Genomic DNA, 72,089 nt, shown 5'->3' on the forward strand with positions numbered 1-72,089 from the left:
GAACTTGTAATTAGCTATAGACTGCAGGGATCACATTATCACATTCATCCTACAGCACACAAGGGGTGGGAAAGCAATTTTGTTCTGTACCACATATAAAAAGAAACATGTGGGTTTAGCAGCTCTCAGCAGCCCAGCCCTTTTTTGGGGAATGACCTCTCTTCACCAGATTGTATGTACCTACTGAGAAAAGTCAGTACTTAGGCTCAACAATATCCCAGCTGGAAAGTAACTAGCTACAGCTGAATGTATTTAAGTGTAAAGCTTTAAAATAAAAGCCTAAGGTACAAGCTTTAAGAAAGGAGAGGATTTAGAGCATTAGGTGTGATCTGTTAAGGTAGAGGAACAGTTTACTATGTTTTTGATTCTGTGAAGGTTTTGTTTGCAAATCTGCTAAAGCTATGTGTAGGTTGCAGTTACGAGTTTATTTTCTTTGGTTAAGAAGAGCAAGCTGTTAAATGAAAAATACCTATTTAAGTAGAGTTATTTAGCTGTTCATTCTGCATTTTACCTTGACTTTCTCTGACGTTTTTCTGTTGATAGTGGGGAAATATTGTTGGTAGGTGGGCAGTTGGACTAGATTATCTTGGAGGTTTCTTCCACCTTTGGTGATTCTGTGATTGTGTGTCTTTATGTTATAGACCTTACCAGACACCTGTGTCGCCTTTACATTCTTGAAGGTTCTCATGTATTCAGTAGAACTGCAGTAATTGCATCTTAAGTTCTAAGACAGGCAAGAACTAACTGGTGTGTCTCTGTGTCCCCAAGTAGATAAGACTACTATTAAAAAAAAAAAAAAAAAAAAAAAAAGTTAAAAAGCAGAAGGGGGAAATAAACATGGAATCAATATAGCTTACAAGCAATTGATTTGCCGTGAGTAAATAATCAGTGCTAAATGTCTCAGTTAAAGAAAAAAAAATCAATCTATCCCTAAGATAGATATGGGATATAAATGCAGTTTAAAATTAGGCTAAAAATAACAACTACGTTAAAAAAAGAAATTTTGAAACTTATAGGGAAAAATACAATGCAGCTAATCAATAGAAGCTACAGTACAAGCTGTATCAGGCGTGGCTTAGGGGAAGATGGAGATATCAAAGGAGAAAGATATGGATGGATTTCTGGGTGATTCTGTGTAAAGCCAGGAGTTGGATGCAATGATGGGTCCCTTCCTTATGGGTCCTTTCCAACTTGAAATACTCTGACTCAGGAAAGTGCAAAGGTGCTAACAGACAAAATGTTTTTGTCTTTAATGTTATTTATTTTGTGCTTGTACTCCAAAATTCAGAGTGCTTTTACTGATTAGCAGTCAAAGTGTTAAAAATAAGCCTTTATGAATAGAATACATATTTAAAACTGTGTGGAGGACAGGGACAATGGCAAAAGAGCTGAATAGATCAGTAGCGTGAGTGGACCAGGTAGATATGAGTAAACATTCAAATAAAATATGTAACCAATGTTGAAGTGCATATTTCAAAGGAATAAAGGATTTGATGTTCTATTTTTAATAAAATCTGCTACTCATTAGATCCTATATGACATAGCAGCAAAAGGGTTAACAGTCATATGATACTTAAATTAGCAATAAAGGTATGGGAAAATAAACTGATTTCTTTTTAACTATGCTGAGACTTCCTCTTATACTGTGGAAATGTGTACAGTTTAAGTGTCCACACAGTCAAAATACCTTCTGAAAATTCTCTGATGAAAAACAAATGCTCTAAATGCCAGAGAAATTGTTTTTTAGTAAGAATTTGAAAGCGCAATCTGTTCAGTCCAAATAGAGGGGCTTGAAAGGTGGCTCTATTACTGCTTGTAAGTACCTCCACAGAAATAAATTATGTATTAAGGGGATGTTCAATATAGTAGAGACATAATAAGAACATATGGCCAGACCATAACATCATGCCAGAAAAATCTGGCATTTTTCCAGTAACAAAGATGATCAGTCATTACAGGGAACATCTAAGGGAAGTGATGGGTTTTTAACTGTTTCATGCCTTTGTATCAAGATTAAATGTCTCTCCTGGATGTATAAATTTGTGAAATGCAACCCATTTGGCTTTAACTAAGTGAAACAAGATGATTCAAGATTGTTTGACATCTATAAATCCTGTGGATATGTACACCAGGACAAGAGCTGCGCATTGTCTGTAGGAACCTCTGGGAACACAGGGAAGAGTCTGCATTGAGAGTCATTTACTTTTTTCCTCTGAATGTATTAACCTGCATGGAAAAAAATCTATGGCTGTGTTCCCAGCTATTTGGGGATATCTGAAAATGCCTGGCAATGTAAACATTTTGTATAACTAGACAAAAGCAACATCAGATTTTATGTAACAATATAGCCTCATTTTCCACCTTTAAGCCACCAACTCTCACTGACTTCCTAAATAGAGTAGTTTCTGTATGTAAATATAAAACAGATTTTCCAGCTTGGAGCTTTAGTGAGACTTGATCCTTGACAAATAGAGGTGGATCATCAAAAATAAAATGTTTTCCTTGCTGGTTATGCTAGTTTTATGGGAAGGTAGCAAATTTTTTTGTGTATGTGCTTTTTGTTTGTGTGTGAACTGTTTCATAGTGGAGCCTTCCTCTTGCTTTGCTGGAAGACCAGTAGCCTTTCTCCTCTCCTGAGAACTCTGGCTTCTGTAGATCAAGAAACAGGTGTTGTGCCTATGCATTTTCAAGTCATCCACAGCTCTGGCACAGAATCTTGTTTTTGACAGTGTATTGATTAGTAATCACTCTTCAAATGCTGATATTCATGTCTTGTTAACATAAAATGTGAGCTATTAAATTCTTTTCTACTGTGGGACTTGTCTTATTGAAGAACATATTCTGAAGCGTTCCAATCACTCAGCCCATCTACCCCCTATCAGAAAAGTGTCTTTGTCATATCTTCGGCAATCCAAAAGGTTTATGCTGAAAAGAAAAGAAATGATGTCTCATTTAAAGATAAAGTAGCTGATACAATTAAATAAAATTAGAATAACCCTCTTTCTTCAGACCAGCTTGTCTTAGAGAATGGTTAGAAAATAGTAGGAGACTATTCTCTGGCAATAAAAAAGAATCTAACTTTTATTTCCTGCCAGCCTAGACCTTTAAGAGGTACAGTGTTCATCATATTTCTATCCATGTGAAAGAGGTGGGGTTATACAGATAAGCTTGTGTAGGACAGAGAATCTGTGGTGCCTTCACTACAATCTTTAGAAAACTGAAAGTGTGCTGTGTATTTGGAGATAGCTGTAATACAGCTGGTTTTGGTAGATATGAGGTTAGTACAGGAATCCTGGGAAGAAAAGAGAGCAGAAGCACTTAATGAGAGGTCTGAAGTCCTGAAAAGCATGATCATTGAGCTGTACAGGGTAAGAAGGAATACATTTTGGAAATGGCTTGGGGGTTTTAGGGAAAGTTAGATAAACCAATGAAACTACATTCTGCATGGCAGAAGATATTTGAAATCATATATGTGTCCTTTTGAAAGGAAATCACTAAACTGCAGAGGGTTATATAAGGGAAACATATATGTGATTATATAGAATAGCTTTTTCTTAAAGCCTTGCTGATATAAAGTGCTGTGTTCCAGTTCTGTTAACTGGGGAGAAAAAGTAAAACTTCAGTTTTATGGGTACAGAGAAAAATAAAAGGAAGCAATAGCTGAAGGGAAAGCCAATGCATTCCTGGTTCTGCTTGCTGCAAGCAAAGCTGAGTTTGTTAACTGGGCTTTCAAAGATGTGAAAAACACCAGCAGGAAATTACATGGTGACAATCATGTTGTGGGAATGCAGCCAGCACTGCAACATCTGTCTTTTCCCAAGTTTTGTTTAAGCCAATTAAATTTCCTTATAGCCAGCTGATCTCAATGTGACCACACACTGACTCAGTCAATGCAAGCTGAGCTTTCAGTATGGGGAAAGAAAGTGTTCATTTCTGCCTCCACTGCCCAGCTTGGTCACAGCAGCATCAGTCTCGCTCTGGTGGTCTTCCTTCACTAAATTGCCATTATCTTTATGGTGAGGCCAAGGCCTTTCTCAAAGCACCCTCTTTCTACCTTTGTGTTTTACCCCATGATCCAGGCAACCTAATGTAAACAGATAAAAATACCTAGCTATTATTCTGTAGCAATTGTGGCTGTCATATTGATGTCAGGGTGCCCCAGTAAATGTGAGGCTTTAAGTACTTTCCCAGTGCCAAGAAAACTTCAAAGCTTTATTTTCTAAAGCAGTTGCTAGTATCTGAATGCTCCTACCCATGATAGCAAAGGCCAGGTGAGCTGTTTGACCCCAGACCAAGCAATATGTTTTGCTTGAGGTGCCTCTCTGAGACAGCTTCAAAGATTTCTTCTGGTTAAATTCACTTGCCCTTTGCCCTTTGGCTTGCTGTCTTCATTAAAAAAAAAAAAAAAGTGAAATCATTTGTACAAGTTCTATTTCATTTTCTCTCCTAGCAGACTTAATTATTCAGAATAGAGGACAAAATAATACAGAATCCTGATTCTATTGTCTTTCTCTTCCTGTGCATCAAGCAATTAAAATTTCATTGAAGAGAAAGGCTTATAGTCTGGTAGTTTTCATGGAAACCATAGACATACATTGATGAGGATGTTGACAGAAATATAAGTGAAGGGCAAGGGATGAAGCTATTAGAAGCAAAGTGTCCTCCAAGTCATCTATAAAGATCAGCGGGTCTTATATCTGGTAGTTTTTCTTTACATAGTGATGTTTCAGTGGGAATTACAGGAGCACAGTTTGCCTTATGTTTTTTATTTCACGTGTGAAGACTGTGCATGGTCAGTGCTTGATAACAAAATAAAAGATGGAAAGAAAAGGAACATGAAAAACATGGTTTTGAAATTCAGGACTGATACAGGTTTTATTTTTCTATATAACCCAACCATATATCTCTACGTGCCCTCAGCTGAGTAATTGTTATAAAGTTATTTATCTGATATCAATTTATCATCGCTGCCAAGTGAAAAGATTAGTAGTAGATTTGTTGCTGTAGGAGAAAAGTATAAATTATTAAAAAGTATATTTTGCTTCTCTACAGGCATATTGTATTTTACCTTTTCATCTGCAGTTCGTAACATCATCTGTGCTCAATATATTTCCTTGCTTTCTCTTTATGACTAGAATTATCTTCTGCATAGCGACAGTTCAGTCTTAAAAACTTCCTGCATGAGCATCATTATCATTATATATGTTATATATAATGATATGTATATTGATATATGTTTATATCAATATATATAAAGGTTATATTGTCATTATAATCCACCACCTCTTCCCAGAATGCAGGTAATATCAAGACAATGTTCTAGTTTGTTTCTCTTCCAGACCTAGTCTGGAGATAAAACAATCCATCTTATAAATCACGATCAGTCGGTAGGTTCTGGAAGACCTCAGTGAAAAGTGACACACTTATATAAAAATAATATTTGTAAATATTTTTATTATATTTTTGCAGAAAGCATAAGGGATGATTCCAAGTAAACGTAAGAAATGTACACTCTAAATACAAGCATGACGAATAGCCAATGATACATATCAAAGAATGAAAGGGAAGACTGTAAGCAAGCCCAAGTGCTTGTTCATGGTCTGAACATCATTGTTTATATACATATACACATATATACACCATAGCAATAGTATGTACTAAGTATTTCTGCATATGTGTGCATATAATTAATGTCTGCAACCTGTTTAAGATATTCTGAGGTGCAGTTTCATCTCATAATATTTTACCTGCCTATAGTTGCTGTTGTAGACAATAGTATGTTTCTGCTCTTACTTTTCCAAACCTGTTTATATCATTCAAGTTATCATGGGAATTTTAAAAATGTATTTTGCAACTCAAAAGCTGTAGTACTTGCATGAATGAGAAGAGGACACACCACAGTAACAATCTCTGTGGTAGCTGCTGTGGGCTGGAAAAGACTAACTTGCTGAAGATTATTTATTTGAAGAAAATTCTTTCATGTCCTGTTCTAGAGATACTAGAGCAACGTAAGTAGCTCCCTTTTGTGTTCACTTGCTGCTTGTCCCTTTAATCTCAGCCTGGGTTTCATGAGTGGCATTGCTCAGATAGCCTCTCATTGTGAGTGAAGGACTTCCGCTTATGCTGGTGTTCACCAGACATCTACTTGTCCAAACCAGGAACATGGTTTGGATCATTTCGGTGCAAGGTGAAAGTAACAGCCCTTTTCAATGGGCAACAGGAAATTCTTGTGACAATGTCAGTGTGCTCTTCCAGAGCTGGCTGCTGTGCCCTTCCCTTTTAACCTCACCCTGTTCTGAAGGCTTCAAGAGCTGCAACAATTCTGTTTCTTCTTCATATAGAAATTATTTCTCTCTATGCTTTGTTCTTAATGATTCATTTGCGATCAAAGTGACACAAGCTTCCTGAGCAACAGGAAAAGGAAACAGGGAATTCTGCCTATAGAGTAAAAGCTCTATCCCTCCTGCATTGCTTTTTATGTTAGAGGGCATTAGTGTTGAGTCCTCAAGAAGCAAGGTCATCCCAGTGGCTCTTTTGCTACTGAGATAAAAGACAGCTGCAGGCTGAGTCTGCCTGCAGAGCTGCATTGCCTGTGATAGAAACAATTGCTGAAAATATTTCCAACCAATCTGCAAGTTTAGGCAGCTTCTGGGCTTTTTTGTTTCTTTTGTCAGGAAAGGCAATAATATGGCAATAAACTATTACAACGCTATATAGTGACGTGTCCACTGTATCACTGGTCTCAGTGTGACTACAAATTTTGCCCAACCTGCAAACAATACAGTCATTAAGGAGCTTCCTAGCCATTTTGAATTACTCCTGATATCCTGTAAAACTGCTGACCATAAAATGCTTTCAGGACAGAATTTCACTGATAATATATTGCATATCCCATGTGGATTTCTACCTACTCTGCTGGGTTCTCATTTACAGTGAAAGTAAGAACGCTTTTATTTGCTGTGCTCCAGATACTGGTTCTGTTGTTTTTGTCAACACTGTGCTATCACTGTTTCCTAGTATATTTTTCTCTTTGGTGAAATTTCTCCTAATCCCTGCAGCTCATTGGCGGTAATACAAATACCATATATCACACTTCCAGAAATAGCTGTCACTGTGATGTGACAGTTCAAAACACAAACAATACACAGCAGCTTTTGGCTGTAATTCCCCCTACCACATTACTGTGTGCTTTCCTGATCAGAAATAACTAAGCATTCAGTACTTACAAGGAGTAGTGCAGATACAAAGGAGACATTCATTTCCATTCTGTCAAAGGCAAGTTCTTTCCCATTTTAATCATAATTCAGAGCAGCAGTAGGAAAACACTTCAGCTATCTTACTCCCTCACTTAGTACCTCTTCTTTGAGTTTCTGACCCCTTTTGGGATTTCAGGAGGCCCTAAAGGCACTCAGTAGATTTATCTTGGATTTGTCAAGCAAGGCTAAAGAACTGAGAAGGAAATAGCAACCTTAGCTACGAGGTTTAGAGTTTCTTAGGTAGTTTTTTCTTTCTGCAAGCCTTTCAGCTTACATAATCTATTCCAAATTCCACAATGAAATCTGACTTTATGGAATTTGTGGTGGAATACCTACGCTGTCGTCTTTTTCTTCTGAACAAACCTCTAATTCTTCTTATAAAAGAGGGAAGGGGGAATCCTCCTTTTCAGTTAGATTGTGAGTGCTATGAAAGAACACCATTTTGGATGATCCTGGGCTAACCTGAGAAGATTCAAAGTTCATAACAACTTTGGTACAAATTCAAAGGTTTTTTGCTTTTTCCTCTGAGATGCAAATTGTTTTCTAGAAAGGTTATCTGAATTCCAAAGCCAGTATCACCTACTAAATAAAAGAATAAATAAAATAAATAGAGATTGCTTTCTTCATTTGGTCCAAGATTATAGGAAGTCATTGATGAAATTACCTACTACATTTTGCATGCCCCTACTTATTCCACCCATTTATGTTATTCCTCGTATCTACGGGGGAAGAAGTAGACTTTGCTACAAAAATTGTTGCCTGATTGGTGTACCAAGTTATTTCTGAGGCTTGAAAACTACCCAAATTTCCAGTATATTCTAAATTGCCTTTGTTCACATCCAGCAATATAATATGTGTCAAAGTTGCCGAGATACTGGTATCAGCTTTTTTTTTTTTTTTTTTTTTTGACAACCATTATTTTATTTGCTTTCTGTAGAGATCATGAGTTGCTGACATGGGAGTTCCAGTGTGTATCGTATTACAGAGACTGCATAGGTCCCTTGTGTCAAATTTCAGATTGATATATTGGGTAACATAATAGGCCAGAGCCTGTTGTCAGTGTAAATGTTATGGCTGCATGTGATATTGGATGTGAAGGATCTAGGCAGGAAATATTTTCATCCAATAAAGATATATGGATTTAGGACCAAATGATGTTAATAAATATTTGTGCAGTTTGGGAATCTGAGTTATGGCCTTAGGTCAGCAGGAATTCTCACAACAAGGATTTCCTCCACCAAATCATTAAAATTCAGTCAACTCATCCGATTGATCTCTTATGATATGTGATATGCACTTAAGACATGAGCTCAGAGCAGCTTAAACTAGAGAGAGAATTCTCCTTGGAGTAAGAGATGTTCACTAAAAACAGCAACTAATTTTCAGCAGGAACATAAAATCCACAGGAAAACATAACTTTCAAAGCAAGAATGGTTTCTCCACCTGTTTAGACCTGCTCACTATACTTCTCATTTACAACAATCTCTGTATTATTTACATCATTTATATAGATGTATCGTTAAGTGACGCTTGGCAGCTCTTGGCTGTTTTTTGTTTCTCAAAGGTATTTCTACTCTCCTTAAACGAAAGAACGCTTCTGTCCCTCTTCTTTTATTGGTTCCTTTGGGGCAGCTCTAAAAGTCCTTCAATATCCATTTTGCTGTGCCACATTTTCTGTTGCATTCAATCAGGAAGACATGTACCCTTTGCATGATTACTATGGGCAGCTTGCCATTTTTCAGCAATATTTTTCAGGATTTCATGACCTTTTCCAATGAATTAAAAATAGAGCCTCAAATGACTATCTCCAGTTCAGGTAACTTTGAATACATCTTGGTAATATTTCTATCTGGTCCTCTGTCTTATCTACAGCTATTAAAGTGGCAAACCTTTTATTTTTTCCTTATAAGTGATCTGTGCTACAAAAAAAAACTATATCCTAAAAATGCATTAATGAGTTAATTGCTGTAGAGAATCTCATTCAGTAATAAGCAGCAGTGTTAGCAACTTAAGGCATAGTGATGATAACCCTAAACTTGCTATACAAGCTCCCTGAAAGGCCACAATCACTGTTTTTCTCCTACGGGTCTCTCAGTCTCACTAATGGATTAGGGCTGCTACTTTGTTTAGCTCTTTCACTCTCTCCCAGAAAACTGATGTCTAGATTATGTTGTATTAAGAAGGAAGTTTTTACTGTAACTACTGATTTCTTTATATATGGATGTTTACAACATTACAAGACAGGAAAAAAAAATTATAATCTTTTAGAGAGGACCTTCATAATGCTAGAGTTAAAGGCAACACATTCTTTTTTAAAAGAAATGTGAGACAACATTGTCATCCTTGATCTGAATTTCTTAGTGAAATTAAATACAACGCAACTTAAATACAATTTTTAGGGTTGGTATTAGTTTCAACGTACATTTAATACGATCACTTGATTTTCACCGAGAGAAACTTTTATTTATTAAAAGTTTCCTGCTTTGAAAAAAAAAGAAAATTCGATTCTAAAGGATAGAAAAAATCTGTTCCTTAATTTCACTAGGAGGCAGTGATTCTAATACTGTGATGTATTAAAATACATTTTTTTGCTATTCTAAATATTTGGGATATAACTATTATATAATGTAATTGCTACGTGGGACACATTCTTTTTTCTTATTTAGTTGTCTTAGCTGGGTTACTGGCACAGTAGACGTTTGAGATGAATTTAGTATACAGAAAAGGGTCTGGCTAAGAAGTGAAGAGCTTCAATTTAATTCAAGTTGTGTACTTCAAAGGGAAAGTTCAGTGTTGCAAGATGAGTATTTGCCTGCAGGAATGTGAAAATGTCCAGCAAAAAACAAATTAAACATGATCTCTACATGTGATGAAATTTCTTTTTCACTGAGTAATGAATCTGCACAATTTTGGCTTGAACTGCATAGGTAGTCATTTCTTTTTATTTACTTTTGATAAGGGAAAAGTCAGATCTCTGTGAACAACCTAAGATTCTTTGTTAGGAAAAGAAGAAAATTACTGATATAACTAGTAGATGAGTTTACATTGTGAATAACAGTAGCATTACCTAAGATCTGTGTGTTTTCGTAGTTGTAATGACAATTTTGGCCTGTGCATGGAGGGATGCCGGCAGTAATAGCAGTAGGTGCTACTGAATCCAATATGCTACCATAGCATGCCATCCTGCTAGTTCAGGAATGTGGCATAAGGGGACACCCAGAGCCTTTGCTGAATTGCTGCATTCTTTCACTGTGCCTCATGTGGGACTGAAGCTGTTAATGACAAATTTTAACTGGTCTTGTCCAGCAAAGGTCAGTGAAAATCCTGTGTTGTGGAAAGACTGAATGCAGCTTCAGGTCCACCTCAGAGAATTCTGTAACTGAAAAAGACAAATGCCGCATGGCACCATGGGACTAGCAAAGCAAATTCATGAGGACAATGGGACAAGTGTTTGTATTATTTTCTTCAGAAACAAAGGAAGGAAAATGGGACTGTAGCTTTGTGTTTAGCTCTGTGGTTTTCTTTCAGCCGTTAAGTTATGTCACTTCTGGTAAATATTACCTCAGCTTTTCATTATCTCCTTTCAACTGCATTCTGAACAGATTACACATATAAGAAGAAAAGTATGTAAGAGTAAGAAGTTAAATTATTTTTACCTAATAATCTCAATTTTGTAGATTCATTTAATAGCAAAATAACTACTTCTTCCAGGAAGGGTGTTGTTTTTACTTCAATTAGATGAAGTACTGAGATTGTTTTTGTGTCGTCATTGGCTCTATTTCTTGCAATTATGGTAGTAGTTGTCTTTTGTGGATAAGACATTTTCCAATATTCTGTCAATAGAAAACAGTGCCTTACAATTCCAATATCTTTGCAAAATGATAAGATAAAATATTTGTGGCCCATTTCTATTGCAGGAGAAAAATCATCACCGAGCAAAATAAGGTTCAGAACTGACAAATTTTTCCAAAAACTTGTGGTGACCTCTCAGTATGAAGCATGAATCCTTGCTTCGGCAGATGTGATATGATACTTATGCACTATTATGTATTACAAAAAAAAACTCAACTCAATGTCATGAGTACTGAAAACGTTCGAAGTGATAATAAGAATCAAGTACCTCTAAACACAAGAAAATGTGACCAAACTTTCATCTATCAAGCTACCGCAAACACGTTTCTAATGAGCGCTGAATTTATCTGCTGCTCAGTGTTAAGCGGAACTTAAGTGGAACATAAAGCTTGAATTTTCAATTCACTTTTTAACATACATGATTTTTGCACACAGACAGACTTTAGAACCTAAATCAACCATGCTATGAGTATTCTTATCAATTTAATTGTTTCCAGGCATCTTAGCAGTATTAAATGAAGAAGAAAATAAGGAAAGTCAAAAAGTCATAGTTTTTCCAATATGAAGCTTTTGGAAAATAAAATTTTATTTTCTTTAAAAAAGAAAAAAAGAAAAAAGAAAGAAAAAAAAAAAAGGAAGAAGGAAGAATGTTCTTCAGAGCATATTTTAGGGGGCGTAAAGCTTTTAGTAAATTCCAATTTCTGCCCAGAATTATCTACGTGAACCCAGACATCAGCAAAGATTGCTTTTCTGTGGAAATTCAGATCAATTTTATCTGCTTCATTGCTGCTGAGGCAAGTTGGGATGTTAAAATGGGGATGCTAAATCTGACTCACCATTCAGAACTGCTGTGATGACCTTCAAGGTTTATGAAATACTTTAAGATCCACTAATAAGAATTCCTTTATTACAAATATTATCTATGTGAAATTCCATGTTTGGGGGGGAAAAGGTCATTTTGAAAGAGTTTACTAAAACTCTTGAAAAGAAAGCTCACTATGAAGTTAAGGGGAGAAAAAATTAATCACTTTATCAATAGGCTATTGATCTGCAAGTGCACGCTAAATTAATACAAAGCCTGACAGCAGCTGAAAATTTAGTAGGAAAGACTATCTCTACTAAATAGGATGGACAAGCTCTCTGAAGGAGAAAAGATGAACTGTATGAATCCAGGATCAAACATGAAAAACAAGTTATGGTATAGCAAAGTATTCTAGACCATAAGAAATAGTACAGCAAAGGCAGGTAGTAGAAAAGCTCCTAGACAGGGCAACAGGACTTATGGCTATATTCCAAGTCTATAAATAATATAAAAGTAGCTATACTGAGTTCACTGAAGGCAATTGTAAAATGCAGTATCACATATTTGGGATTACTGAACATCCTATGATCTGCAAGAAGCATAGACTGAAATAGGGCATACTTATTACTATCATAGATCAGATAAAGGTCTGGAAAATAAATGCAGTAGAACATTAAAGAGTTCTTCAAACTGTACGGCTTATGAAATATTTGCTGGAAGATTGGCTATAAAAACAGGAAAGAATTCTGTTTTTAACTTTTATTTGACACAGAATGTGAACTTTTAGAAGAGAATGTGGGACTGGCAAATTTAGGCTCACTATGTCCCAGACTGGTAAAAGAACATGGGACATGGAGAAAGGAAATAGTACATCACTTGTCTGGCTGCAATGTATGCAGTGCCAGAAGATATTACAAGAGGACTCCCTCAATAGCAAAGGTGTCAAAACATTAAGCAAGAACGATTATAGCCTGAACTTTCTGTTGTATCCATATTCTCAAGATTTTAACTGATGGATAGAATGACAATAGGTACATCCTACATTTGTTTAAAAGTACATTTCTATTACTTGATGATATCCATATATATTTTTTTCTATCATTATGACAACAGATAAAACTTATCAAATATCAATCTGCAATTAACATCAGTTTGCATGTAATGCTAAAAGCTATGATTACAGTACCTCAAATACATGAGTATTTATGATGACTGTTTATTGTTTTTGTGCTTATATTTAACACACACATTAAAAAAAAAACTTTTACTGAGACCTTTGACTTTACAGACTGAGGCACTGATTTTATGCCCTGTCTGCTGACTAGACTCCTGAGGCAGTAGAAAGCACTGGTTGCCAGTGCAGCTCTATTGATGCAAAAGGTTTAGAATAAACTTATCAACCCACAGGTCTGGCTGATTTTTTTGAAGTATAACATCTCTTTCCTATGGTGCACTATTCCCAGGTGTCAGAAAACAGGGAAAATTAATGCACAAATGAATATTGTGAGACTCTGTTTTATCACTAGAGAGAATACTCTCTAGTGTGGTCATATATCCTTGAGTGTTTTGAGAAATAAAATCAGATTTCATTTTTCTCCACATCAGAATATAGCCCTTTTCTGGCTACTAGAGGATATTACCTTGAAGAGGAGGTTCAGGTTAGACCTTATTGCTCTCTTCAACTGCCTGAAGAGAGGTTGTGGCGAGATGGTGATCAGCCTTTTCTCACATGTAACTAGTAAAGGACAAGAGAATATGTCCTCAAGTTGTACTAGGGGAGGTTGAACATTAGGAAAAACTTCCCTGATCTGGTGCTGCAACAGGCTGCTTGGGGAGGTGGTATAGTCACTATCCCTGGAAGTGTTCAAGAAATGTTTAGATGTTGTACGGAGGGATGTTTTTTAGTGGGAAATATTTGTCATATGAGGACTGGATAATCTTGGAGGCCTTTTCCAACCTTAGTGATTCTATGACTCTATGAAAAGTGGAGAAAATTGTTTTGTTCTGCTTTGTTCTTAATTTGTTCCTAATTCTCTTGTGTTCCTGTTCGAGAAACCCTCCAAAAATGAGATGAAGTTGTATGCAGTGATAGAGTTGTCTGACCACAGACCCTGCTGGAAAGAGCAAATGCTCTAAAACAGTTGCACTAGACCAGACCTTGATCCATAACTGTTACTAAGTTGAATATCAGAAATTTCCATGTGATATATAATGCTATGTTATCTTCTCACTTGTTTGGTGTTGCTGATTACCCACAGAAGAAGGGAATACCTCATACTCAAATGTAAGCACAGTAAGTTTGGTAGACAACAAATCTATCTATCAATGTAGAAACAAACACCTCAGAGTTCATGATATAGTCAGGCACAGGTTGAAAGAGTTCCAATGACCAAACCAGCAGAAGCATACTATAAATTGATTTTTATTGACTGAATTAGATAAACAGATTAATTTAAAAAAATCATATTACAAACTGCTGCAGTACAATAAAATTGAGTTGCACATGTGGAGATGCCCTTTTTAACCTGCACAGCTTCTGCAGCGCTGTAGCCCATTCTCATTGCAAGCTGTGCACTTGAGGGCTTTGAATGAGTCCGTAAAGCAGTTTCGAAACACAGACATCTTGCTCCCATGGCACACTGAGCAGGGAAGGAAACCGAAGCCCCCACATGAGAGGCACTCATGAGGATGCTGGACTCTCTGCTCAAAGAAGAAAGTGAGAAAGATCAAAACGTTACTTTGTCAACCATCATAAGCTCTTGGACAAAGAGGCCTCTGGGACAGCTTCTCAGAAACAAATTTTTGTTCCTGTCTTGAGAAACTTTCACCTCCCCATCCTAAGTTATGCCACCACGGAAGAACAGTATGTCTGCCTTTTTCTTTGTAGAGACATGCATGCAGTAGCGAGAGAGGCTCACTGCAGATCTGTCAGTCACATTATACCTCTGTAACTCATGTTCACAGTTGCTGAAATAGCTAGCAAAATGAAATAATCTGTACGTTGCTCTCTTGTAGTCATCAATTCTACTAGATACCAATTGATTGGTTTTATATCAATGTACGTTAAGATATTATGACTTTCATCATCTGCATGTTTATGCTGAATATGCTCCTATTAAAGTTAGAGCTGATCAGACCAAATAAAAAGCAATTCATAGCTTCTGACAAGCAGTGCTTTAGGAAATAAGTGGTGTGTTCATCTTTATGGGTTTAGAACACTAAAGCTTTATGTGGAAAAGGGAAAGATCATCATTATTCATGTTATATCTGGAGAAAATTGCTGCACACAAGTCTTAGGTTTGCCCAGGTGTCCTAATTCATGAGTAAAACAATGTTTTTTCTCATTTTATTGATTTATTTATTTGGCAGAACTAATGGAGAACACAGGGATTTTGAAGGCATGTTTAAGTTATACTTGCAGAAAATATTGCTAATTTATTAAGTGATTGCTTACTGGTGGTGTATGATTCTGCTCCAAACCCATACTGCAACGTAGAAGTATGTTCCTATTTACTTCACCTGATGATACTATTGATACAATTGTGCTTTGGCTCATACACAGCAGCTATTGTGCAAATTTATCTGAAGCAGCGTATTTTGGTCTTACTAGATATGCAAAATATTTACATCATTATTTCTTGCCATATGTCTTATTGGTCTGTTAGATTATTGTTATAGGTAAGGAGAAGTCATAGGAAGACTAATAGATTATGCAATGTATACATCTGTCAAGCAAAAATCGAAGTTATATGGAAATTTTTTATGGGGGACAAACTAACTAGAAATGCAGTAGCATGAGAGTATTAGAAGGGGTTTTTTGGTTAGTTTGTTTGTTTTTTTCTCCATTCTTCTTTACTGGACAAATGACTTGTTTTACTCTAGAGGCAATGCTTAGAAAAATTTAGTGTGAATCTATCAATTTATCTCAGGTGTGCCCTTGTCCTTCATCATTGCAATTAATCTTAAAATTTTAATACAATATTAGTATTTAAATAATTAAATTCATTATTACTTGTTATGTTTGTAGGTAACAACCTTTCCACACAGAAAGCAAAATATGAGAGCTAAGAAAGAAACATTTTATCTTAGTGGCTCAAAAATCACTATTTCTCTCTGGAATAGATTGTTTCAATAACCACTCTCTGTATCTTCAGTAATGAAGAAACATGACTGTCCCTTGTAACTGTAGCAAAACCTTTTTTTTATGATAAAACCCAGCAGGTAACTACGTATTCAAAGTAGTTGTTGTATTCAGTAAGCAGTTATCGTAGTCTGCTGTAGTCTGGCATTTTTTGTCTTTTAATTGTACTTACTGCGCAAATATTAGGACCTACACTGGGTTTGGTACTAATGTCATAGGGCCTCCCCATAGACAGTATACGGGGACAATTATTCCAAACTAACGAAAAATGTTGGGGAGAGGTACCAGCTATCCTCTCAGAAACAATAATTCTGCATGTATTAATTGCACGTACACATTTGTTTAAGAGTTTCTGGTTAGCTAATCAATTTCAATTTGGAATCATCAGTTTGTAACAGAAGAAAAGTAATCAGTTGAGAAAAACATTTTCAATTGTAAATATTCAGTGCATGTTCCCTATGATTAATTGCAGAAATACAATTACCTCAATTTTGGTTAAGAGATCCTGCAGTTCCCCAGATTCATTCATTAGCATAATTTTCTCAGCACCCTATTAGTAAGAAGAAGAAAAAGGTCAGCATGAAAAGCCTGAGATTATTAGAGTATTTGGTCTTGAAAATTTAAGCAAGTTGAGTACAAATTTGACTCACATTAAGTATTTTGTAACTAGGAAAGATAGAAGGAGGGAACAGTCTAATGGCAGCTATTGTAGAACTGTCTGAGGTTAGTTACCAAGTGTTGTACTGCATTTCCCCTTCATAAAAAGTGACATAGCTTGGAAATTCTGGTTGTGTTCACTTTACTTTACAGAGTATGCCTCTTGACAGAATAAAAAATATGTCTAGTTACTATATCAAAAATTACAGTTACTCAAATATACAACACATCAGAGAATGCACTAAATGAGAGGAGAAAATTTTATTTCAAGTATTCTAGCAGCTGAGTATTGAATTAAGACATAATATGTTGAATATATAACAGAGGAAAAGTGTAATGAAAATACTGTAGTGACATTAAAGTCAGACACAACAATGAATAATAATAATTCAGTCTGAATACACTGGGCCTCTGAGGGCTCTGCGAGCTGAACAAAGGCAGTGTTGAGTTAGTTCTTTTTTCCTTCTGAAAGTAAATTATAATAATTTTTTAGAGAAAAAAAAAAAAAGGTGTTAAAGATGATGTAAAGCTTTTTTTTCCTTTTTTTCTTTGATTAATTTAATTTCTTTCCCATCTGTAACTAGAGGGCTGAATTTGACTGTTTACACATCAGTTACAACTAAATATACTGAATTCTGACTACTACCAGTGCTTTCAGATGCTTTCAATGAGTGATTCAGAAAAGAGTGAGAAAAGGTGAGGAGATCTAGTCCTGGACAGAAGGAATGGCACAGTAATGAAACCAGCTAGTAGCAGAGCATAGATGAGGCAAGGCGTAGGTTTCCATCTCTCCAATGTCTTGTGCTTATTCACAGCTGAGGACAATTGGCCGTAAGTGATGGCTTCATGCCATTGCATTTCTTCACTTTCCTTGTCCCTGAATGCTCAGACTGCTATAATTCACCTTTGGTGAATCTGTGAGCAGAGAGATGCAAGGGGATTCTGGAACAGGCTGCAGGCTGACAGATCAGACTAGCTTTGAGTCAACCACAGTCACATCTCCCAAGGTACAGAGCAGGCAGGAAAGGGGCCAGCAGTTCTGCTTGTGGTTTTGTACTGTACACAGAACCAATTCAGAGTGTAGCCCAAAAGTCAACCAAGGGGCGTAAAAACTTTGAAAGAAAATTTGCATGACAGTCTAGTGAGTTTGTTGAAAGACTTTTTGCTGTGGCTTTGCACAAAGAAATGCACTTCTGACTCTGTGTAGGGTGATACACTAAACAGGTCCACTGCAGACACATTTACCTTGTTTGTTATGTCTTATGTAGAGATGTTTGTAATCATAGGACTGCATTTCCTTTAAGAAGATATTAATATTTTAGTGGTGTTAGTGCCACTTCTGCAGTAAATGCTACTCTTTCAGTGTTCCACTTCCAAAAGAATTTAAGAAAAAACTACCTGTATGGTAATTAATTGTTGTTAATTATGTGGAATATGGCAGGAGACAGACCAGCTATCATTTCTTGTGCTGCAATCTGTTACATATGGTGCACACAGAGCGTACCAGCTTCAACATGTGCTTCGCAGCCCTCTGTGTCCCCAGCAAAGAAGCTTTTAGCAGCTTCGTTCACACTTGTCCCCTAATCTTTCTCTGTTTTAACACAGAGTGGCCAGCAGGAGCGACTGGCACAGCAAAACCAAGGTTTGCCAAGAAGGCCCACAGAGCATTAGCTCAGGCTCAAACATGCTGTACTGGCTTGGGACAGTTTACACTGTCTGTGCAAGGAAGAAACATTAAGGATTTGCAGCTTTACAGATATAATTACAGCACTTCAAATTCTCTAAGCAGGCCAAGCCCTGATTTGCCCTCATGTAGGCGGAGATCATTTCTTGTGAAACCATTCTTGTGACTTCTCCTCAGTGATTCAGTGGTACTATACAGTGAACTGACTGGCTTTGGGAAGCCTGTAATTAAAAGTCTGACAGGTTTCTTATAATAGATTGATATTTCAAAGGATTTATATTTCAAATGACATTCAGTCAGCCAGCTGTGTTATTCCCAAAGTGGAAAGTCTCATTACTATGTCTTTAAAATTAAAAACCATACATCCAAATGGCTATCAGCATTTTCAAGTGCTTAAGTATGTCCTTTTGATTAACGTCTGCCTCAAGTGAAATTTGAATAAAAGATACTTTGCAGAGGTTAATCTACCCTTTGAATCTGTGAAGTCTAATGTGCAGTGTCTGTAATTAATGGAGTAATTAAAGCAGCTGTTAAATAAGTCCAATAGCTGCTTTCTGATCACAGAGTGATGCCTCTTTTTCTCAGATTGTAGTCAGTCTGCAAGTGACCACAGAGGGATGTGACACAGTTAAGAGTCTGTCCGTCTAAAGAAGGACATCAAGAACACAACTTAGAAGGGCCACAACATTTAGCCAGGAGAGGAGAGCTTTCAGTTTTGTGAACCAGGGAGATATTCCAAACTCCAGCCTGCTAATGCCCCATCTGCTAGTTTAAATAGCGGTCTGCATGGTCCAGCCCAGGGGCTGCAGTGAGGTGATTGCTTTCCTTTTGATAGATAAATGCTATGTGCAGACTTTGCTAAATCGTTCAAGGGTTTTCTGTGCTGTTTTTATTCTTCAAACTATTTTCTCTGTTTTCCTTTGATTATCCAGTAATTAGTATCATATTTCAGGTATGGTCCCACTAATTGCAGAACTAGGACAAGTCCAGTAAATTACCTACTACTCCAGCTCTGTGTTATCGTTAAACTAGCCTGATGCTCATCCATCATGAATGTAACCCATTACCATTGCCATGATGTAATTCTGATGTAATTCCTCATCATGGGATGCATCTTTATCCATGTATGGGTTTGGCTGAACTGAATGCCTGCTGACATGGGGAAGTAGCCTCTCTTCTGCATCATTCCTTACATACAGAGAAAAATTAGCACAGCACAGAAATAGTAAATGAGGGTGGCATGAAGCCAATCTCGGCCGCTTTGTGGTTTGTAGAGAACAGCTGAACCCAAGTATCTCTTGTGAACATGTATGGAATGAGATTAAACACCTGGAAATTTGCCAATAAACTGAAAAAAGTGCAACTGCAGCGTGATATAAGCACCAGAAATGTTATACTTGAAATGCAAAGAGCTAACAGATTTCTTATTAAGAGGACATGCAATTAAATCCCACACTTCCTGAAATTTCAAAGCAGGGGAAGCATGTGAGTGAATGCAACAATCATATCATACATAGCTTTACTGCCACAGAGTTGTTCACATCTACCCCTCCAAGGAAAAGCTCAGAAATATGATTACTATAGTAAAACATGAATGCAGTTGAGAGCTACTAATCACTGAGGCACTGGAAAGAAGCAAAAAGGAAAGTGTTATTATTTGAATAACAAATTTTACTTTACACAGGTATTTTCTAAGAACAATTACAAAAATGGCTTCATCAGTCATAGGAAATAGTAAATAATTAGTGAAAATATTTTTACTGAAAATCTCGCACCGTAGTAGATTGATTTCAGCTGAGGAAACTAAGTAGGAAGTTGTTTCTTTGCAACAATAATTATCATAAATGTACAGATTTGAAAATATTTAGAGTATTTTCAAATGACAGCTGAGTATTGGCATTTAGTCACATATTTAAAGTGAAAAATAAATGAATTAATTATGTTTTAAAAATATAAAGCAGTGAGCAAATATGTGTATTAGGACTGATCTATTTGTCTTTGTTTTCATCCCTTTCCAAGTAGGGGGGGGGCTTTATGTAACATAAATGTTTAGCAATCCTGGGTGCCTTTGTGAAAGAGTAAATGAATGTTCCAGTGTTTTTTTTTTCTTTTTTTTCCCCATGTTGCTTTCTGCTTTCTGGAAATCATTTTTCACTCTGCTTTGATACCCCAGCAGATGGCATAATTCCATTACAGATGGAGACAACCTCTGGTGAAGGGCGTGGGGGAATTGGATCAGACAGTAAAGAGAGTGCTGCAGAAAGAAAAAACCTGCATTTTGCTGAAACACTGATCTTTAGAGAGCATGTATCAACATATACAATGATTCAATCTTGAAAAAAAAGAGATATTAATAAACCTGCAGTACTGCAGCAAACAGGACTTCCCTTGCTAGGGACTAAATATGGTTTTTTTTTTGCTTCTACCGAAAAAGCTGGTTTGTTTCATTCCCCCTGTGCAAGCATGATAAATTCCACAGCCCTGTGATGATTTATCCACACAGCTTGCATTACTCCACAACCCCATCAGGCTTTCTGAGCGACTCAAGTACCATGTTCTTTGTCACATGCACATAAGCTTTGTTCTAGTGTTTTTGTTACATTTATCTCATTAAAAATAATCTTGTCGCCTTTCAAAACTGTTCATACTTTAATGAGGATGGTTTTTTATCCTTATTACTCACTGAAAGGTGCCTGGTTCAATATAGATCCTCTTTTGTATTACTACATACAATCTCCTTCAGGAAAGGATTTACTAGGAAATAAATATTCAAAATTAAAGAGAGAGAGGATCAAAAAATAATACATGATTAATTTGCAAAGACACCAGGCTTCTGGATTTCTGTGTACATTTGTCCTGCAGAAGATAATTATCACAAAAAGGCATTACAGAAATATCCACTGTCACCAACAGGACCAAATTATGTAGTGAGCTCTCAATTACACTTTACTGATACACAAGCACAGCACACTGCTGCCCTGCAAACACCCACCCCACCTACAAGGCAGCAGACAGAATCATGGAATCAAAATTTTTTTGGAAAGGATCCTTAAAGACCGTTTAGTCAAACTCCCCTGGAACAAATAAGGACAGCTAGTGCTAGATCAGAGTGCTCAGAGCCATGTCCAGCCTGGCCTAGCTGGAGTGACTGCTTCCACATCCTGGAAGAATGGGTAAATAACGGTAACCATCGCAGCATGCAAACTGGCCTGCAAATTATTTCTCTTCCTCATTGATTTGGTTTTGTCCTCTTCTCTTTTTTATTAGATCAACAGATCTTTCCTTAAACAATATGAATAGAGTTTGCACATAGTAATAGATGTTTTCTAAACCGGAATTCTTTCTTCATTTTCTACTTGGTGGTGCCATCAAGTAATTTGACAACTAGATACATCTCTCCTCTATACAATTGGTTCCCTCATTTCCTTTCCTTCATCCCTCATTTCTACACCTATGTAAAATATCCCATAAAATAGTTTAAAAAAAAAATTAATAAAGTTTAGTTTTAATAAAATTATATTACTTGCTACACTGTTGCTTCTCCATTAAAAACAAATTTCCCTTGCTATTCTTAAAAAAAAAAAAAAAAAAAAAAAAACAGTGAATGAATGGACTATCCATCATACAATAACGACTGTAATCAGGTTGAGCAAATAATTTATTCAATACATTTCAGTATTTTAAATTATTTCTTCTGGAAATACTCCAGACTGGAGCAAGATATTCTTGAACTTGGTCATAGCTCATGTGGATTAATTTATTTATATATTTAACATGCCGGTTAGGTGAGCAAAGCTTAGTCCAAATCCTGGTGAATTTTAAGCTGCTCTTGAAAGTAGCAGTGCCGTTCCTGGTCAGCTAGAGAGCTGTCTACCTCAGGACTTTGATAAAAGCAGTTACTGCTGTGAACTGAAATTCTCTATCTGCTGATGTCCACTTGCATGTTGCCCATTCTGCAGGTTCTGCAGCTGTCTGGTGAAGTGAGCTGCTCAGGGAAAGGCAAAGCAGTTTGGCAGAATCCCAGTCTCTCAGGAAAAGGGAGGAAGGGTGCCTGATTGTTCTTTGCATCCTCAACGTCAATTATGTGCTGTTTGTTGATTGCATTTTATTTCATTACTTAAATATAATACCAACAAACCAGCCCTGCTGTTTTTAAATACAGTTTGCCTCCACAAATCATAGACTCACTGTTGCTGCGAATTGCTACTTCTTTACCACTTAAGATTAATACCTTTTCTAAGCTCCCAGGCTATTTTGTTCATGTGTGTGTTTTTCTTTTTGCTTTAAAACTCTGATTCTTTTCTGAAAAACATTTCTAAAGAACAGGCCTGAACCAAATGGTGGTTTCCTTGCCCCAAAGTACAAATTTTAATTATAGTTTTCTACTCCTGCAACAGAGCAGCATTTGGGCAGTTTTTTCCCTTTTTAGTGCTAGATTTTAGGTATTAATCAATTCTTTATTTAAAACAATGTTTGGCTGATTATAGTTTCTTGATACACCACATAGTGCATGCTTAAGCTCTTAAGCCCTAAGCTGCTAGACAGGTCATATTCATTGCATATATTACTAAATGAAATAGTCCTGCAATGTGTATTAATTTCCCTGGGTCAGCCATCTTTCTCATGAAGAAAAAAAGTCAATTTATCTAGATTTTCATGGTTCCAATTACAAAATAAGTTTGTTTGTTTGTTTATTTGTTTAAGAAACACGGGATAGCTTAGATGAAATTACTACATCTTCCTTCCCTCCCTCCCTCCCTCTCCCCAGCTGTCTGTTCTGTCTTTGCACGAATCATACCAGTGTATACCAGAGTTCCTATCACTCTGACACTGCAAACAATCTCACTAATAACATAACAATTTACATTTGTTCTTCTAGACTTCATTGATTCATGCTTTACTTACCCCAAGGTAATGGCCATCAATAAACACAACAGGGAGGGATGGGGCTTCACACACCCTCCTGCATCTCTCATCAAGTTCTTTTCCATAATCGCTGTTCAGAGCAATATTTTTTTCTTCAAATTTAACTCTGTGGTTTTGAAATATCTTTCTAACCAGTTCACATCTTTCAAAAGTGGTTCTCACCACACGAAGGCTGGTGGTATAAATTACTATGCGGCCAAATTCTGGCACTGTAGACACCTGGAAAGAAATAAAATTAGTTCCCATTGCAGTTCATGAAATGTAAACAGTCTATTTCCCTGACTGCTGTAATAGCATGCGAATATTGAGCAATATCATTAAAATATTATTTAAGCACAAAAAATTTAAACAGTTTATCAACATAAGGTTGTCAATATTGTCAGGAAATAGACATATTTTAGATCCTGACGAGATTCCAAATGTTAATAAGTAATTGCCTTTTTGCTGTTGTGGCATGCACAGATTCACCAACATTCCCCAATCCGAAAGATGCATTGAGTTAGTTTAATTTCATTTGCAAAAGCACAAATTCTTCAAAGATCCAACAGAAACACTTTTTTTAGAGCTGTCTGATTCTGTTGAAAATGTGAGTCCTGTTTGTACAAACTGAATCTGGTAATGCCCATGCTAAATCCGAGCTGCTAGTTCAGGTATTAACAGTCTCCTTTAGGCAAGGACAAGAGCTTGAAGGAGATAGAAAATTCAAAACAAACTTGAGTCAACACTGACCTATTTTAGCTCTCTCCACGCTGAACTAGATCATGATTGCAGAAGTGACAGATATATCCCTAATTTTTAGTGAGGTATCCAGTCAAAACATTATAAAATCCAACCAACGCTGAAGAAAGTGCTTCTTACGCATATTCAGTGTTCAATTCCATTGGGCATAGTAAGTTACAATGCAGATTTGACGTTTTTCCACAGTTACTTAAGGTAAATTTTATACTTCATCTTTCCTTTTGCCAATGAAGATACTTGAGGAATGTAAATATTGCAGGGATATGAATTTTCCAGATCACTTAAAGATCACTAGAATTATAACTACAACCATATGCATTTTAGTGGGCAATTTTGGTAATAGGTGGACAGTTCTTAGAGGTCTTTTCCAACCTTAATAATTCTATGACGCTATCTGCAGTTTACCTGTTTTCCATCTCCCATCTCATAAAAGAGGCTTGTTGTGATAAGTCAGCATTAATTTCCTGTAGGAAAGAAGTTTACAAAAAGAGAACTAATTTTCACTATCCTATTTTCTAGCTATAATCTGTTATATCTCTCCTGCAGAATTGACTCTTCTCCAACATATTATTCACATATTCCAAGTGAGAGAATTAGCTTTTCCTCTGTTTAAAAGACAAGTACTCCACATAGATGGCCAAAAATTTTAGTAATGGTGCATAGGTCATACGAATGCAAAGTTCATCCTTTTCAGAAGTAACCAAAGGAGGTATTACAGTATTCTTTCAAAAGGTATTTTCATATGCTTTCACTCTTTTGAGTGAAAATACATTTTGGAGTGCAAAACTATTCAAAGGGTTGGAAATTCATGCTTCTCCATAGCGGTAATCTCTAGTGCTGTTTGTTCCCAGACAGCAGGGCTGACAGGATAGCTACAGACTGTCATTATCTAGCAAACCATCAGGGCTGTAGTGTCCCTGCAGAATACAAATAAGCAGTTGAAGACACGGAAAAAATGGAAAGTTGTAAAGTGATCTGGAAAGATATCAAGTGGAAGGTGTGTACACAGAGTCACTTTTATGCTTATCCCTTTATTTTTCCCCATTGTGGAACAATGAAGAAAACCCTAGTTTTCACTGCAAAGAAATACAAGGGCATTGAATAAATTATCATTTAGAAAAATTTTAATAAACATCTTGTTTTCTGTGCTATAAACATGTAAAACTTTTCCTAGGCAGGACTTTATCATATCAGGGAAAATCATTCCTGTCACCTGTCCTGAACCATGCTGTAAAAAGGGAGGCAAAGAAAATTAAAGAGATTTACAAGTTACTTGCTTAATGATAATCTATGTTCATTTGTATTTTGTTATCCATTTCAATAGTTGCAACCTGTAATGTTTATTTGATAGAATATGCTCTTGAAAGTAAAACAGCAGAATGATATTATAACGCTCTGCTTTTCATTCCTAGGCTGGAACTGAAGAATAAATAAATAAATAAATAAATAAATAAATAAATAAATAAATAAATGGCATGAATATTTACAGTTTAGTGTAAAAAATCCAAGTTAAAATAATCCTATATGACCCATACTTGCACAGAAAATTTTAGCTGTAGTTAAACAGAATATAATTCTCTGGTTAATGACCAGAATAAAACTTTCTTTAGGCTGTGGGAGTTGGACAGATGCATAAACCAAAAGGTTTGGAGTGACATACATACACTGACTGTTTTCTCACACCTGTGAGATTCTCACTGAAACCTGAAGGCTGTGAAAATCCTCTGGTCAGAGGGGGCAACTTTTGTGTCACATTCAGAAATTTCCAAGCACACAGGCCAAAGAGCATGTTCCAAAGAAGGTATCCATGTAGAAATACTACCAAGGGATTGAAGGCTTCAGAGGAAAAAAAAAAAAAATGTATTATCAACAGTATTCTGCATCATTTACAGCTCACAGGTTATCAGCACAGTGCTATCAAGTTCCACAGAAGCATTCAAAGGCACTGTCTGTTTTATTGCATCAGTATGAACAGCTTGTAGTTTGCTTGGGACCATCCAGCAGGAAGCAACAACAGCATGACCTGCATGGTTTCTTGGCACAGATGCTACTCTCAGTGACTTGGGAACAGCTGCCCTTTTTTCATTAAGAAAGAGAAAGAGAGAGAGAGAGAAAGAAAGAAAGAAAGAGAGAGAAAGAGAGAGACAGAAAGAGGAAGAAGGAAGGAAGGAAGGAAGGAAGGAAGGAAGGAAGGAAGGAAGGAAGGAAGGGAGGGAGGGAGGGAGGGAGGGAGGAAGGAATTAAAATGAATACTCACAGTAACAAAAAAAAACAACAAAGAAAAACACAAATTGACATAATGAGAAAGTAAGAATCATACAACTAAATGTATAAATAATAATATTAAAAATATGACATAAAACAAACAGTGAAAAGAAATGTAGTAAATAATAAACCTTTTTAATTCTCCCTCTGGATGGAAGATCTGAATGCATGTTTTACTCTCATTGGTGTGAAAAGAATATCTATTTACATTCATGCTCATAAATAATTAATTTCAATAGTGGTGTCACCTGAAAATTTGCACTTTTAATGTACTTGTTTCCAATAACTTATGAAAAACAAACTAGCAAACAAACAAGCAAACAAACAAACAAAAAATGTATTTTGCATTATAGGAGCAACTAGCTAAAACAGAATCTTTTTCTGTTAGGATTAATGGACTACAGTAATATTCTGGCAAAAGCTAAATTTCAGTGCTAACCTTTATTATATATGAGATTTTTAAAGGCTTTTACTATATTCAAATATAACATTCAACTAACATTATTCATCCTGTAGTGAATTGTTTCTTTGACCTAAATCAATGGCTAATATGCCCTTCTCTGTCTCAGAATATCATCTTTCAACATCTCAGAGTGTTCTACTGAAATATGCACCTCTTGGCTTTGTAATTAGATACTATCAGACTGGCAAAGTATCTCCTATCCACTAAGGTAGTTGAGGAAGAAACCTAGAGTGCGTTCTAAACCCTGCTCCAGAGATGTTTCAGTGAGTAAATGTAATACTCAAAGTCTAAAGAAAACATTGTGCAAGAAAAAAAGATGTATGTATAAAATTTTGTATGTATGCATGTATGTGCCTACTCATATATTTTTAACATATGCTTGCATATCTACAAGTTTTAAATTAAGCTGCTCAATTCATATTTGGTATTGCATAACTTATAGCTTGAATTAGAATCAGTACCTGACTGGCAAGAAGAATTACAATCTAGCTAATTTTCTGATCATTATTTGGACATTTTGTTTTCTCTTTACACTCAGAAATAGAAGGGACTAAATCAGCTATGACTTCATTGTTGATGAAATTCTGAAGAAAAAAAATCAGTCTAACCATTTAATTCCTGCAGGATTGAAAAGCTCTTACTATTGGTTATTGAAACTATGTATACTGGAAATATGATTTTAAATTTTAAAAATCACCAAAGTGTTTCTGGTTTTTATTATATTTCATTAGGACAACATATTCCAAAATGCATAGTGTTTAATGAAAAGCACACATTTCAGTATGACAAAGTCTAGGTGAAAATGTACAACATTATTTGAATGAGTTGGCTGGAGACTGAAAGTCAGTGTTGCAGAGAAAACTATCCAACGTCACACTATGCTAATGGAGTGGTGAACTAGTCTCTTTGATCTGCTCTTTTTGGTTGCCTATTTTGAATAAAGAATTTAATGGCATTTTTCAGAAGGAACTGGTTCCCAGACCAGAAGACCTCTCGCAATGAATAAATCTCATGTTCCAAAGTAACATAACTTTCCTTGACAGGTAAGGTTTGTTTACAAATACAGAAAGAATTGCAAATTGCCACAGTATGTACTTTCAGTACAAAATCACATTCTGTTCCTTTTTATTGTTTGTAGTAGCCTCCATAGGCTCTCACATTCCAAAGCACAGAGTGCACTTAATTTTAAATTTAAGCACTCTCTAATGTACCTTATTACATTAAAGCTGTTAATTCTGTTTGCATTGTCTTCAAGGACTCTATATCAACAACTGGGAAAATTCACAAGCTGAACTTCATTAAGTATAGAAATCTATGTATTTTTTAGGTCACAATAGAATAAAGACTAGTTTTCTGCAGCAGTGCTACTCAAACACTCGAGGTCAAAGCATGTACTGATCTTTTTTTAAATGCATCAGTTTGTTAATAGTACACTTTTCTTATCTAATTTGATACTTTCAGGGACCGTACAGGGACTTGGAGTCTGTGAACCTTTACATATTGGTGCGGAACTCCCTATTCTCCAGTTTATTGCCCTTTCCCCTTGTCCTGCCCCACAGACTACTGAAAAGAGGTTGGCCATGTCTTTTTGAATCCCACACAAGATATTTATAAACATTAATAAGATCACCTCTTTGTCTTCTTTTCTAAGGCTGAACAAACCCAGTTTGCTCAGCCTTTCCTCATAGGGAAGATGTTCCAGGCCCTTTATAATCTTTGTGACCCTTTGCTGGACTCTCCAGGAGATGTTTGTTTGTTTGCTTGTTTGTTTGTTTGTTTGTACCAGGCAGCCCAGAACTAGATATAGTACTCCAGGTGATGCCTGACCAGGGCAGAGTAGGGGGGGAGTATCACCTCCCTTGACCTGCTGGCCACACTCCTTTTCATGCACCCCAGGATCCCATTGACCTTCTTGGCCACCTGCACACACTATTGGCTCATCCAACGTTAGATGGGATTACAAGAAAAGGGAAGTGTTGCATTATTGCCCACTAAGACTGAAGAGGAAGAAAAAAGAACAGCTGAAGATACCTTTGTCCTCAGCAGTTTGGAGTTTTGTTTGCAAAAGAGTCTTTGGTAACAATATTCAACATTCTCATCTAACATCATGCAGTACTTGTTTCAGTTGTTGGAGGAAGAGGACTGAAGCCAGATAATTTGTACCTAGGTTGTCCGGTAACACATTGAACACACTGAAACAATTTTTAAGTATTTTGTCATGTGGAAAGTTTTAAGTAGGTAATAGTTGAACTGCTTACTCTAGGTGAGTGTTTCTATCTTTTACCTTCTTTCTACACCTTCCAGATCTCATCAAACTGGTAGAGCTCATCTTTCTTTATCTTTCAAGATGCCCTTACAAAGGCACTGTGAAAATACAACTTTAGAATGCACAAGACAAATAGCAATAAAGTATTAGAGCCAGGCATGTTGTCCCACAAGAAATCTTCTAACAGTTGGCCTGTAGAACCTAGACTACCAATAAATTTGAAACTTCCACTACCAGTAAAAAAAAAAAATCTTCATGATTGCATCCACAAGGGGAAAATCTGACATAAATCATGATGGTGCAATTCTATTAACAGCAGTAGCAAGAAAACATAATTACAGAAAATTTTCGATTAGCACATTCCTGTGCAAAAACAGCATATAATTACTTTTTTGGGGAAAATATTCAGTTCTTTGCCATTTTCAGCCTAAAACTCCATGCTCAGTTCTAAGGCAACTGTCAAGAAAAATCCAAACCAACTTTCAGCAAGTTACTGAAACATACTTTTTTTTGATTGATTGGTTAGGTAATTGAAACCTGGTATACTATCTTCCATTCTTATTATAATCTTACATGCAAAATATGTCTCCAGAGCCAAGTGTTTCCTGAATTATGTTGCAGACAAGTTCAGGATTTGGGTGTTGACCCATTGCTTTAGATAAGAGTATATCAACCACTGAAAGTCACAGAAAAGGTGATGCTAGGATGATTATTTTATATCAATCAGTTCAAGCACATTTGTAGTTTAGATCAATCCACAGGGCTTCTAATTTATAAAGTTAATGAAACTGCAATATTTCTTAGAACATAATACATAAATGAAAATTATCCGTCACTAAGAACGTTGATTGGAATGTTGATTTCATAGAATTATATTCTTGCTCTTGGGTTATTATTTTCTTCAGCACACATCCAGGAAGATTTACTTGAGTGGAGTTCCATGAGAGTTTCTCTATGTATTTATTTTACAGATATGGTGTTAGCTTGTCGGGTTAGAGAAATGGCCTCAAAGCACAAGAAGGTGCACTTGATTTTTCTGATATTGATCTTCATCTTCATTGAGAGCTTCTCAGTCTTCAATGGCAGGGCAAGAGCAATTTCACCTGTGTGTTCAATAACTGTAATGTCATGAAATGAACTGACTGGGGAATAGGAGAGTAAAGAAAGTTCAAAATTGCTCTGATACTGCTCATCAAACAGCCTGTTCATCTGTTTTAGTTTTCCTTTACTCTCCTCTTCCCTGATCAATTCATTCTGGAGTACCAAGATTTCCTATATAAGAGGAAGACTGTTGGGATTATTTTATTTATATAGTATTTGTGAAATGTTTTTTTTGTTTGTTTGTTTGTTTTGGTTTTGGTTTTTTTTTTTAAGATAATGAGCAACACTAATCTCTGAGATCTTTTCCTTATAGAAAAAATAACTTTCAGTAGGGACATACTGTTTCTGAAAAAATATTTTTTACTTCTCACTGATGTTTTACAGAATATTTAACAAGAACATGCTTGATGTCTATATTAACCTACACAGAACATATGATGCAAGCATCACCATGGGTCCTAACAATAATTTTTTGGGGGGAGACATGTCATGTTCACCTATGTGCCTATTCTGTGTTGAAAGATTTACTGCAGTATGCTATGAAACTAGCACACAAACAGGAAAACATTTGTTTTCTGCAGATGCAATAGTAGTAAGAGAGCTACAAGCTAATTTTAGTAACATTTGATTACCTGCTATGTTTGATAAATGGCATTCAGCTGAACAATCTGAGTGGCATTATAAACAACTTCTCTTTGGTGTAATTGCTGGATCAGGAAAACAAAATCTATACTTCTGCAAAACTGTGTTGCAGTGTTACAGGAGATGTAAACTCTCTGGTTTGCTTCTTAGGTCTTTGCATATAAAAGTATTACTTACAAATGCTTATTAAATTTGCATAGCATGTCTTAAGAAGAAGGCTATGCCAGTCAGACACAAAGGAGAAGAAATTCAGAAAAAATCAAAGGTAGAAAATGGAAAAAATTGCAAAACTTTGAATTCCCTTGACATCTGGATGGAAGTCCTAGTGAAAAATTATGCTAGAGATTGTTCTTCAGGTTGCAATAAAATTAGGAGGAGAATTAATCATAGAGGTGGCTTAAATGTGGGTATGTTTAAGTTGTAATCCAAAGAATCAAAAGGGTTTTTTTATGTTGGACACCAACAGGTGCTGCTGCAGCAGAATGTGAGAATGCCTTATTTCCTCCCATTCATATCTCATTGCCAGACTTTCTCTAACCTCTAATAGAAAACTTGTGTTTCCTTATTCCTTTCTCTTAACTTCAAAGAACTGATCAGCCTGTATCCAAAGCTTCCCTTCTTCTCCAACAAGCGTAATTGCTCTTCCCCCCTCTTCCAAGTCAAAGCCATCTCTGAGAATTTTATCATCCCATTTTCTTCAGGCCTGCAGAAGAGATTTGCACTTTCTTTAAAACTGCCAGCACACAGAAGCTTTCCTTTTCCTGCTCCTCACTTTCTGGTTTATTCTCTAGAGATAGTATATCACTGCCACACTTGACATGTCTGGCAGCTATTGAGGCAGTGATTTAAATGAAGTCCTTATTTTTGCATAAGATTTGCATAAGGTCAAAATTACAAAGCTATGCTGCAGGCTGAAAGAATAACTCACTGCTAGAGATTTCCCTGATGCCAGGTCAAGAACAGGTAGTGCATCCTACTTACCCTTCAGATGGAGCAAATGTTGAATTAGCCAAAGCGTAACAGAAGCCTAGTAGGGAACTCACAACAGAATAAATAGAAGAAATACATATCTATCTTAAGACTTGTGTGGGTAACAAATTGGGCAGGCTCAGTTTCTTCAAATATCCCAACAAGAATCTCTCCTCTCTCTCTCTAAAACAAAGTCCTGTCAATTGTAGCAGAATCCATCTGTGAATGATCTGTTTGCCTTTCTGGTGCAAACCAGTGCCATAAGCTGGACTAGAATGAGATAGAGTCAAAACCCTCAAAGTTTTTTATCAATCACAGTTTATTCCTGAAATGGGATGAATTCAAAGCATTTTTTCCTTTTCTGGTAGGATTGTTGAGGAATTCTCTGAACCCAGGCAAACACATGTACCTAACCATTTTAGCTCTGTCAACATAGGGGATTTAAAACTATTGTAGTGTACCTTCAAAGCCATCCCTGAAATCCTTCCAAACCCTAGCAATCAAACATTCCTCTCCTTTCTATCTGATATACTCCTAGTCACAGACATTGCATAGCTAGCACCTGAGATTTTTTATAAACTATTCAATTTGTCTGTGACAGTGCACCAGCCCTGATCCTTATTACCACCTTCCTTCCTTCAACTTTCTCCTTTGACCTGACCTTACAGACAAGTCTTGTACAGGTTGACAGTGAGCAACAGTACTGATAACATTCTTTCTAAAACAGATTAACAGCCACAAATCTGCTTCAAATTGGGGACTGAAACAATTGATAGCAGACACCTGGTTTGATAGCTGAGGACCAATTGAGCATGCAAAGCAATCATCCTACCCCATAAATAGTGAGCACCCAAGGCCTACTTTTAAGCTTTGGACCAGTGGTTGGGTGGCCTTGTTTGTGCAGGAGGGTTGAAACTAGATGATCATTGTGGTCCTTTTCAACCCCAGGCCATTCTATAAAGCTCTCTTGCATGGTAGCTGGCTGTATAATAGGATTTTCCCTTAGCAGGGATGCTTCTTGAGATTATGCCTGCAAAAAAATCCTTTACACCTTGACATCAAGATGCCTTTCTAATTCAGATCCTTGGTAAGTGACTAGTTGCTTATTCTAGACTTTGTTAGCTTCCCTAAGATCACCTCTTAGATTAGTAGTTTTAGGTTTTCTTAGCCTTGCTAAGGTCCCATCTTGTTTGATTTTGTGCATGTAATTCCTTAAATATAAATTGTTGACAAAATCTGGGTCTAGAAGTGAATTCAGCTGCACCCAGGCTCAATGCTTACTAAACAGTGTAATGTTATTTTGCTCTATGAACTATGTGACTGTTTATGGGTCTGAACATTCACTGTATTTAAAGTCACGTTATCTCCAGTAGCATGCCTGATCTATGCAGAGCTTTCAGGTTATACTTCTGAGAATTTATGTATTACATTAATAAGAAAGCAAAAGAAAAGATCTGAATTTCTACATTAATCACTTACGGCAGTTTATCTGCTGCTCTAAAGACAGAATGTGTCTGTGGCAGTTTATGCAGTGTGCTTTAGACATGAGAAAAGTATAGACACATTTAAATATCTGGAAAAATGGAAAGCCAAATAAAATAGGCAAACAAAGATGATAAATTCATAGCATATAATTCTTCCAATTTTTCTGTGTCTACTAACACAACAGAGAACAGACAAACTAGAAGATCTTTGCTACTTCTCCAAAATTCCTTGCAAATATAACTAACTAATTTAAGAGGGGGGGGGGGAAAAAAGTCTACTACATGTTACTTGAAGAAATGTTGCCATCAGTAAATTAAAAATGTATGACTGGAGCTGCATAGCATCTGCCTACCTAAAGCTGCTTCTGGAGGTAGTGAGGCAGGCCAGAGGACTGAAACAATGAATCACAGATGGATCATGTAAATTGTTCAGACTTGTGCATTTAATACTCACATTATTTTCAAGTCCTGGAAATCTAAGAGTGAGGTTTTGTTCTTGATGATATCTCCACTGTTTAATTTCCTATTGCTTAACAGTTGAGTTACTGCTTGGTAATAAAAGTTATGTGTAGCTGTATGGAGAAGAACTGTTATTAAACATTTGTTCAGCATTTATTTCACCTCTCTGTTTATTGCTGGTAACACTGAGAAACGAATAAAATGAGAGAGGATATTCAATAGAATAGAATGGATTTTCTCGAACAAGCTTTAATTTTATATACTTTTTTTCTGGGTCTTTTTATTTTCTAGTTCAAGTCTAAAGAAGAAGGTGGGCTTCAAATAAAAGAGTATGTAGGTCAACTTGAAAGAGCTCTGACTAGTGTTCAGTGTCTGGTCAATTACCCAAAAACAGAACTTTATCTATTCTTACTTGCTTATGTTTGAATACATGTCTGAAGAACCTAATAAATTACTAACTGCTTTTCTTGCATGCTAAATTACTATCAGTTCACATATTAGGTTTTCTTTTGGGCTTCCTTTTTATTATTATGAGTAGGATTTTTCAAATACTTTTTCTTGTCTGAAGTAGAAATGTTGTATCCTAGTACCTAATTGAACTCTGTTAAGAGTCCAATTGACTCTTAATTGACAAGTCAGTTCTAAGATTGACTTGAACTTATCATAATGACACACTGAATTACTACAAAAAAGCACAATACATTTGTCTTAAACAGCGTGCTCAGTTTCAGGGACCAAATCCTATCTTCTTCAGCCATAAGACAGCTTTTACTCTTCCTTATTTATCACGCTGCTCAAGATATCTGAGTCTTCAGTTGCCTATCCAGGTAGGATTATTGGAAAGCTTGTGTCCTACTTGAGAATATCTTTTAAGGATGGTTTTAGCCAGTAGTGAAGTAGATCAGGGCTTGCTGAGGGCTGCCAGATAAAGATAAAGCTGTTTGATACCTCAGATCATGTGAAAAAGTCAGCAAACAGCATGGCTCTGAGTGAGAGCTGTTTGAGCATGCTGCTCCTATCTGCCTATAATCACTGCTGCTTCCCTCAGTGGAACATTTCATACTGCAGGATCGTGTTGATCAGCAGCAAGTGCTGTTATGAAAACTAGTTTCTGCTCTTGCCAATTTCTTTTTAAATTCTTTTTAAATTGGCAACAACTTTGGGAAACTGTTATTTTTGTTTGCAGGTACATGAATTTTAAAAGAAAAGATTGCTACACCATCCTACTTGGTCAGATTGATTTCTGTTTTAAGAAATAATTATTCTTTATACTTTCTCCTGTCTTTCACTAATCCTTCAGTCTTTTCTAAAATATTTCGTGGGTAATCTTACATGCTGAAGAGGCATGTAAGGCAATAATAACATATATTGATCTCTGATAATTATTTTACACTTAAACAGAGGTGCAGTTAGCTCACACAGTGATCCTCTCTGCAGTTTCCAAACATCAGCTACAGTTCATCAAGTTAAAAGGTATTGCTGGCCTATGCAGGTGAACTCCAGTCTATTGAGCTTCTTGCAGATGGAATTCATCAAGTTGCTCACTGGAGAACAAACTGGTTGGTAGCTGGAATCCCATTCATGATGTGACATACCTCTGTTGTCTTTGCCAAAATGTGCTTCATATGATGCATGGAGTTTCTTCAATATACCACAAAAAAGAAAAATCATACAAAACAAAAGAATAGTCCATGACCTATATCTTATTTGTACCAGTGCTGCAACTGGTAATTTTCCTAGTGATAAAGATAATGCACAAGTACAAACTGTCATGAAAGAAAGCTCCTGTCATTTGGATTTAATCAGCTGGAAATTTACATTGTGAGTTAATTATGCCCTGGGGTCAGTCTGTCTTACAAAACAGAACTATTTCTGCTCTCTCAGACATCAGTAAAAGAGCAGAATAGCATAAATGGATTAAGGTACCACTTCTAAACTGCAATTAGCAGCAGGAGAAAACTCAATCATAATCCATTCTTTTTAATTTACCTTACTGTTCAATAAAGCATTGAACTTGCTGCTTGAAGGTCTTTTGCAGCTTAAATGTTTCTGTAAAAATCAGAGAAAAGGTTTTTAAATGAAGTCTAGTTTTGATTTGGAATATGCCCTGGAGTTTTTGAATCTGGCAGATATCAAGCTTTCTGTCAGAACTCATTGTTTTATTCCTATGAATGGCATCTAGAATGAGATGCACTGAGATTCTGAGACTCATAAGAAATATTGAGCAAAAACTGGGAGACCATCAGTCTCCTTGTGTGCTTCCTTTTCTTTTCCATATATCTGGCACTTAAGTGGAACATGGTGTGATTTTTATTTTTTTTTTTTCTTTCCCATGGCTCTATAAAACTTAACTTCTACCTGAAAATTCTACTCATCTGGGCTGAGATAAAGCAAGCTAACCTTTAACAAGTTATGTTATCTTTTTTCTACATGGTTAAGAAAAATGCAATTTTTTAGATGCATGCAGAGCGCTATACCAGCACTATGTTTTGAGTGAAACGAAGAGCAAAGTTGAGCTGTCCACTGCCTAAGAAAAGCCTTGACAGAGCACTGACTCTGCCTTGCCCTAAAACAACAGAACCATATCATTCAGTATGTGGAAGTGGTGAAAAGGAAACTCTTCAAGTTTTAGCACTTAGTTCTGTATTAGTATTGAGTGATGAAGGACCTAAATTACTTAACAAAATTGCAACTGTGCTCTCAACTATCTCCTTGTTACTTAATATCTAGACCTTTGATGCTTCAAATTCTGAGTAATTAATTGCTAGTTAAACACTCAAGATCTTACTTTATATTAAAGATACATCTGCATTGCACATGTATGGTGTTTTATTCCTTTTCTATTATGATGGATTCCTAAAAGAAAGGTAGAGCTGGAGACCTTCATGCAGACAAAGGAGCAGCTCCTAGACAGCATACATAAACTAGCTCTGCCCTGGAATAACCTGTACTGTCACTGCCAGCTTGGATGTACAAAAAGGGGAAGATGACTCATCCACCACTACTGTGTGAGCAAAAAAGAATCTCAGTAGTGCACAATTATAGACATTGTTGCCAGAAAAACCTAAGCTGTAGGATTTTTTTTTTTTTTGGTATTTTTAACCAGATAGATGAAACATCTGAAAATCAGAATGTGACAGGTTGTATCCTTCCTACCAGTTCTTCCACCTGTTAGACAAAATGTCTGCTGATGTAGTTATAATGTGTATATATATCACTTCATCAATTGGAATAACATTTTTTAGCAAGGACAATGTGAGCTTAATGCTCTGGTCTGAATCAGGACGTGGGCAATATGTATTTATTTTTTTTTTTAAATGTAAGTTGTTATTATTACTCATTTCCAACAGTAATATTCCTTCAATAATAAATGTGTTGTGGACAAAGAATATTAATGTAAATGCAGTTGCTATGATAGTTTACCCGCTTTTCTTTTGGAGCAATGCTTCCATTTTCCCTTCGCATAGATATTAATCAATCTCCTGCATCAAACATATATTGTTAGGGTAGTTTGGTTAGGTCATGGTTGGACTTGAAGATTTTCAAGGTCTTTTCCAACCTGAGTGATCTATGATTCTATACCTGTAACAACACTTATTCTAACATAGTGTCTGTTATTACTTCAAAAGGTAAACTGCTAGAGCTACTGTGGATGAAATTATCTGGTAGAAGACACTACATGTTTATACTGTTCCTAGTCAGTGGCAACAAAAAGACAATGTCACCTATATGCAGCTGCGAATATTGAGCTGAAAGAGTACTCTTTCAGTCCACAGTCTCTCTCATGAATATTTATGAGAACATGATGCACTAAGGAAGTTGTTAAAAGCCTGACCATCTAGCAGTTACCATCACCACCGCTGCAAAATTTTGAAGGCATTTGAGCAATCTATTTTCTGAACAAATAGTTTAGGAGGCGTCTTTTTTTAATCATCACGAATGTCTAAGTTTATGCCTTGGAGGGGCTGAGTTGGTGGTTATATTTTTGGACTACTGTAGAATTTAGAAGAGCAATTGGACTTTCCCAGTGCATGTTTGGAGATACGATTAAGGGCACTGGCCCACACCTGGAAAGGGATGTTCTCCAGAAACAGATTCTAAGACCTGCTATATGTGGAAGGAACTCTACTGTTAATGGTTAGAACTTCTCAGTTGTCACTATCGGTCTGTCTCTTGTGACATTTTACACTTGAATAAAATGCTTCACAGCTGTCTGCATGGCCAGGAGGGAGAGTCCTTGTCATCTGGGATGTGAGCAGCCAGGCAGGAAAAGAACATTTTATTTTAAAGGCAGCTGTAGAAACAGACTGCTTTCTTCACCACAGAAGTTGCACATGGAAATAGATATTTACTAAGTAATATTGCATGACTCTTATCTATTCTTAATGTCTTTAAAACTTGTATCAGTCTTCAACCCTAAAAAAGGTATTTCTTTGCCAGCAAATTGAGTGATTTGTCATTGCAAGAGAAAATATTGCACTTAGCTTTACCTTTGTAGCAATAATGGCCAGTAAGTTTTCCTATTTTTCTTTGTAATGAGGGGAGTGAGCAAGTTTGCATGTGGTGTTACTGTGGTACAGAAGACATACTGTTTTGACATTTCTGATGGATGCTGTCTCTAGATATTCTTACAAAGAAAAATTGCACTAGGTTTGTTAAAATTATTTTCCAAAATCTGTACTAGCAATGCAGATGGCTTTTCTGTCGTCTTTCTTATCATGTGTGAAATTAGATCTCACTGACTCTAGCTGCTCATCTGTGACCATTTCTGTTGCTTTATATCATTGAAGGCATAAAGACATACCGTAGCAAGCTCTCCAGAATACAAGTGTGCAAAGATCTGCCATTTTGGCTGAAAAGCTGTATTTTTTAATACCTGTTTTCCAAATCACCAGCCTGAGGATGCTGCCCTAATTACTATTTACATTATAAGGTTTAGAAGATTTTTAGTAAGATTTTACTTTTGTGCTTTGTACTACCTAGCGTGGATGTCTTCATGCATGAAAGTAATACTCTTCTCTCTGACAAATTACATTCTAAAGCACATTTTATTGCACTTAAGCTAAAGATTTATGGGTTGTCAAACTTAGCTGTCACAGATTAAAACTCCAGGCAAAAAAAGCAGCATCTCTTTAACCATTTAGTTGTTCCAAACTGCTAATAGCACACCTTGTGCTGGCGCAATAAACTGTCAGCAGTACCAGACAAATGTCAGAGCAGGCTGTTGACATACTAGAACTGTCCAGCAAATGTTATCTGTAAATAATGCATTACTTCATTTCTTCTCCCTTAAGGAGGAAGGTAGTCCTTAATGACACCTACATGACAACTGAACTGGCAGCAGGTGATTCCTGAAATGTGCTTTTGGGCAACTGCTAAAATGCAGTTTTCCTGGGTCACTGTAACAGAGCATTTATATGGCACACATACATTTGTGTTTGTCTAACTAGATTTTGCAAATATCAATTTTGCAAATCTTAATGAAGAACTGAAGAAATTCTAGGTTCTCTGAACTACAAGGAATTGTAGTATAATTAATTTGCTAACAGGTACAATGCCTTTTGTGGCATGAAATGAAATCTTTAGTATGTGATTGCAGAACCACACCACCAAAGTACATAAAATTCCTCACTCTTTGAAACTAATATTTCTGGGGGGAAAAAAAAAAAGATTTGTTCTGTCCTCATCATAATCATATTTTTGCAGTTGCACAGCTGTGTGATTGTACAAACTAGTGACAAATTGGGCCAATGTAGCAAAATATTTCCTTCCTTGATCGCAAATATAACTAAAATATACCTCACCTGAGATACTCAGGTGCAGTGAAGACCCTTAAGTATCTGATTGTGAGGTAATTAATTTGCTCTCAGTGAATGTACAAAACTGATACTGGTAATTAACATAATAGGATGGTTCACGTAACTTAGATCAAGAGGATGAGAAACATATATGGCATTTTCACCTTAAATGTCTCAGCTTATGACTCTTCAGTTCAGAGAAATTCCCAAGGCCAGCATGCTTAGGAATCTTGCACAGTACAGTCGGGAGGCATCACGTTCCATTTGGCATTCATGTTCATTGCCAGAGAGCAAGTACACTAGTTTGTTCTTTCAAAAAGAAGGCATACAGAGAAGTGGCAGAACGTTTCTATTTGCAGTCTTTTGAATCATGTCTACATACATTCAATCTCATCTCTGCCTCTGGTCCCTAACAAGCAAGTTACAGGGTCTTCTAATATGCTTCCATGTTAAACAAATGTCATCACGCTATAATGCTTAAGTGGGAGGAATAAAGAAACAGGAATTGAGCATGATGCTGAACTATAATATTTGGGATGGCAAGCTGAGAGTCAGCATGCCTGTCCCCCACTCCTGCCCCAGTAACTTATTCATGCTGTCTTGTGACAGCCTCACTTGGAGCCCAACTCCCACCACTGCCTCCTGCAGACACATTCTGTAGCAAAGAAGCATCTGCTTATATGCATTTTGTGTAGGATCAGATTCACTGCACGTGCTCAGAGGACACCTACTGCATGAAGACCTGCAGGTGAAGCAGGCAAGGGAAAGCCTGTTTTGTGGTTCACACACGGTGTGTAGGAGGGAGCTGTCAGGTCCTGTCAATGATGTGATTCAGAGGCATGGCCAAGGCAGATCATTAGTCAAATTTTCATTTAATAAAAGACTGTTACTGCCTTTCAGACAAGGTGGTTTGGAAAATCAATTTTGGATGAAGTCCTTCTTCAGAAGCCTATTTTTTTTCATTTTGGAGTTTTTTAATCTATACCTGAAGTCATAATTGGCTCTAGTATTACATATATGTATCCAGTCAATAAATTTTCACTGCAGCATAAGCTTAACTTCTTTGCTCTCTCCTTTGTTATGCAAAGAAAAAGGCCAGGGGATGAGGCTTATTAACAAATCACTCTGGGAAAGTAGCCATCTGGTGTAGGCTTCACAAAGGAGTACCTCTGCTTTTTCCAGTGGGCTGCATGACCTGCTGGGGCCATTGTTAGAAGCTGCTTTCTCACCAGCAAAAAGGATAAATTGCAGAGTCCAAAACAATCTTCTCACTGCTGTCTGCATCCTGTTCCTGGCAGAACCTGGCTATGCTTGAGACTTGAACATCAAGGTTGTTTACAGACTGTGCTGGGAAGCATCATTCAACCTGTTTTGGGGAAGGATCACAACACCACACGCACACACAGCAATTTTGAGGCTTCGCAGTGTGCTGGCAGGTTAGACTGACATCCAGGATGTGCTAATCAGACTGCTAGCATAAAAGCCTAGTAATTTTTTTTTCAGTTACTGATTCTGTCTTGAAGGGGTGACAAATATAACTGTGGATATTTTGCTTAGCTTCCTAATACGAGTATATTGGAAAATCAAGACTTCTCTTACCTGCATTTTTTCTAAAAACAGACAGCTTAATCTTGTTGGACTCAAAGCCTATACAACACTTCCAGAGGTTTATGTAGTTTATAGTCTGATTACTCATCATTTTGAATCTTAAGTCAAATATGTGTTTTACAAGTCCAATAATGGCAAATATTAAAATATCATTAACGGTCCAATAAGTCTTATCTGAGTTCAGTGTTTTATTGCTGATTTAAAGGAGAACATGACAAAAATAAATACTAATATTCTAAGTACTGACCAATTCCAGGCTCCAGTTAAAAGTGCACAGGCCTAAACATCTAGTAATGGTCTTAAGTTGCACCAGGGAAGGTTCAAGTTGGATTTTAGGAAAAATTTCTTCTCAGAAAGAGTAGTAATGCACTGAAACAGGCTACCAGGGAAGTAGTGGAGTCACCATCTCTGGAGATGTTCAACCAACATGAAGATATGGCACTGAGGGACATGGTTAGTGGGCATGGTGGAGATGGGTTGATAATTGGACTAGATGATCTTAGTGGACTTTTCTAACCTTAATTATTCTGCTATTCTGACATTTTTTAGGTAGTGGCTGTGCAGCAACCAGCTCTGGAAATCACTTTTTTTTACAAATGTAACTTTCTCAATGGTAGTGATTTTGCATCATCTGTCTTCTTTGGAAGATCATTGTATTTGCTGCTATCTTTCATTTTATTTTCTCTGTGATTTGGTGTTAGCCAGCCCTTCTAGTTTCATAAGATCTGCATGTCCTGAGGTGTATTCATTGTTCCAGGTCACTAACAAGTAAAGAGAGGGGACTACACATCTAACCACTTCAGAAGCTCTCGTTCTCATTACAAACTTCCACCTGATTCTTAACTCTTTCCCATTTCTTTCTCTAAGTATTAATAAGTTTTATCTCACTGAATATTGACTTGTACTTTGAAACCTTAAATGTTAGCTCTGCCTGAAATACTGCACTGGTATCCAGTGCAAACTTAACTAAAGTTCCAGCGCAACTTAAGCAAACACATTATGTCTCTCTTCTCCCTCATCCCTTCTGATGCAGAATTCACAAAGGCATTAATCAGGTTTGTTAACTAGGCTTGTCCTTTCATAATAGACGTCAGCAGCCCAGCCTGAACATGAGATCTGTAGCTAATTTAGCAGAAAGAAATCTTTCAGAGTATGCTGGAAGGCCAGAGAAGTGTATAAGCATGAGATTAGAGGAAGAGACACATGCCGAAATGTGAAAATGAGGGAGACCTGTGTGAAGCCTTTGGCTGAGTTCCATCACTGCACACACTGGGTGGGAAACCAGCTCTGGCATGAAATGATCATTGCACTACTTAGTAGTGCCAGGGAACTCAAGGATTTTGGCTTGCCATTTATTTCAAGGAAACAAGAATAATTTGTTCTAATTTTCTACAGGATAACACAGGATGCATCCATCATGCATCATATTTTAAGTGCTCAAAAGTAAGTTAAATATAAAAAAAAAAAAATAAAGTAGTAATGTGTTGATGTAAGATAATTATTTTAGATATGCAGAGAAGAGGTTTATGGGAGCAACTAGCAGGTCAGACCCCCAGCTCCAGAGCTGCTGGAGCTGTCAGTTTTAATGTTTCAGCAGGAGATAATTTCACTTATTTTGAGTGTGTGTGTGAACAGGAAGGCCAAGAGCTCTTGTTCCTTTCCATTATTCAGTTTTTTGAACTGTGCACATTTCTTGTGGGTAAAATGTTTCCAACCATTTAATCACGGCAGCCCGTAAGAATGAGCTGCCCCTCAGGTCCCACATGAGGTGTATGTAGAGGACACGTGGGCAGGATTGCAGGATGGTATGGGCTGGACTTGGTATTGGGATGGACTGAGCTCTGGATAAGATAGGCTGTACGCTGGGGAGCTGTAGCTGCCTGCCCCTTTGGAAGATGCCTGCCACAGGAATGTTCTCCTTGTGGCAGCTGCCTCTGCACTGAAAAAACTGGAGAGATTGCCACATAAACTGTGCATCCCAGAAGGTGATTTGGGCTGGTTTCTTCTCATCTTTCTGCCCCTAGCATGTCCTGCCTTGGAACTGAGTTGACAACCCACATGCATGCTGTTCTGCCTTGTACCATGGAGACATCTCACTGACAAGGACACAGGATAGTTGTTGGACAGGCCAATATGTTGGACCTAGTTTATCATCTTATGGCACAGCAGAAATGAGGTCCCTGGTTGTGCTGGTGATGGAAGTGCTCAGCACATGGTTGCAGAAATACATAGCTGAGGATGCACATCTACTTGGCAGTAGACATTCTTACTCAGAACAGAGTTTTATCAAACAATAATAACAAAATTTCTTCCTATAAATATTTCCTGTATTACATATTTCATACTACTCACATTTCCAAGAACTCCAGAAAATACGAAGTTTTTTGGATAAGAGTGTGGTGGGGAAGTGCTGCCTGAACTAATTCTGTAGAAGGAGTGTGGTTAGCAATTGTGGAAAAAATATTTTAAAGGACAACTATTCCATGGAATATTAAAAATACACGAGTGCTTTTATCACAGGTATACTACAATATTTCTGAATTTCAGACATCTATGCTCTTGACTAAATGACTTAACAAAGCTCAGTTAACAAATTCCTTTTTATCCCTAGATTGTCTGAACTAAGTGCCTCTCCACTACCCCACTTGGAGATTTTGGATAATAGGATAGTAGAGGGACTCCTAGATGTAATTTGAAGAATCATAATAATGATGCTGCAGAAAAGCTCAAAAAAAAAAACCACTACTTCATGGTCACAAAACACTCATGCTCAGTATTTGCCTTCTTCCACGCACATTTTAGTCAATAAATGATCCATTAAATACTAAGTGCTTGCATTCAAGAATTTATCAGTACTTGGGATTCAGGACTGTCAAGATGAATATATCGTGAGATTCCAAGTACCTGCTTTGACTCTGAGCAATGTATAATGAGATGATCTACTGCTAAATCAACAGAGGGGCAGAGACAAGTTTTTCACATGGTTAAGAGATTCCATATATGTCTTAGCTACTTTTACACATTAAGTGCTGCTTGCCTAAGAGAAGTGGAATGTAACTGCAGATGGCCTCACAATCAAGAAGAAAATTTAGGAAAGTGCCCAGATTGAGAGATTTTTTTTCATTTATATCTTCTAACATAGATGTTTCTATTTTATTGAATCTTTGAATGGAGAACTCTTGTTGCTCTTTAAGTGGTATTACTGCAAAATCAATTGTCCAGAACATACTTGCAGAAAACAAGAAGTTATCCTACAACATCATCCTAAAAGTTGTTACTCATTTGAATCTAGATAGAGTATGATCTTATTTCACATCAAGATCAGGCCATTTTCAATCAGCACCAAATACAAACTTTGTGTTTTGCTCTCCTCTGTGCTTACCATGTAGCACAGAAAATTGGTTCACTATATGACTTAAAAGATATGCAAACAATCATTCTCAGTACACTTTAAAATTTTATCTGAGAAACAGGAACTTGTTTGTGACAAAGCCTTAAATCTCAATGTTCTCTGCATCATTGAATATATCTCTTTGATCCACAGGCGCTTGAGGTAAGTTTACACAGTTCTAGGAATCAGGCATCTAGATCTGCCTAAGCAAGAAGCTGTACTTCTCCCCATACATTGTCCTCGTCTGCCTTCAAAATCTGTATTATTATTGCTTTTGCAGTGCTTCTAGTTTCTTAAATCTATTTAACCGCTGTACAAAGAACTGTTGTTCATTTCCATCTAGGTTAATTTTCCCAGTTTCTTATATTGTAAAATACTACAAATTAAAAATCCTTATCACTTTTTAAGTTATTATTTTACCAGATCTTATTATGGACAGCTATGGTTGACTTAACTATATATCATTTTCTGAAGCTATCAGATAGCTATGACTACTCTTAAGCCTTCCTTTCTTCTGGCAAAACATCTCACAGAGATAGTGCTGATCTGCTAGGAATAAAACTTCATTACTATCCAAGAATATTAACTTCAGTCCCTGAAACTCCGAGTCTAGAACTGGAGATAGAAACAGCAAGACAAGAGAGTTGCTAATTGAGGTGTAAATGCCTACAGACGGTTCCATTTATTTTGTTGATTCAAATTTCTTAGCTTGGTGTCAGTGATGCAGTAGAAGGAAGAATTTATGTGGTAATGAGGCTGGTAGTGAGGTGAGATAGTATACTCTGTAGCAAAACAACATGGAATGGGATTTAGAATCAGGGCTGGAAAACACAGACATTCCCCAGTTAAGACTTCTTAACTCATTCTTAATTACAGAAGTCCTCATTGAGTCCTCATTCTGTCAGAGTAGGGAAAGCCTCCAATTAATACATATAGGGAAAGCAAGCTATGTGACTGCTCTGTGATAAATACAGGCATTACAGCTATTCCATCTACAGCCATCTCTCAAATAAACATCATTTTGGACAGGAATACTAAGTACTGCACAGGAAGTAAGTTCATATATAGTAGCAAGACAGTGTCAGTTAGCAGCCATTCCTAAAGTGTTATGAAATGACAATTTCAAAGTAACAAAGAACTTTTAGAATGTTTCATTTTAATACAAAAGAGCAATAATTACTATCATCAAAATCTTCGTGTTTTAGAACTGCACACTTTTTTTAAGAATGATGCATTGAAGTAAACTATAGGCAATTTAAATTGAGCAGTGTAATCCTGGGTTATAACAAACTTTAGAGTTTGTTTCCACACCTGTTGTTCTTCTGATTGAATATTAAAGATTTAAAGACCTGAATATTATATCTAGATCATTTATATATATTAAGTAACATTTTTAGAACTTTATCTCAATTTTTTTTTTGAGATCTGCCTTTCTCTAGCTGAGGGGTAAATGTGGCATATACCGTTTCAAATACAGATATTCTGCTCCTTCAATAAAGTGAATGGAAAACAGACATTAATGAAAGAGACCTCCAACTAAGATTTCATTCCTCTGAAATTTTCATGTGGGAAAACAGTCATTGCTGCCATCTTGCATCTAATTTGATCTACTTTGCAGATTAAACACAATGGAATTTACAAGTATACATATTTATATTGCAAACTCATTAGAATTAATATAACAGGAGTGGAAACACAACACGTCTCCATACAGATGAACTGTGCAGATCTCTGGTTAATTCTTCCATTTCTTTCCTGATTCTGACATAGGAAACACAACATACCCCGTCCTAGTCATCACATTTTAGGTCAGTTTTGAAAGAAAAACTTCATAGAGCAATGAGCCTCTGCATGCAAGAGCAGCCAGTGGATTGCAAGGGAAATGAGGCAGAACTGAATTCAGAGTCTGAAAAATCATCAATGAAAGAGCTCTGGACAAAGGAAAATAATAATGTGAGGAGCTGAAAGAGACAGATGCTGGGCTTGCAGCCAGCTGAACTGCATCACTTACCTGAAATATTTTTGACAAGTTGTCAAAGAGGGCTTGACCAGCACTGACTTTGTGCTTGACACCTCTGACTGTGCCATTTTTGCTGAGAATGTTGACTCGCTTTGTACCAAAACCCTTCTCTTTCGTGGCTCGGACTAAAATGAGTAAGTCATCCTGCTCATTTTCATTTTCATCGCACTCAGAGCCACCATGCCCATTCTGCTGGCCCTCTACCTCGCTCAGCCGGCTGGTCTGGTCAGTCTCTGAGCTGCTGGTGTATTCAGAGTCCAGTGAGTCGGTGGCCTCCCCATCAGCATAGACCTCCTTCAGCACTCGGCCACTGTGTGAGGATGCCACACGGAACCGCACTTTCCTTGACAGCCTCTCATTTTCTGCCTTCACCTCACCCTTAAACATGGTCTCTTCCACTGATATAAGCAGTTTGCATTGTTCCAGGGTGGTGTCCATCGGGTCTGCCAGTTTGTCACGCTTAACAACAATACCAGCGCTGTTTTCTTCTGATGAGGATTCTCATATTAAGCCAGAGAGGATTCCCAAGAACCTACGCTGCTATTCAGCGGTTAATAATGAATGTGTTTGTGCTATGGTTACCTTTAAACTAAAACCTGTAAAATGATATCATCAATTAAATATTAAAGAGCCATTGTGTAGTTTTTAGCACTAAGGAAGAAAGGGAGAAATTGTATTATTGGAATAAAACGTCGGAACTGTACATGATAAACCCAGACAAAGACGTTCCAAGAATTTATCTAAGTGCAATTTTTGTTTGCTGAAGAAGGCAAAAAGGAAGAGTTTTCCACAAGATCTGCAGATGCATGGCTGTTTGTGCACATTACACCTGAGGTGAAAATTGTAATCCTTAACACTGAAGAGGAGGCGGCGATGGGAACACCTTTCATCACTACACTTGATTCACCTACCAGCCATACCTCAGTCACCAAAATTTTCTTTTTATATAAGCTTACAGCAACTAGGAAGAGAGCAATCACTTAGTGTTCTGTGATGCTGGCCTTCTCACAGACTAACAGAGCAGAAGAGAAGCAATTAGTCATAATTTGCTACAGAATAACACAGTGATATTAAATTGAACTAAGCCACTGCTATTATCACACAGTTACCATGGCTCTATTTTCTTGTTTTTCTCAAAGGGCTTCACCAAGGGAACGTGAATAAACGAATAGAAGAAAACTAATTAATTGGGGCAACAAGCAGCAAAGAAATGAAGGACCACAATAAGGTAAGCAAATTCTGTCACCACAAGTCATAAGCAGAGCTTGGAGCAATATTGAGCACCCTACTATAGGTGTATATACAGTATAAATGCTATAGAAACTTCAGCTTTCTGGATGTCTATTCAATATAATGTAGTAAAACATATGAACACAAAGCATGGAGATCCATACTTATAGTGCCTTACTTTCATTTTCTCCATCTGAAGTAAAATGCCTATAATCACCTAGAGCAGCATCAAAAATAACATTCCTTCCCAAATTTCCTGGCAAATGTTCCCTATGCACTCTCTGTAGCTCCATTTTCTCTCTAGCCTCATGAATAATGAATGGCATCCTGAAGCCTGAGCCCCTCAGACAGGTATAGGCAAGAAATGAGTCCCTAGATGCTCAGCTATTCCAGAATGATAACACATGAGCAGCTGCAGAGCTTCAGGCATCTGAGGAGGCTTTCTGGACAAGATTTTGGAAATGTGAGCTGCAATCGTTCAGCAATTAGATGGCAGTTATTGCAGCTTTCTTTTGAACGAGAGACATTAAATGCTGCACTTCTGCCCAAAATCATATTTCTTCAGAATAAGATATGAAATTACTAATTTTTCACCTGTAAAACAGGAACACAATTTATTAGTGGCACTTTCTAGCATTAGTAGTTTCCACATTTCTTTCAAAAAGGAAATGTCACTATATTAACAGCTATACCTATTTTGCTGTATTATCAACTGTACTATCAACTACATTAGTTTGCTACATTATCAACTAATACTACTAACACAGGAAAAAATAAGTAAAAATAATAAGTTACTGGAGTTAAAACTAACTTCTATTCATCTTTCAGAGAATAAAAATGGTCAGTACTAATATTGCATGCAGATACCTTCTAAAATTCATTTTAAGGGGGTGGATTGATACTCATTGTAATATAGCGGCTGGCCCATAGGAGATTTGATAACAAATATTGTTTGTTATTACTAAAAGCTGACTTTGAACTATGAGCATTTTGTAGCAGAATGGTTGTTTCAAAATATCTTTTATGTAATTACCTAAATAGGGCCAGAAGGTACCTAAATAAAACATTGAGCCTGTTGCCTGCCCCAAAACTGGCTGTATCATGGTATCATATGATTACCAGAGTAATCTCCACTTAGAAATCTGCTGGAATTATCTTCTTCTTACTACTCTTTTTTTTTTTTAATTAAATAAAGTACAAGTGCTTTGCAATAAATTGACACAAATAAAGAAATCTGAGCTTCTACAACAGAAACATTTAACAAAACATATTTATAATATTTTTAATCTCCTCTAAATGATGCTATATATTTTTTAACATTGAAACCACTTTATTCTAGTTCCAGACAAAGAGAAAGCAGTAGATATGATGATATCTAAGTGATATAAAAAGTTAATGTATCATAGAAGAAATATAGAATTAATTTGTACAACATTTTAAAAATACTTCAAATACTGTTAATAACTTGTTCTCTGCTAGTAGGAAATTGGCTTTTCACTTAGTTTCATGGCAATCCCATTATTCACTGGAAAATATGTTTGTGTCTGGTTATGAGAACAAAAACCAACTGTATGCAGGATTTTCTCTACAGGAAAGCAGGAAAGCAGAATGCCCCCTCATAGAAGCATCTACACACACAAGATTTCATCATTCTTGTGTATCTTCTCTGAGTAAATGTGACTTTTCGGAGCAAGTGCACATAGCCAACAGGAAACAGATTACAGACTCTAAAGTGATTATATTCATGACAGAAGACATCTGAGAGTTCAAGGAACTGAAATTCACATTTGTACCATCTGTGGATACACGTTATCAAGAAACAGAAAGGATTGAATTTGACTAAGCATCTCTGTCTCTCCTGTACAATTAAATTTGTTCACTCCTGTAATGAATTCTGACACTAACCCTACTAATCCATTGATGATGCATTCTGACAACTGATACATTTGTGCTTCTCATTTTCTAGCTTCTCTCAACAAAGTTACCTTCATTCAGAGTTATTTCTTTAAAAAAAATAATAAAGTCACAAGATTTGACACTAATGAGATATTTCCTTCTCATAACAATGAATCTTCTTGAAACATTTGACTATTGTTTGTTTTTTTTCTTCTTGGTTTGATTTTGATATTTGGGCATTGGGACAGGATGGTCAGTAAACATAAAGACAAAAGATGTGGAGAAAATTTGAGATTTCTCCTGAACAGAGAATCACTGTGTAGTGGAAATTCTAAGTCAGGGCTTGAATCAGTCATTGAGCACCTGTCAGGAAGACAGGGCTAACTCAGGGGAACTCAGGTGCATGCAATACACCTGTGTCACCAGAAGGGGTGAAGCCAGGATCCACCCCTTCCCAGACCTCATTTAAGAGTAGGCAAGGAAGCCAACGGTATCTTGTTGCAAATCCCTGCATCCCTGAGGCCTTCTGAAGGTAAGCACATTGTCTTTTTTTTTTTTTTTTTTTTTTTTTTTTCCCCTCCTCTTGTGCCAACAGATGTTGCATTTGAAAAAGCTCTTGCTTGCTGCAGTCTAGGACCTTGCTGCTCTATTGTCATTGCTGTTCTTTCCATTGTGTTAGAGCTTTATGTACTGCAGGTACTACAGTTGTGTATGTACTGCATCTATTCTTGGGCTCCAGAGAAGGAATGAGTGACAAGGAACCAGACCAGTCCATTAGCTTGATGTTGTTACTAAGTGACATTTCCAGTAAAATCCTCACACTTAACCTCTTACAATTTTATCAGCAAATTGAAAGGCATAAAGAATATGGTGCTTCTGTTAGTTATTGACATACTTCTTAGCACGCGGTTCAGGAAATTGCCCTCAAGGAAGCCCAGTGGAGAGGTGCTAAACAGTACAGCCTGGAAGACTGACATCTGCTCTCAGACAGACTTCCAAGAATCTTCCACACCTTTATAGGCAGCATGCAATCCACTGCATCTTTCCTACAGGAGAGTAGCAAAACGCCATCTTACTAGTTTAGCCTGAATACATACCCTTTAAATTACTGTAATTGGGTCAGGTGAGCCAAATTATTCAAGAATGAATTATGCAAAAAGTTAGACTTCCAACTATGTGGAGAAAAGAGCAATTGTATTTTTTATTTTTATTTTTTTTTTTTTCACAATACATCAGTTTAAGAGAGTCCAGAAGCATGTGAAATAAGAAGTAGTTGTTCTGTCAGATTGTTCCGTGGTATAATCAATATTATACCTTCACAGGTATTCCCATTCTCAGAGGTCCATTTGAAACAGCATCACCAGCATACCGGAACCCTGTCCTGTGACCATGCCTCATATGTTTATACATTTATTTCTCTTAGCTTCCAGTAGGAACATGGACTATGCACTGGGTCTGTTGCAGAAAAATGAATGTAATACAAGTATTGGGACTAAGAATCCAGTGTTCAGTTATGTTAGAATAAAATGAGTGTAAATAACTAACGCTGGCGAAACTCAGTTTAGAACTACTCTTCCTGAAACTACAGTTTGTTAAGTAGCCTAAGTAAGTTTTTTAGGATTGCCTTGTTCGTAGACAGTATCTCTGGGTAATATCAGCTATATAAAATTTAAATATAATTCTAGCACTCTTCTATCATCTTGTGACTCTTAAATACATATATGCATATGTATACCAGATACAAAACCTTTTAGCCCTTTTCATAAAGTAGGCACCTGTTGCTTTCAGTATTTTGTACAAATTCCAGTTAAGTTGTTGCATTCTGTGTCAATAACTTTCTCTGTGCTCCTAATTGGACTTGGTGGTCTTCCCCTCATGTTGCTTTGTTCTTTTAAACAGCTGCTGAGTCCTACTGCTGAGCTGTCAGCATTTCATTAGTGAGTGACCTTATTTAAATGTTCTCTCAAAAGATCCTTGGAGACAATAAAGATTTAATTATATAGTTTTGCTGGTTTTACTCTGAAATGCTTTTAAAGAAATGAAAGGGACTTACAAGTACTGAGAGTAGGTTTCAGGTTTTTAAAATTTTATTCTTGAATTGTGAAAATATTTTTCAGGTTGGTTTATACCAATTGGCTTTAAACTGGTAATATGTGGGTTTGGACTTTACCTTGGAGAGAACCAGTACTATCAACCCTCTCCTAACCAGATTTACTCTTCTGCAGTGATATGTAATATGCTACTGCTTGCAGACTGCATGGAAATTGTTGCTGAGCAGGCAAGTATCTGCCAAAATCCTTTATCTGACCTGAGGCATGTCTCCTTCAGAATTTCCATTGGGTAGCATTTATGAGATTTCATGGTTTTGGCTAAAAAATACAGCTATTAATTTAGAGTCTTTGTTTGCATCTCTGGCTTTCAGAGGAGAAAATCATCTTCAGTTTTTCTCCTATCCAGTTTTTTTTTTTTTTCTCCTTAGAAAATTACATCATTGTTGTGAATGTAGACAGCAGATACTCCAGAGGTAATAACATATAACAATGTAGCTTAGCTTTTACTTTGCATGTGGGAGTAGAAGTGATGAAAATAAGATAAAGGACTTTCATTTAGGTACATTATTACTAGCAAATGGTACCACTAGAGTCTTTCTGTGGACTTCTTTTATTCAAAACTTGATAAATCCTTACATGTTGTTTGCTATCCATTTCTCCACATTGTTGGGGGGGAGGGAGAAGACTCCAAAATATCTTGAAGTTGTGGTTTTTATCTTCAGCTGTGTACACTACTATTTACATATGTAACAGCAAACTGACTCCTGTATGAGGAAGATGATCTGCCTACTCTGTGATTTTTCTCTCTGGCTTCTAGTTCATAAGCTCAGTGCCTGGACTGTTGTGCTGTTCTTAATTGAAGATATGGTCACTATCAATATTGGTGAAGGAAATATGTATGTACGTACAACTGTACTGAATCCTGGATGTTAAACAAAGAATAGTGTTTCATACAGTCAGCATAGCAGTATTGCATCAGCTTCATCTTGTTTAGTCCGGAGGAGATTTATTAGCTGTGAATTCCCAAAAGTGATTCCTATAAGGCCAGGAGGCAGAAGGACCATATACAGAACCCAGATTGGACTGGTGTGATTTCTCCACCTCACTAACCAATGAATGTGCCTGGAGGTGAGCAGAGAGAGGCAGTAGAGGATGTGAGTATTGGATTGCTTAATGGCTGAGCTAATTATGAGAGGCATGAGTCGCTGAATCATTCAGGCTCTGCACATCTCAGCCACCCAACTGGGATCATCTCAGCCAGTCTGACGCAGGCAAAAAGGAAATAACATCTACAAGTGCTCCTCTGTGACAACTAGTGAAATCATGCTTCTGCAGAATGAAATTGCTGCTTTACACTGACAAAGGAAGAGCTTAGCCTTAAATGAAGGACAGGAGATGGTTTGCACATGGTCACAGGCGTGCTTGGGGGGAGCTACAGGACCGTAACATGGGCAGGACTGGCAGAAGGCAGCCCAAGGAGGTGTATGTGGGGTCAGGAGTACTGTCAGAAGAGGGGCCCTTCCTTTTCTGTTTGCTAACATTAAGACAGGTACTTCTGGATATATAGAGGAAAGAAAAGGTTGGGAGGACAGATAGCTTCTTTCAGCATTGATAACTTCAAAACCCCTTGTTAATAAATCATATTGTGCTCCTCACTTTTCCCCCAAAGTTTAGTTCAGTGCTGAAACTGTGTAAATCCACTTCTTCACAATTCTACTTTGCAGTCTCTTCTTTGGGCCACTTATCTCATATTTAAAAATACAATAATTAAAAAATAATGATAATAAGTCAAGCCTTATTAGAAGGTTATGCATGTAGTATAGTACGGGGGGGTTTGAGAAAAATAAGATACCTTCTTTAGTTACTCTGAATCTCCTTAGAACCAGCAAAACACTGAGTTGAACACACAGCATTCTGATATCCGAACAATTTAATGCAGTGGTTTGTACATTATAATGAATCGCATATCTTCAGTCACATATGCTTTTGTCCTGTTATTATATTTATCTTGTTGCATTCCTCAGGAAACTAGTGGCACCAAAACAAGTATGCTATTCTAATCTTGTTTTCTTTTCACTTCAGCTTAGATTTTCAGTGCTTAGATTGAGATAATTCAATTTGCAGGCTCATTAACCAGACTGCAAAGGAAAGGCGGAGATAGTGTGTCTCCACAGGAATCCTCAATGCCAAAACAGTCCCTGGGTTTTACAGCCTCAGGAATTCCTGGCACAGCATCCATCTGCTTTCTCTCACCTGAAATCCAAAATAAGATCCAACAGGTAGTGATAGTGGCAAAGAAACTAATAGCAAAATTGTAATGCTTTCTTCTCCAGTAAATATTAAATTGTATGTGAATTTATCTATAGGCTTCCTGGCGAAATCTCTACAAAGAGGTCAGGATTTCATTTTACTTGTGTTTTGGTTTTGTTTTGTTTTAAATTTAAATTCCAACTGTTTGGAAATCGAAGTAAATGTTTATTTCTAAACATATTTTCTAAACTATTTTGCCTTTCTGTGCATCCAGGACACGTTATTATTAACCACGTGGCAGTGTCACCTTCTAGTTACAAGATTATTCATGTGAATGTGAGATTCTTTAATCTATAAGTTGTTTTCCTAATTAGAAGATCTTATAGTTTTATTTGACTTTCTGTAACTGTTTTCTTTTTCTTATTTCTTTCCTCCATGGAGTTGAGAAGAACATTGAATTTCAACAGTTCCCAAAGGATGAATCCTTCAGCTGAGCACTTGTATATTAGTGACTTTTATTTCCTTTGTGGTCTATATTCACCAGAGGTAAATTCAAATGCATGCATGCTTTATTACATTCTTACATTTGAACTATGTATTTGCAAATGCAAGATTTCAAATCAAGTCTTTGCCAGGGTTCAGTGACAGTCTAAATAAGCTCAGAGGATTTCAGACCAGTCTGACATTAAGCCCAAGATACTGACTGCACTGCTGTATAATTTATTTAGAAGTTCACCTATAGTCTCCAGCTAATAACACACAGGCACACTCTTTTGAACATAAATAGTGGCCTTTATTCCAGGCAGCTAAATGTCTAGTGACTAAACGTCACATCTTTGAATGCAAAGATATTTCATTGTCCAGAACCATTCCTGGAACACTGAGCAGCATAATGATCCCTGATAAAACAGGCACCTGGGATGGCTGATACCACAGAGAATTTTCATAGTCATGCACAAATTCTAGAATCCCATTGTTAGGTAATCTCCAAAGACCTGCATTTGTTGGATTCAAAATGCCTTTTCTACTGTTCTGCTATCATTTCTTCTTCAGGACAGATAATCTGTAATGTTCCTCCACAATTTTTTCTGCATCCTATATTTTTGGGGGCAGATTATTTTCTTTGTTTTCAGCAACAAAACCTGGATAAGAATGATACCTGGGCAGATAAGCTTTCCTTCTAAATAAGTGAAGCATTTTAGTAGTTTAACTATAGCACAGATATCAGATTATTATTTTTTTTTTTAAGCACATCCCAGAGAATTACTTAGATCTCAGTCACCAACCATACTCCCTAAACATCCAAAAATCCATGAGTCAGGGTCTCTAAAATCTTTATAGTGGGTAATTATTTTACTATTTAAACATGTGCACATTTCTTTTTCCTCTATGATCTTGATCCTGTTATTGCATCCTTTGATTTTATTTTTTTTTTCCAACCTTGCCCTGCATCAACATGGAGAGAAGTCTCATTTTTCATAGAAGCTGAAATCTTCATGCAATTCTTCTATACTAGTAGTTGTGCCCAGGACTGTATCCAGTCGTGTTTCAAATATCTCCATTTTTTTTACACTCTTGCTTAAAAACACCAATCATTGTAACACTTAAAGAAAATGTGTAAATATGCAAGGGTTGCTGAGCCTGTCCATCAGGGGCATTGCACCGAGGGGCATACAGAATCACAGAATCACACAGAATCACAGAATTGTAGGGGTTGGAAGGGACCTCTAGAGATCATCGAGACCAACCCCCCTGCCAAAGCAGGTTCCCTACACCAGGTCGCACAGGTAGGCGTCCAGGCGAGACTTGAATATCTCCAGAGAAGGAGACTCCACAACCTCCCTGGGCAGCCTGTTCCAGTGCTCCGTCACCCTCACCGTGAAGAAGTTCTTACGCACATTACGCACATACAACACTCGTCAACCTTCTTGAGAATATGCAGAACATCTGGTTATGCAAGTTGGTGACTAAATCTTTTACCAGTTATGCACTTTAGTAAGAAGAGATGCCAAAATCTCATATCTGCCAATTCAGTAGTCACTTGATTACAAGGATTTCTACTGACAGTTTTCACTGTCAGTATTTCTGTTATAGTAGTATGTGAGTGTCTTGCTAATATTTTGTAAAGTAACAATGTTTCTGTGAGATGAGTGTTTCCCATCAGTCATCCCCTTTGCCTACTCCTTGTTAGAGCTACCAAAGCCAGCCAAAAAGTCAGCACTTGAAGCATTTGGGCTTTCGGTGATCTTAACAGACATTGGACGCTGCAGCACCTATAGTCTGCAGGGGCTTAATTATCCTACCTGGCATTTTAATGACAGCAATTTTATATTTCATTATGGACCAGTTCAATACAGATCATTCTCAGAAGGATTCTTATGCTGCCTGATACAGTGGCAGATGGGATTTATGAAGTGGTTATAAAAACAATATGGATATCCGCAGGCAAGAGCAGGAACACTGATCTTCAGTAAAGCAACCACATATGTTGTGCCATGCCCTAGACCTAACATAATGTTGAGGCTCTTGACTCCTACTGAGAGAAGTAAGTCTCATTGATAGGAGTCAGAGTATTTCAAAGCCAGTAAGTCTGGGATCGCATACAGCATTGACTAGAAATAGTGCCTGCTGTTAACTTTCAAGTCATCATCCCATTCTTTCTTGATGAAAGAAATTGAACTCTAGACCTCCTACCAAATATTATTTTTGCTGTTTCAATCCTATTCTCCTTTAAGAATATCAGCAGCCTACCAGATTAAAGTATACAGAGAAGAGAAGGCCAAGTGGCAGAAGGAGGTCTTTTCTACTCCGTCCCTCAGGCAGCTCAACCAAACTGCAACAGGGGTTGCATACAGGGTGCAGGACAGAAGTGAGTTACCATTTGCATGAACAGATAGGATAAGGTTAATGTCAGGAATTCTAAGAGTATTTTTTGAACTTAGCATATTAACTTTTGACAGCTATCAATCTGTCAAATTTGTAGGAAAAAAAAAAGAATGCAAATAATCAAAGAATGCCTTTCTAAGTTTTTATTATCTCTGTAATACCATGATTTGCCCATTTAATTCAGAATCATTACTTTTCTGAGACCTATAAATTTTCTGATACCTATATACTCTCTGGATGTCACTTTTCATGTAAATTAAACCCATGATTATAGAGAATATTTTAAGAAAATATTAAAGTTGAAAAAGATTACAAATTGGTGTATCTCTAATTAAACTTCTATTCAGTCATTGCATAATGTGGTGCATGTGAAAATGATCCACAATGAATGTTTTCAGACTTATGAAAGTTGGAATATAGTAAACTGATATAGTTTACAAAAAAAACATGACCATATTACTGAAAATGCATATGTAATGTAAAATTCAGTTATGCCAGTGATCCTTTAGAGCATGTGGTATTAACATATTTCATGTGTATATCACAGCTACTTTGGCTTTTGTTCAAATATTTGACAAAATATTTGCATATATGTTAGTGCTGCTGACTTAGTACCATATTTGCTGTCCTTGCACCTCTCTTTCTCTGTCAAACCTCATCCAGCTTAAAATTTTTCCTCCAGCTTTTGAATAACACCAACTAGATAATAAATGAGAAAGATTAACTATATATGAAATTAAAGGAAACTATTATGTAAATGATTCTATTAGGAGAAAACAGTAATAACCAGTTTTCTAAATGCCTTTTGACTCAATTCAACACTGATAGCAAATGGAGTAGTGAGGATGGAAACCTTTGCATATTGAGCAAAGCTCCTTTGGTATTGATTTTTTTTTTCTTTTTTTTTTTTTCTCTTCCCTCTGAGAGAACTGCTGGTTTTGCTTCCTGTCCTAGGCTCCCCAGTTTGTTAACTTTCCTCTCCTGCTTGTTCCTTGGTGGATTTTACACTAGTTGTTCTTTCATAGCAAAATAAAAACAAGTTTTCTACCTTGTAATCTTTCAGTGATTGTTGTTTCTATTGTTAACTACATATAAGAAGTACTGAATTCCTCTGAATGGAACAAAGTAGATCACAGACTTACTGTTTCCTAACGTATTTTCAAACTATGCAATCTGCTGTTTCATGATCAATGGATTGCATAATGCAAATAAGTGATTTCATACCTCTCTGATTCCTATAATGATATAGTTTTATTATACTAGAATTATATACTTAAGCTGACTGCACAGCTGAACATGTTATCTTGAGAAATACAGATATTCCTAAAGTGAATTTACTGATTTTTAACAGTGTTTTCTTTTGCAGTTTATTGACTTAAAGTAATCTGCTTTCAGTGTTTCCAAAATGCCAGTACTTATGGGGAAGAAGCGTTGTATTTCATTTGATCAGGGCTTTTTCATTGTTATTTCCTTTGTTGGAATTAAGCAAGGACCAAAATTTATGCAGGGATAAGAAATTACAGGATATTTTCAAATTGTTTTTTTTGAATTGAAGTAATGACTGCAATTCATACTGTTTAAATATTTAAAAGAGAAGTTAGTTTAATCAATGTAACAATGTAGACAGGCATATTTGTACCCAGAGCCAACATTGAAAATAGCAGTTGGTATTTATGTCTTCGCTAATTTGTTTTCCTTTGGACATTGTTACTTCATATGTCTAATTCACCCCTCAAGCCTGCAGTTCTGAAATATAATTGTTGTAAAACTGAAGCACTGATTACATAATATATTTCAAAGAAAATGGTTACCTAATCATTAATATAATTAAGCTAATAAGCATTTTGCTACTACTGATTTAGTTATGATTTTGCATAATTGTTGCCTACAATTATAAAGCTATTAGTTATCACTAACTAGAAATTTCATACAGTTACTATTTCTTTTACCTTTTCCTTCCCTGGGCTGCAAGTTCATCAGTCTTGCCCGTTCCTTTTGGACACAAACCTAAGTTCAGCGTTTTACCGGGGAGCTCCATATGGCATCTCAGTGGGTGGATCATCATTCCAGTCCACCAGTCATCTTCATTACTGACTGTAGATGTCTACATTACCTGTGTCAGAAGAGTTACACTCCTTCTTGTTTCTAAACTGATTTTATAGCTTATTCTCAATTTACTTTATTTCCAGACCCTTCTTTTTGTCATTCTTGCACTTTATTTTCTCTGTTAGAACTTTTTTCTGTGAGCCGGAGATGGACAAAATAATTTTGTTGAAGGCACTTTTGACTCCTCTTCAGCTTGAAGGGCAGTGCACCTGTTCTGAAGCTGCAAACCTTAGGCAGGGCCAGAGCCTTGCTCTTGCTGCCAGAAGTAGCCAGCTTCCATCCTTCCCCTCTCATAGGCTGCACTTACTTTAATTCCATGGGTGGGTATGGCTTGCTTCACTTGGAGTTCCTGATGATCTTGGATCTTGTCCCCAGAAGCTCCACAGGCTCCTAATGCAGAATGCACAGGCTGCTGAGCAAGTTGTCCCCTCTATTGTTTGTCTCTGTTTGTTGAACTTGTAGGATTACCATAAAGAGTGATTACTGAAACCCATCCTGCTACCCAAAGGATTTTTCCTAGCACCAAAAACATCTGGCCTTGTAATTTTTCTGTTGTTTTCTTTTCCCCCAGTGGTAAGATTTATATTTATTTTTATTCACTACAAAATATCAAAACCTGGAGTTGATGTATTTATTTTTCCTCTTGGGCTGTATAACAAAAGATTTTGCAGAGACCTGACTAACCTATTGATCTCTCAAAAAGAAAACAGCAACAGGAATACATGAAAGCCTTGTCTGTAAGACAGAGTGGCCTTAGACTTTGCTGTCCTTAAGCTTTGCAGTGTTTTTGTTGTTGTTGTTGTTTTTAACCCAAATTATTTATGGAGCATCCTGTATGTCAAGCTTTAAGTCCTATGTTCATCAATATTTCCTTTCTGGAGGCTGTCCCCATTAATCACAAAGTGGTGATTTTCTAGTACAAAGTGAAACCTAGGGTGTTGGCAACGCTTAGTATTTCCTCTTACAGCTTATTTGTAGTGCAGACAGGATCTGACATCTTTCTATCCACCACGTCTAAGGGATAACCATGATAACAGAAATTTTTGTATTTTGTATAGAGCAGAAATAGCATTTGCACTTAATGTGTCCAGCAGCAGAGGCTTTTTTTAAAAGCATCTGTTTGCAGTTCATTCATTAAGATCTTTGCACAGATGGAAGAGAATTAAACAATAGTCTGAAGAATGTAAATATGCTGAGGGCAAATAGAAACCTGTGGAGACCTATAAAAGGAAATCAGTGTATTCTCATTCTTCATTTTATCAATGTTTTGTTTACTATGCAAACATAGGAGAGGCAGAGGTGATAGGGCTTTTGTTCAGGAATTATTCATCACCATCTGGCATCTTGAAGTAATTAGTTTGCACTGTACCTCCTTTGGAAACCATAGCAACTCTACAATAACTTAATTGCGTTCTCTGATTATGGATAATAAATAATAATCACCACTGCTGTAATATTAATTAGTGCATTCTTAACTGCCCAACTACTGTATACAAATGCACTGTCTGTAATTGGTTTCTTGATAAAAAGTGTTTGCAAAACAGAAAAAGATTCAAAAAGAGCATAATTTTGAATGACCTCAGTCCTGGATGAAATCATGGAAAAGGTAGTGCAAGATTCAACTAATTAAAAGTTATAGAAATCTAATTAATATCAGTCAACATGGCTTTATGGGAAATTAATAGCTTTTGTCAAGCAAGTCTAATTGCATCCTTTAAGAGTGTAAGTTTTGTTGATTAAAGTAACTAAGCCAATATAATTCCCACAGTTCTGTAAGGTATTTGACATACTGTAACATGGAAAGGATGACTACAAATCAGAATTAGAGTATAAAATCTATTTTAAAAAGATTATGAAACAGCTAACAAATCTTATGAAACAACAAAACTCATCAAACAAATAATTAAAAAAAAAAAAAATTTCCTCAACAGTTACAATTTTCACACAGTCAAACGTAGGTTTTCACATCTAGAAACAACAAATATGAACTATTCACCCAGGCTAGATGAGTTAGAAAACAGCAAATCTGGAAAATGTTTTTGAGTAATCCTAGGTTCAGGAATTCATCTCATTTGCTGGAAAATTAATACGAGCTATGGAATCTGGTACTGATAAACCGAGTGTTAAGGAATGATAATAAAATTCAAGTGAAAGCTTGCCTGCAGGGAAAGAACTGATTCAAGACAGGAAGACATGCTCTACAGCAGAAAAATATAGATGATCTGCAGCACTGGCCAGAATAACAGTGTTTCCTAAACTAACTCTCCAAAGTCATACAACTGCACAATGCAAAACAAGCCCAGTTGAGAGGCAAGGATTATTTTCTCCCTGTATCTTTCTATTTATGGCTTGTGCCAGAAATTCAGAGAAGGTTGCCCTACAACATGAGCATATGCCAGTTTCCTCAAAGATAGCCCAGGGAGCACTAACCAGGTGCAGCATCATATTATTTTAACTTGACAGTACTTTGCTGAAAATAAGATTGGGAGGTAGCTTGCTAAAAGACAGTATGGGATATGAGTAACTGAAGCCCAACGGTCATTGAGATCCTAAAATCAAGATAAAGACCTTTCAGGAGGTATTGGTATCAGTACAGGAGGAGATAAAAGAAACAATGGCCTGAACAGCCTGTGATGCATGTGGTATGTCAAAAGAAAGGAACCCAAACAGAGAAGATGGACCTATGATTTCATAAAAGTGTAGTGTATGGGTCTGCTGAATCATGGCCTGAACGTCTGATTAATCACCTGAGGCGAGCAATGGCAATTCACCTGTGCTGCAGGAAGGGGTGGAGCCTGGCTCCACCTCTCCTAGACCCATTTAAGAGCTGACTATCAGTAGGAAAGGATCTCTTCTGGAAATCTGCTCCACTGGAGTCTATCACGCGAGCCCAGGATAGGGTGAGTGTCCTTTTTTTCCTACTCTAGTATAATAATTACATCAGCCAAACTCCTGGTTATACTATATCATCTGTATATTCATTGATTGTACACGTAGTCACCTTAATACCAACCTGTGATTGCCATCATTATATCATCATTCTGTGGAAAAACAGGTCAGTGAGTCCTGGAACAGCACAAAAGATGAAATTGTTCTGTTCTCACTGAGTATTAATTTAAGATTTTCAGAAATATTTCAAAATCACATATCAGTTAGTAATGTTGTAAACAGCAAAATCTGAATTCTTCAATAATGGCAAGCTGAATTTTGAAATTTATAGAGGAAGTAGAAGAAATTTATCCACAAAGCATTATTCCTTGAGAGTTAAATGAAAATCCCATTGCCATGCTTTAAGAATTCCAAGACAAAGCTTTCTTTACTGACAACTATATTAATTTTGTAAAGCAACAGTACAAAGCATCATATTTACACTTCTCTTATCCTCTCCAGGCCTGTTGGCCATATTATTTTTCACCCACTGTTTCTTTTGTAATTCAAATATTATTGCATTGTTTTCCCACCACCCTTAGAAGGAATGCAGTCATGAAATTCAGTGCAATTTAAATATTCAAAGTGGTGGCTGAAATCATTTGCAACTTTGACATCATAATACCCATTCCCATACTTGCTGAGACCCAAGCTGGGCCTTAATCCCTTACAACAAGTCTAGCATACTTCTCAGACTGTAAAAAGAATGTTACAAAAAGATATAGAAGAAAGATAGTAAGAAAACTATCATATCCACTAAAGAAAAAAAAAAAATGTGGTTAAAAAATGTAATGATAGATAAAGTATTGACTAATTAAAAAAAAAAAAAAGCCTAATATATACACAGGGCTTTCAGATAGAGCAAATAATTATGTACAAGATAATCAGTCATTATGCTCATATCCATCATGATTCATATTTGACTTGTGCAGTAAGTGAAATTAATTCTAGTCACAGGCATAAGCACAACTACTTTTTTCCTATAGGAAGCTACAAGTTGTTTTGACTGAGCATTAGCACTGTACCAGATGATCATTCCAAAAAATCTGGGGAAAAGCAATCACCCATGAGGCTTAATTCCATGCTGAATTCAACTCCACTGGCAATCGCTGAAAGATGCAGGAAAGTTATAAAGCAATTTCTTTCCATTCTTTGGTAGCCAGTCCTCCCTGTAGATATCTGTCAGAGTATTTTTGTGCTACTGAATTCAGCTTTGGAATTGACATAGGTCTCTGGAAGCTCTCCTGTCCTCTACCCTGTGGTAGTGATGCAGTACATATCTTCTGCCACAGGAGGGTATGTGTCCCAGAAAATAAACAGGAAGGAATGGCTACTCTATCCCACCCTCTCTTCATCAACTCTTTTGATTAGGGTGTGTATAATGGAACAAAAATCCTGGAGTATTGCATTAAATCAGCAATATCTGAGGTCCCCCAGCTCTGTTATCAGCAGACACAGACATATCACAGCACTGGAGTTCCTAGGTTGAAATAATTTCTTGTTTTGACAAGCTGACTGCAATTATTTGACAGTCTCAAGCAAATGCTGAGACCATAGCTCTACATTTACTTCTGAGAAAAGCAGTTTGATGCAAATGCAACCATTTCATGCGGTCAAGTTCGAGGAAATTTGCTAAACTGGTATTTAACTTTGCAAATATTGAACAAGGTAAAGGGCTGCTATTACCTGCAGTTCAACCAGTTTGAGCTCAGAGTTGAGGAACTTACTTCCCCGTATATGCTATAGATCTGTGTATCTAACAGTAGAACTCAATAATGTATGTATTTTTTTACCAGTTCCCTTGTATAAGCATTCATCATTGTTCATTTTCAGATAGACTGGGAGCTAAGCACAAAAATAACAGTAGCTATGTCTATGTAATGTGTGGAGTGGGTGGAAAAGGGGACTGAAACAATTTCAGAATTAATAATGGCGTGCTATTTTAAGCACTGCTACTTTGTACTGATTTCAGAGACTGTTCAGAATTGTTTAAATACTTTGTCAGATGAGCGATGCTAACTGCAGAAAGCAGTTCATGTTCTATACAGGAGGAAAGAACATTGCTCCATTTCCCTTTCTTTCTCCTTCTTTTACAATTCTCTTCCTTCCTTCCTACTTCTCCCATTAGAAATGGGACACTTGCGTTGTAATATGAGAGGTACAAACTCAGTAGCACTAACTAAATAGCCAGCATTCTAGTAATCACCTGAGCAGCTAACTATGACTTGGTTCTTACAAAACATTTCTGGTTATGTGCCAAGTACTATGACTATTCCAGATTAAGTCCAGCCTGAACAGTTCAATGGATCTCACCCTTATGTATTCTAAGCGAGAAACTTAAACATATTGATTTAACAGTCATCATCAGTCACTGCACAGAAATAATTTCAGATCGTTTCCTGCTTAGACAGATTGAGGTCTCTCCTGATGACTCCAGTTAATCAACAGCATCAGTTAGGTAAATTCAGCATTGTGTCCAAGAACATACAGATGGGTGCTAGTTTACCCTGGCTCAGATATTTCTAGGCAGTTTGTAAACAGATTTCGAATATCTAAAGGATCAGATCCAGTTTTATTGGTATAACTCCTACCAAAGATGCAGCTACAAAAGGCCATCAAGACAAAATAAGGAGTTAGACCTTATGCTTCACTGCAGAAATTCACTTCTGTAAGATGCCATGTTCCCAGCCTGCTTTCATTCTCTCTATCTTTCTGGCCTAGATAAGACATATCAACTAACAAACCAACTCGATTTGTTCCTTTATGGAGTGACACCATAGATATAACAAGTGCCATTGGGAAATGCTGTTTAAAATATACAAAAGAGGGCTTCTGGTTGCCTTTCTGTTGATCAAAAGTAAACATAAAGAACTGCAGCTACCACCATGAACAAGAAAGCAAGAACATATCAGTGATCTCATTTCTAGTTATCAACATGTCTCTTTTTCTCCGATTTGGGTTTAAGCACATTGCCAAAGAGTAAGGCCTTGAGCTTTGTTTATGCAGACTCTGCTAATTCTGTGTCCTCTTAGCAGTCAGACAGTAAAGGCTTGGATATATAATGTGAACAGTATCTTTTCTATTAATTATCTAATTAAAAGTAATGGCCCTGTAATTCCTACGATATATGCAGCCATACAGCTGTCACAATCTGATAGTGCTATCACTGATCCCTCTTCATGAATTGCTGCTATGATACCATGTAGCTGACAATGACAGAAGCAGCACATGGCAGAGGAAATACTATTTTGAGCAAGCTTAGTTTTGTCCCACTGTTTCAGATATTTCTTTTTATCTGAAATAGAGAAACTCAATTCTGAAATAAGTGGTTCCTTTTAAAAATTAACTGGAATTCTAAGGAACACCTGGTTCTGTCTTCCCCACCTTTCAGCCCTATATCATACTTGCTGAGGTTCTGCCACAACCACAGAGGGAACGTGCTGCATTTCTCATAGCCTCACTTGATGCCTTGTGCCCCTGTGCAGAGCCAGACTGCTGGTTGCCTGTTATAGGCCAGTGAGAACTTTCTGCCAGAGCACATTTCAGGGCTTCTCTCTCATCCCTGATTTTGCTAGACTAAAATCATAAGAAATTTCCACAGCTCCATTAGGCAAGGTATTTCAGAAAGCACTGACAACCTACATTGTAATAATGAGGTCTTTCATCAGGAAAGTCTATGAATAATTAATTCTAATTAAGTAGCTGATATACACAGTAAATCATTCATTAGTACTTACGTCCCGCACATTACTGACTGTAATAATTTTTGTTAGTGTAAATGCTGAGCAAGAGAGTATAATCAATGAAAACATTAATAAAGGTTTGAATCGCTGCTAGGAAACAAATTGGAAAATTTCTTCTCTACCTTTGTTTTCCTTACTTGCTTTTGCAGTATTAGGCAGTAGTTGTCCTTGGCCAATGACTCACTCTATTGCAGCGTTAGCTGAAAAATAGCGAGGCAGTAGGTACAACAGTAGAAAACATAAAGCAAAGAGAAAAAATGATGGGCTATAATCAGAAAGTGACTGGTTTTCTGTTAAGAAAAAGGAAGAGAAGAAAAATGGAGATCGTAAGCCAAAGATAATGAACACAGAAGGCTTATTTGGCAAGTTTTACATTCCATGGATTGTCATCATACCTACTGCTCAAAACTTTAGATTTATGAAGCTGCATACTGTGCCTAATTCTGGGATTAGGTATACCTTGTTCAGATTCTATTGTTAAATTCTGTAAATTGTTATATAAATGTGAAAACTAATGGCAAAATCATTGTAATAAATATGGTTGTGATTACATACATAATCACAATGCAAGAAACTATATAAATTCACATAGGATTCATGTTAACTCAAAACCTGAACATGGTATCTATTTCAAATGGACAGTGTTCTCCTTTGAGCCAAATACTCACACCTTGCAGAAGAGAGAGAACCAAATGAATGCTGGCAGTATTCAGAGGTGAGGAGATCTGTGGAGAAGCCGAAGATGGGCACCCCATCTCTTTGATGAGTGCTGAGACATTAGACAGGCTGACTTACAATTCATGCGTTAAAACACTGTTGAAGTTCTTGTCTTTGAATTCTGTTGCTTTCATAGCACTCATCTTAATTCTTCTCCTGAAAAAGAATCATAATCTAACTCCAGAAAAGACAGCTTTATTGAGATTCTCCACATGTACTGAGCCTCCACATAAAGACATGAGAGACAGCAAACTTTGGCAGTAGCTCAGCCCTTTAGAATTCAATTAAGGATTCAAGTCTTTATGTGCTTAGGATATGAGATAATAAAAAGAATCATTCAGTGTCACATTCAGTGTGTATGAAGTGGAGAAAATATAAGTTAGGCTGTCCAATATAATTTTTAGAGAAGAGCCATAATTACAAAAGGCAGTACAAGCAAAAGTAAGAAGTAATGAAAAAATCAAGATCACTAAGGATTTAAAAGAATGTAAATTGCCAAGACTGCAAAGAAAAGTAAGAAAAAAAAATTGATGCCTGTAAAGAAAAGAAATATATGAATGTTGTAGGACAACAGAAGTATTTCCTCAAAATATTTCCTACTTTTTTTTTCATTTTCAGGTTTTTATGATAGCAGTAAAAAATGTGGCAATTTAAGTGGATGCCTAGCAAGAAGCCAGAATTTAAAAACTGCAATGCAAATAAAACAAAAAAAGCAAGCCTATAAGCAAAGACTCTGATTTAATGACATTGTTTCTCCATGAGGATAGTCACTGATGTTGTATTTCTGCAGCACTGCAGTATCCAGCACCACAGGAGACACTGAACATTCTGTAGTTATATTTTTCCACTACTGTGAATTGTACAAATTGTCAGACACATAAGTTCTTATTTGGAGAAGGAAATAAAAACCTAAATTGCATGCAAGGGCCCCTTGCTCAGACCTATAAGCATAGCTCTGGTCATTATGGGGAATACAGTTGAATGCAAGAAAGTATATGATGCTTACATGTCTTTGTGGAACGAAGGCTGAAAGTTGCCATAAATGTGGAATAAAAAAAATTTGTCTGACAGCTGGAAGAAATGATAAGTCCTGCAGCATGCTTCTCTGGTGTGAAATCGCAATAAACAACAGTACCTTTCTTTCCTTCCCTTTTAATGCATATACCCTTTGCTATCACGAATTATAAGCCATCACAAATTCCAAGATAATTTTTTTAATTTTCAAATGTGCTCAAACACCATGAAGGTTATCAGTTATCTGCAATACCCAGGCATATCTCAAGGTGGAACTCTTCTATTTTCCTTCCTCTTGACAGAAAAAAAAAATAGCAATAGTGATATATTTTTGGTATTATGAATAAAAATATTGATGTCCATCTATTCTTCGAATTCCTCAATAGTATTTGCTTAAACTGCAAAGCAATCTATTTCCCAAGAGGCAGAAAGTAAGCCCAGGGGAAACGGATAAAGCACCATTTTAATTTTTTTCTCTGTCTTACCTAATAAAGGCAGTTTAATCTGTTTTGAGAACGAGTGAAATGATCCAGATTAAATATATATATAAATTTTATATATATATCCAGCACCAATTTTATATATATATAAAATAGGAAAACTCCGATTCAAATCCATAGCAATGGGTGGAAATTATCTTACGAGTGCACTGAATGTTTAATTCCATTATCTTCATGTGGGAGCCAGAGTAATCTTTGTTTAGTTCTCTTGACATCAGCTTGCTGGCTAAAATGTATTATTTTCCCCTTGAGAGATTCTGCAATATTTTCTTAAAGTCTTTACTAATAGAAGGCAGAATGGTGTCAGTCCAGTCAGACAGAGCTGAAGAAGCTGCATGTACCCACTTGCATTCCAGTATGACCATACTCTTCTCACTTTGTCGTGGAAAAAAGACACCTATGCTAACAAAATCCAAGCTACAGTCTACCTGGCAGTCTGTAGAGTGCCTTCTTCCACCAGATGTTTGATGAAGGGCATAAAGGGAACCTTTGCCCTTAGGATGCAAAGTCCAACATGACATTATTCACATGGGAAAGCAGGAAGGATCTTGGCAGCATGTTCTTAATTGCCAGATCGTTTCTGCAAGAGAGGATTGTCAATTTTTTGCTGACATTAAATGATGAAATAGAGCAAAGTACTCTGGCAAGTTTTCTTAGAATTAATGCAGGGTTACAAAGAAATAATAGAGAAACAAGAAAACTTCTCATATTGAAGGCAATGATCTGATTAATTCCTCAGTTATTTTCCCAAATATATATTCTTATTTTCCAACATAAAGTAGGAGTATTATATGTGTTCTGGAGATTTATTCAAAGCAGATGTATTTATTTATGAAATTAAATTTATTTATCTATTAAATTTATTTACCTGTATCATTCTGAGCTTCAACCTGTAGAAATAAAATCAATGTATTGAAATTAAATTTGTGACATCAAAAATCTCTCCTCTTTTCTTTCCTTTCTAAGAATGTGGTGAGATTTGTTTGTTGTTCAAGGCAATTCTACTTACTGTCTGTTTCAGTCACAGCTAGAAAGCAATGCTTCTTGCCACTTTGTAACAGAGAAGGTGAAGATTTTGTATTTATTTCTTGTAGAAAGCTTCTTGCTTTATAAAGCAAAAATTAGAAAATTCCTGAAGAATACTTCATCACGGCTACTAGGAAGAAAGAAAGGCATAGAGTCAATATGGAAGTGGTGGGAATACACAAGGAGAACCTCATTAGCTGAACACCGTAGATACCCATATGCTGAATTTATGGGAGAGTGGCTTTGTCCCATTTACCTAGCCCTGTTTCCTGAATTCTCCTGGCTGACAAGGAATGTGTATGAAATTTTCTTAGTATGTTACCCTCAAGCTAGATTGTTTCCTTTTTCTGATGTATTGCTTTGATTACCACCCATAAAATTTTCAGAGATATCTCTCATTGCAGGTTTGAGACCTAAGGAAATGGCTTATACAAATTTCTCACAGTAAAGATTGATGGTAGAAAACAGCCAACAAGATTTAAACCAGTGATTAAATCTTCAAGAAAGGCACCTTTGTAATTTCATATTTGAATACATTAAATAACAGGCTTTGGTTGTGTACCCTTTTGCGGAAGACAAGATTGTTTTTGGCCAGCCTTGTACTTCTACTTCTTGTGAATATAAGATTTTTATTGTTGTCTTTTATGTCTCTGTGGTTTAATATGGGTAATCAATATAGATAAAACGCTAACATCTACTACAGGAAGGAGTTACAAGCTATTAAATACATCAAAACTTTCTAAAGTACTTTAGAATTAGAGCACTATTTAGAATAAAGCTTCCACATGTCTGTAGTTACAAATGTAGGTTTTAAATGAACCAAGACAGAACCTGCCAAAATGCTAATCAGCATGACAGGCAATATACAGAAGTAAAAACTAAATAAATAAATAATTCCTTGCGTGAATCCATAGTTTTAAGTGGTACATCAAATATATCTCATCAAATCTGCATGAACACATGAAAATGAGCTAAAATATTGTAGTGAAAATGCTAAGTTGTGGCTTGAAGCGGTGATTGAGCACCTGGTAGGAAGGTGAGGCCAACCCAGGGCATCTCAGGTACATTGCATGCACCTGAGCAGCAGGAGTTGGTGAAGGCAGGATCCAGCCCTTCCCAGACCTCATTTATGGGTTGACAGTGGAGGTAGAGCTCCTGCTGGAGATCCCAGTCTACCTGAGACCTTCTAATGGTAAGCAAATTTTCTTCTTTTGTTTTTGTGTTCATAGCTGCCACATTTGGTCTTGTACTCATTTGCTGCAGCCAAAGACTTTGCCACTCCACTATTATTACTATATTTTCCATCACATTATATTACAAATATACAGAGTAAATCATGTGCAGGTGTGTCGTCTATTATCCAGCTGCAGTGTACATAGAAATTATGAAAGTTAAGCTAAGAAAAATATGAAGTTTCCTTCTTATTTTAATGATAATGTGGATTCCTTTTTCTTGGAAGTAAACTCTTTCAACGTGGGGTTTGTTAATCATGTAATCACTTATAATTTAAATCTTCCTAATTCAAAATGTTAGTATGATAGTTCGTGTTGGGCTGACAGACTGCAGAATGGAAACTGGAACTCAGAGGCAATCTCTGTTTTTATGAGTAAAACCACTACAGAATATAGGACTATAATTTTTAATGGGCTTTGTTACTATGTGCTGTTCAATATTTGCTTAGCTCTGGGTCCACAAGTAATTGGGTATATTTTCTGGATTAAATTCATTTTCTGTATATTAAAGCAGAAGACTTGAATGTTACTTTTAAATTAAATATGTATTTCTAACTTACAGTCACTAATCCTATCCTCGTGGAAGCAGTTTGCATTTCCTGTTTACTTTACCACTTTCACATTTTAAGCCAAAGTCACAATTAATCAAAATTGCAGTAGCAGTTTGTTGCAAATCCTAGTGCTGCTAACATATTAACAACTCTATAAAAAATAAATAAGCCAATCAATGCTAATTTTGCAAAACCTCACCAGGTTTGTGAACTCTTGATCACAATTACTTCACTTTAATTATTTCTCTTCCCCAGAGGTTAGAAGAATGTTTCAGTAATTTTGCAATCAAGAGGAAGAAAGTCGATAGTAACACATATGACAAAACCATTCATTCCTTTTGTAATCAAATTTGTGGGGTAATAATACAGTAGCTGTTGAACACATGATTTTGAAAAAGAAAGTATTTTAGCGGAGAGAGAATACAGGCACCATTATCTTTATTATAAGAGAGTATATGACACTCCATTAAAAGTATCCATCTATTTTATAGTGGGAGAAGTTTATAAACTTATAACCCACTCTGGTTTACACTGGAATACTAAGATACCTCCCAAGTATTTCTATATTGAAAGATTAGCTACATTCTAGAGAAATGAAGTTGATGTAGTATCTTAAAGAAGAAGAAAATTGAATTTGAGGGGGAGATTGCTGTTTAAAAACTTAGAAAGAGCTCTTTTTATAGTCAGAGGGCTGCAAGTCCTCTAACCAGGTAGTTGGGGTCAAGCACTAACAAATGGAAGCCCAGGAATGTTCTTTTGCAATTCTGCAGACTCTAAAAAGAAGTAGAAAGAAATTATTTATGGATTAGGAATTCAGCTTTTTGTATTTCCTTATTGATACAATGAACTGTGTGAACATCAATGCCTTATGCAGAGATAAATGTAGACTTTAATTAAAAGAAAGTTTGTGAAACTTGGTCATTCTCTGAGATTTTGAGCAAGCTGGTATAACTAACTGTAAATATGTCTATTTAAAAAGATAATCAACTTGGCATGAAATTACACCCTATGAGTATGAAATTAAACATAAACATGAAATTCTCATGTACGTATGGTCAGATCACTACATATATTTGACACACTTCAGATCTTTCTGAGGAGGTAATATACTACAAAACACAAGTTTTATATGAGATATCAAAATTATGCCAGAATAAATAGATAGTATTTAGGATTAACAATATAAAATGTTTTGGGATACAGTTCTGGGTTATTTTCTTACCAGATTTTTTTTTTTTTTTTTTTTGTAAATTCCTTATTGAAAAAGAAAGTTTATCATAGAATCATAGAAGTCATCCATATACACCCTGTGTTCTTTTGTCTGCCCGTACCCTATGAAACTTTATCTCCATTATAAGAGTTTACAAAAATTACAAATACCTATGACACTCCTTAACACAATGCTGATGCATGCTTTCTCATATGTATAATAGGATT

The 72,089-nt window shown here is 36.5% G+C and overlaps 1 protein-coding gene across 2 annotated transcripts; it reads right to left on the reverse strand.

Annotated features, from left to right (window-relative positions):
• Positions 1 to 14,430: 14,430 nt before the first annotated feature.
• GRXCR1 (glutaredoxin and cysteine rich domain containing 1) lies at positions 14,431 to 46,960 on the reverse strand. 2 transcript variants are annotated; one of them, XM_003205851.3, is made up of 5 exons: positions 46,514 to 46,909; positions 44,016 to 44,018; positions 23,298 to 23,537; positions 16,536 to 16,601; positions 14,431 to 14,610 (listed from the first exon to the last, which is right to left on the reverse strand). In XM_003205851.3, the coding sequence occupies exons 1-5, from the start codon at positions 46,907 to 46,909 to the stop codon at positions 14,431 to 14,433; spliced, it is 885 nt and encodes a 294-aa protein (XP_003205899.1). The 2 variants fall into 2 exon arrangements, with proteins under 2 accessions (XP_003205899.1, XP_085078045.1); XM_085221919.1 differs by lacking the exon at positions 44,016 to 44,018 and having other exon boundaries at positions 46,514 to 46,960.
• Between the last annotated feature and the right edge of the window lie 25,129 nt (positions 46,961 to 72,089).

The sequence above is a fragment of the Meleagris gallopavo genome, chromosome 4 (genome assembly GCF_905368555.1).
Source record: "Meleagris gallopavo chromosome 4, MGAL_WU_HG_1.1, whole genome shotgun sequence".
Taxonomy (NCBI): domain Eukaryota; kingdom Metazoa; phylum Chordata; class Aves; order Galliformes; family Phasianidae; genus Meleagris; species Meleagris gallopavo.

What these genes read in the sequence shown, in the direction of transcription:
- GRXCR1 (XM_085221919.1), bottom strand. Translation starts at nt 46,960, where the DNA reads ATGGACACCACCCTGGAACAATGCAAACTGCTTATATCAGTGGAAGAG. An exon ending in ACTTGTCAAAAATATTTCAG is followed by an intron (nt 23,538 to 46,513) that starts GTAAGTGATGCA and finishes ATTTCTTTCCAG; the next exon opens with GTGTCTACAGTGCCAGAATT. An exon ending in ATCTCTTAACCAAAATTGAG is followed by an intron (nt 14,611 to 16,535) that starts GTAATTGTATTT and finishes TTCTTTGAGCAG; the next exon opens with AGAGTCCAGCATCCTCATGA.